The following is a 60,948-nucleotide window of genomic DNA, read 5'->3' as shown; positions in this document are numbered from 1 at the left end:
AACTACAGACTCATGAGTCTCTCTTTGAAACATTTCTATGTTCTCCAGCTGAGAGAGAAAGGGTTTGAGTGTCACTCCAAACCAGCATAGGTGTGAGACAGTTGGAGATATCCCTCCTCATTCCTTGGCTTTTTGAAATATATCTTGAGGAACCGTGGGCTAATTGAATTTTCAATTACCTAGTATTTTATGGAGTGGGTCGTTAAGTATTTTTTTAAAAATTAATTTTGTCAAAACCAATTTTCACCAGGGTAACAGAATAGAGTGGCACAAAATTAATGGGTGCATTGGGTTTTTAATTATCACTTACATGGGGGTATAAGTAGCCGGCCTGACCTAGAGATGACGGTAGTTGTTTGAAAAATATCACACTATTAGAAGGTACACAATCTATAAATCATATTTTTCAAATTTGAAGATGCCATATTGTGTAGTATTGGTTTGGCAGCCATCAATAGTGAACGTTTTCAGTGAATTTTTGAAAATGGAGACAATTGGCCATCGTTATGTGATACACAATACTTTTATTTGAAAGGCCCTCAGCCCAACCAATATAAAAGCAGAACTGGATTCTACTATGGGTGAGTTTGCTCCTTCGTTTACAGCAGTAAAATATTGGGTAGCAGAATTTAAACGAGGCCGTACGAGCTGTCAAGACGAGCATCGCGTTGGTCGACCAAATGAAGTGACGACTCCAGAAATGGCGAAGAAAATCCATAAAGTGATACTGGATGATCGTCGACTGAAAGTGCACGAGCTAGCAGACATAGTTGGAATTTCAAAAAGTGCGGTACATCGCATATTAACTGAAAATTTGGACATGAGAAAGCTGTGTGCAAGATGGGTGCCGCGTTTGCTCACACTCGGGCAAAACTAGTGTCGTGAAGATGTTTCAATTGAGTGTTTAGCAAAGCTTCACAGCAGCAAAGCAGAATTTTTGCTCAATTTTACAACCATGGATGAAACATGGGCCCATTACTTCACACCCGAGACAAAAGAAAAATCAAAATAATTTTGAATCAAAAGGGAGAACCGACTCCAAAGAAGGTCAATGCAACAATTTCAGAGTGTAAAAATCATTCGCCTTGACTGGGATTCGAACCCAGATCCCTCACGCACGCACGACTACGAATGCCTATGACATTGTATGTACGGTATTTCGTCACAACATCTTGTTCCTTTAAAAGCCCCAAAATTTCAGAGTTTAAGAGGACGCCTCGGTAGCTTAAGTGGCTAAAGCACTCGACCGGATATTGAGGGATCTGGGTTCGAATCCCAGTCAAGGCGAATGATTTTTACACTCTGAAATTGTTGCATTGAAATGCACATTAGCGGATGACTCCGTTAAAAGTTACTGTTGCGGCATCTCCCGCAGTTTCTTTGGAATTTCCAAAGAAGGTGATGACCGTTTCATTTGCAGGAAAGGTCATGGCATTGGTTTTTTGGGATGTGCGAGGGATAACTATCTATGGTGAGTATTATGCAAACTTATTGCAACGTTTGAGCGACGAAATCAAACAAAAGCGGCCGCATTTGGCTAAGGTGTGGTTTCATTAAGACAATGCATCAGCTCACAAATCCATTATTGCAATGGCCAAAATTCATGAATTTAAGTTTGAATTGTTACCTCATGCCTCACACTATTCGTCAGATTTAGTCGCCTCGGATTATTTTCTGTTCGAAAACTTGAAAAAATGGCTTGGTGGTCAAAGATTTTCCAACCGTGAAGAAGTGATGTCAGCAGCCAATGGCTATTTTGAGGAGCAAGACAGTTCTTATTATAAAAAGGGGATTGAACTTATTGAACATCGCTGGGAAGTTTGTGTAAAGCTGAAATGAGATTGTTGAAAATTAAATAAATTTTTTTCCAAAATTTTTGTTTTCTTTGTTGGGTCGGGTACTTCTGGGATTACCCTTGTGTTACATTATATTAAGTAAGTTAGACATACCCAGCAACACATGAGGTGGAAAGGAAGATTATTTTGTGGGACAGGAATTCCAATAAAACATTTTCTCTGCAGAATACATACTGTAAGTAAAAAAAACAGAGGATGTAATACTATAGCTAGTATACTATATACATTCATGTGATCAGCCCCCAAGGGATCTATGGTTGAAGCACATCAATAGTTTACCATTGACTCTCAATATTACAACTATATTCAGGCAAAATTCTACTTTTAGTACCTAATCTAATTCAGAATCAACGTTATTTAATACTGAAAACTATATTGATGCCCAAAGCAAACCAGGAAAAATTTCAAAGTTTTCTTCTAAACAGAAGTATGCATCTTTTTTTAGGCATGGGAATGAACGTTTTAAGAATTAAAATAACTGTATTAGTTTCAAGAAATAATCAGGTTAGTTATTGCATTTATTTATCAATAAAAAATTTGTACATCTGTCAATAAAATGTGGAAGTGAATCATACAAAAGGTTTTCATTCTTCAATATAAGCATTTTATTTCTGGTGCATATTTTCTGCAAAAAAATGTTTGCTAATACATGGCTTACATGTAAGTAATATAAATATAAAGTAAATAATTTATTTAAATTAGCTAATGCCTAATTAAAATAGCACAATTTAAAATGATTACAAAAAAAATAAAATGTAGACAAAATTCACATGATACCTCTACAGAAATTGTACTTATTTTGCAATGTTAAAATAAAACAAAATACAAAAATAATTTTTCATAATGCTTAAGCCTGTTTAATTCTTAACAGTTACGATTTCTTGGGATGCCCTAAAATGCACTCAAAATAGCATTACACTGCTGCAGTGAAGGTAATGTTAAATAATTCAAAGACTTTCCAATCTAATTCATTTTAGAGCTCAACGAACTCAATTGGTTCACTTACACACCATATCCAATTGTTATTGAAGTACTAACCCTGTCCTCATAAAATCCACAAATTTTATAGCCTCATATGAACACTTTTCATGTATCAATTATCATCATACAGTACTGCGCTACTTTTATTACTTATCAAATAAATCAATTATCAACTACAATTTAACTATGGATACTGTGTTACCATATTATTATAATAATAAAACCAACTGAAGTGCCAAAGTTTTTAAAACTGGCAATAATACTGAAGGGGAATAAATTTACCAAGAAACAAAAATGATTCAGTGATTTTACTGGCCAGTAACAGGCTACATATTGCACTTTGCCCAATTAGTTCCTTGAGACTTATTGAAAGTACATTTTAATGCCTATTTCAAATAAAATTAAATATCACTTTTAAACTGTGCATTATCATCCAATGAGATTGGCTTTTGTTTACATTTGCCAAAGAGAAGGTTTATCAAACACCATCAGCATAACTCCTATGGCTGAAAAAATTTTATTCATCCCTTGCCGTTGAAAATTTAAATAAGTGGCATTTAAGTATGGAGATGCAAGCAATTATCATTTTCCATTTTATTAAAATAGACGTAGCTATTTAGAATCCTGCATCATTAATTCTTTCTTTAATTTGTATTGAAACAAGGTGTACATTTTGGAAAAGTTTTCTGCCATATTTCACTTTGAATTCAAACATTTTGATTTTTTTAAAAATAACAAAGTTTCATTGTGACAGAAGGGGGGGGACAACACCATCATATTGTATTGATTGTACCAAGGGGGGAACAACACCATCATAAATTCATTTGCCATTTCAATCGATTAATTTGTTCTTCTTCATTAAATATCTACTGTTTTTGATGTTTGTATAGTTAGCTCCCAATATCAGTTTACGACACGTCAAGGAAATTTAATGATTCCACATTGATTTCACTGAATTGTTTTAACATGCTTTTTATAAGATAACAAAAACTCTAATTAAAGCCAAGTGTCTATAGATAGTGGCAATCCAATTTTCCCGAGAAAGAAATCTTTGAAAACAGATAGATATCAATTTCCAATCTGAACTTCATTTTTGAAGAAGAAAACGATCACGATTAGGAGGGATGTGGAGATGACATCAGGGACAAGACATCATTTTTTTCCTATCATTTTATGATCACCCAGTGCAATTTGAACTGATGTATTATACATTTGAAAGGAGTGAAATGTTACCATCACTAGATATCATATATCAATATATGTAGTTTGAAGATTTAATTTAGCAAGTTTCAAAAGACACGAACAATAAAATTTCTCCTGAAATGCCAAAATTTGAATTACTTTCCTGAAAACTGATGGAGAGAAAATGACTCATAAGGATTAGAAAGCCTAAGGTTTATCTGATATGTTTTCAGCCTCTTACAAGGCCTTAGAATGCTTCATTAATTAAAAGAGCATTTCCTTTTGTTCAAGTCATGGCTATCCTTTGATAAGTAATAACCTTTATAATAAGACAAATGATTGAGGATATCACCCTCCATATCATGACATTTTTTCCCTTCTAATGCAACTGCACAAAGAAGCTATTTACACAGCAAATCAACTTGGAGAGTAAGTTTTGCTGGCTGAAGTTAAAATGCATGAAGGTCCCAAAAACATTTACTGATCGTTGGCTGAGATCATAATTGTCCTAGCTTAGCAAGACTCTTACCATATTATAATCCACTCAGTTCCTGTAGTAATGGTAACTACTAGGTTGGTTTAAGGCTGAAACAGGCTATCCAATATTAAAAACAATCAAATTACAATGGAATAAATTAATGCATCAAGTAATAAAAATTATGCTCCTGAAAAAATTGCTGCTTCCTGATGAACAAATGGATATTGATGAATAATCAAATTCAATCTTTTGGTGCATAATGGCTGATGAATTGGGCAGATGGATCAGTGACATTGGTCCATTTTGGCATCCAGAAATAAGGCATCCATTGAGATTGTCCAGGATATTTTTCTTCGAACTTCATTCTGAAATATTAATTGAAATAGCAATAACTTAAGATTTTGCATTAACAGTTTGTTTCAAATGATTTGCACCAATGCGATCATGCAAGAAAATTTAATGCCCACTCTAATGGAAATAAAGTTTCAACTAATTTTTCTATGATAAATTGAACACTGAAATGAGTTTTGGAAATTTTTTTTTTTTTTTTTTTTAAACAGCCGATTGTTGATTACTGATGCATTACCAATGGGTTCTGAGTCAAAATTATAGCTCAAATTAAAACCAAATTTAAAGAAGCATAAATCAAAAGCAATAGGACACAAACTTACCATCAATAACACCAAAAGCAGTCTGTGCAATACATATGGCACATGTAACAATGAGGGATAATTCACTATTTTGGGAATTTCTATTCTGATGGAATAGGCCTATGGGAGAAGCATTAAGAAAAAGACTGCACATTTGTCAGGAAAACTGAGAAATGTTTCGAATAGGAATCTAGAAAAGGAGTGACCAACATTGTCAAGTGCTTGGAATTGCCCATGCATGATTGCTGATCTGTTTCTGCATGATTACAAAAACCCAGGCCCTAGGTGGAGGAAAACCCACCCAGGCAGGAATCGAACCCACAACCCTTGGATTGGCAAACGAGGATGCTACCCTGTCACCACTAAGGCTGGCAAATCAACGGATTAATACCCTTATTGATGCACACTGTTGACCTCGTTTTAAAATACTTATGACTGCTTACTGTACCTTGTTCACAGACTCTTATCTGCCTACTTGATATAAAATGCAATTTGTCTTAATGTGAAAAACCATATGTTTGTATACACGAGATTAGTCACTGAAATAATTTGCCAAGGAATTTTGAGAGTGCTCATGCTGCAGCAATGGTACCGAATACCATGGGTTTATTCGCTCTTTCATTCAATCCATGTATTTCTGGAGAGTGATCATTTTTTAAAATGCGTGAGCCCGTTTTTTTGACGTAAATGCATCTTTTACCTGTGTAAATTTATTTAATAATAATAATAATGAGCAAAGAACAAATTAAAAAAATACTCTTTTTTAAATAGAACTATAGTTGATTGGAACCAGCTGCCTGGAGGTTTCTTTGAGCCCTTTCCATCCAAATTTAGAAATTTTAAGTATAAATGTAAAGCAGCCACTGGGTAATAAAACTGGTAAACTTCATTGTAGTTACTAAAATATTGTTTGTATGTGATGTGGACGGCATTTTGTATGTGATGTCAAGTGGTTTGAGCAATCATGCATTTGAGCAATTAAGAATTTAGAACTAAGATGAACAAAGAAGTTAAATAATAAGGAAAAATAAAAATCAGAATTCAGGAAATGTATCACATATTAATCATGCAATTTCACACATAATAAGAAAGGTCGCCCTTATAACGATAAGGAAAAGGAGAAATGGCTGAATTGAGCAAACCACGATACATGATAAAACTGTCAGAAACATACTGGTAGGAAATGCCTCAAATTTAAGCAAAATCCAGTTGAAAATTATGTCGGCCAATTAAGCAGAGATATTAGATAGACAAACCAACAGGGGAATAAGAAAGAGAGCTTGAGAAAGCGAGTAGTAAGCGACTGCAGTCAACCAAAATAAAGAGTTGAAATACTGACAATTATTTCACCTCCAAGTGAAGACTAAAAATCACACATTATAAGTTGGTTTACCAGACTAAATTACTTTATGAACTTTATCTCCATTTAAATACCATAACAAAATAAAAAACGTACCTATAATAATAAGCTTCCTTTGTCTTTGGAGTGCAATGTGGATATTTTTTGCCAGCCATTTCCAGGTCTTTGTCAGATACCCTGTTTTCCACTATCTCCTGAATAACTTTGAAGATAGGCTTTTTCTTGGATGCTACTCCGTCACTGTTGAATATAAGGGTCGAAAAAACAATTTAAAATACAAGAGAGATATACCAATTCCCAGAAATTCCTTTTCAAACACTTCTAACTGCACAGGGTTAGGATTAATGAAGGCTAATAGGTCTCTTTTAGTACTTGGCCTCGTGCCATTTAACAAACAAAACTTTTCATGCATATACATAAGACATTTAATGATGTTTTAAAGTTGTACCTGTAATGGATTCAGGTATTAAGCACTGCAGAAATCACTCTCCTAAGCCCAAATTAATTTGGTACTAAATACCCTGATTCCACACATTAAAATAACCCTTTTATGACTCCACAGGATTTGTTCCCCTCTCCAGTATCCTTCCACTCAACATACATAAACTATCACCCCTATAACTCTCTTACTGAATGTTCTCCCCTCTTCCACAGTCTCAAACTTTCAATTGTCACACATTATACACAGCACTCACTTCCCCTGCCTTCTCCAATTGTTTCCCCTTCTGTCCATTTCATTTTAATCATTCTTCCCCACACCCATATCTCAAAACCAATCTATGGCTATCCCCTTGCTTCAGTGACCAAGTTTCACAAACATACAAAACTTGGGGCTACATCAAAGTTGTCAGGAAATTTTCCTTACATCTTATTGCTATCATCACAAACTCTCTTCTCTTTGTAAAGGCTTCTTTACGTAAACAAATTTTCATTTAATCTCTCTTCAGCTTTGCCCATTTTTTTCTACAAAGATTTCCTGAACACATGAAGTGTTTTACCTGCTTTAATAAATTCCCTTTAACTCTCTCACTATTACTCAGTCTTTCTATTTATTGAGAAACTCGTGAACTTAATTAGATCATGATTTGCTTAAGTCATTTGACATAAACAAAACTTTTCATGCATATACATCAGACATTTTACTATTTTTAAAGGTGTGCCCATGATGGATTTAGGTATTAAGCACCGATTCAATAGGGGTTAGCGACACTTAAAATCCTTTGGCAGACTGGCTAAGCAAAGCTTAATACCCTGGTAATTCAACTGACTTTTGAGTTACCCATCCACATACTTCCATTTCTACCTACAGCCTTAAACCATCTGCACCTTACCACCTCTATGATCATTTCCCCCTCTATAGTTGAAAGTTTTGCATAATAATCGGCCACCTCTTTTACACTTTATCTACGTAGCCTCAAAATCCACTAAATGAGTAAATACATCCGAGTCACCTCCTACCCTTCCAATCATCAACATCATTACTGCTACGGCATCACTCATACCCTTCTCCTTTTTAGACCTAATTTGATTTTTCCCACAAAGCCTAGTCATTTTGTCATCTTCTGTTGATGATCCTAATTGCTACCTTTGCTGCATGTGAACTAAAACACTGAAATCAATTTGTTCTATATTTTTTTAACGTTTCTGCTTTTTCCTCCAAGGCACAAGAATCAATACGAAGCACACACAGGTTTTCTGTCACAGGTTTGTCAAATTCTTTCCTCTTGAAAGCTAACAATAAGCCATTAAAAATCTTCCTACCTTCTCCTATTCCTGGGGGTTGCTCTACAGAGATATTAACTAGCTCCATGACTTTGTTCCAATTTAATTTCCTTCAATGCCTTTTCTATCTCACCATCAATTATGCCTCAACCTAAGCTATCCTAATTGGCATCATTAACTTACTGGTCTAATATTTGTTCGCATAGTTCCATGAATTCTTTCCATCTCGTCTAAATCGCTCCTGCCGCAATAAATACTCCCCTATGCTCTTATGCTGGGCTCGGGCTTTCTTTCCTTACTTCCTGAGCTCTTTCATCTTCCTGCACAGCACTCCCATTTTACCCTGTTCCTATAACACCATTTCCTTGCCCTACTAATAACATTTCCTTAAGTCTATTGGTTTCTCATATTGGTTAATTATTTAACTTGTTATACTCTCCTCTACTTAATTCTAATTACATTCTTCCCTTTTCCATACTTTATTTATCTTCCAAACCACCACTTCTGCAATCCATGAAATTAGGATGAAATAAATCAAATACATATTTATCTTTCCAATAGTTTCCTTTGTGAATTTTGCAATCCCATTTTAATACAGTAATAATTTTGTCCATGGTTACCCTTGAACACTACTTTTGTTCATTTTATCCATTTTGTTTTCAATGTTGGACAGTGATTTTTAGAGCATTACAGATTTGTAGATAAAGAGGTCCAAGGTATCTCCAGGCTTGATTTTTGAAATTTTCAAGGCGACATAAATGGCAGGGAGCATTACCTAAGGAAGATCCTTGTCTTGAGGAATGTTTGGATAATGGATGGGTGAGAAGCTGCAGCCTGTCATTATTTGCAATTAGAGTACCTGAATAGCCAATGTGCATGGTAATTATTCTTATAAGAATAAGTTTTAGGCTTTACTTTGTGGAATTCCATCTTGAACTTAACAGCAATTTCATAAAAATATTCATAGACTTATGACCATGGTTTTCATGCTGAATATCATCATCAGGCACCTATTAACTAAATCAATAAAAACCATTCTGTGGAATTGTTGTTTCTATTACCAAATTTACTCTGATAAGGGCGAGTTCTGGGCATATTTCAAGGCAGATCAACCTATTAAACAAAATAGTCATTTTATATTTATGGTGATGGGGATGGTAACAGCCGAAAATGTCTCTTGGGCTGGGATAAATGCGATATTTTCAGCAATTGACACGGAATTAAGTTTCTGCATAAAATTACAGAATTAAATTCTTAGGACTCAAAAATGAGACTAGTGGCAATTTTCAACTACTTGGAAGTGAAAAAACACCGGTGTAATGATCAGGCTCTATTTGATTGGCTTACCTGAAAGCTTCCTTATGCCTCCATAAGATTGAATCTGGAATGAGATTTGTGCCTTCAAATGCTTTCCTCAGCAAGTACTTCTCAACTCCATCTTTTGGCTGCCTTAACTCTTCCGGGAGACTCAGATAATACTGCGTGAATTGATGATCAAGGAAAGGAACTCGAAGCTCCAAACTATAAAAAAACCAGAAATAATGAATGCTTCAATGTGTCTTTAGTGGTTTTGTGACCTAAACAGCCACTGATTAAGTAATTCAGCATCTTATTATCCTGATGGATTCAACAGAAATTTTATTGCTTAGATTTTAGATCTTGGCCATACAGCTTGCATTAAGATGATGGCAGTTGGACATAGGGTCAAACTACAACTAAGCTGAACTTACCAAACTAACTGTTACTAAAATCCTTATTTTCAATCTGAAGATGTGCAACTGCAATTATTACAGGTAAAACAAGTGACACAAAACCAAAAGTTAATTAATAGCCATTTATTATAATGTTCTCTTAAGAAAAAGCACAACCTGTACATATATATTGGGGACAATATATATTTGTAAATTTTATCAGTTTTCTGATGGTGTTTCATGTAACTGGGCATATGTCTCCATTTTCCTAACACTGATTGAACAGTCGTTATAAAACCAGTTGGTAATAGTATACGTAGAATAAATACTGAAGACATGAACAAACAGATTAGCTTCAAGGGCTCAGACAAATACGTAGCTGGATGTTAGAGGAGTCAATTGTTTTCTACATTATCAAATAAAAATAAAAATGCAGCATGAGAAAGTGAATTGTAACAAATTAATTAGAACACAGGTAAACAAATTATCTAAGGTGAGAAGAGGTATTCAGTAAAAAATATTACATTAATCGTTCTTAAATTAATTTCACATAAAAAAACAATATTTCTCTACATATCTTAGGGTGATGTTGGGTGAACTAAAAACTTATTAATCTAATCTTTCTTTTAACTTGACCAAATGGTATGCTGAAGTAATTAGTAAGCATAAATCAATACACTTGAAATATACATAGACACTCTTCATAATTTGGTTTTTTTTTTTTTTTTAAGTAATCTACCGGTTAAGGTAGGTTTTTGGACTGACATAACTACCAAACAAATATTTTATTACTCCTAACAAAACACAAAATCAATCATCCTACTCTATATCAGGTCCCTCTTCATCTCTGAGTACTTCCTTCCTCCCTTCATCCCGTCCAACAACCCTATCCTGTTCCTTCCCTTTCCTCTTTTGCCCAACATTCTACCCTCTATCACAGTCTTCAACATCCCACTGCCGGTCAACACCCCCTTAATCCACTTTTCCTGCCTCCATAGGATTGCTCCCAACAAACCCCTCTCTTCGCCCACCATACCAAGTACTTCCTCATTTGTTTTCTTCTCTGTCCATTTCACCTTCTCCATTCTTCTCCACACCCACATTTCAAAAGCCTCCAATCTACGTCTATCCTCCTGCTTCAATGACCACGTTTCCGCACCGTCCATAGCTACGCTCCATATCAAAGTTTTTACGAGTCTTTTCTTAACATCCTTACTCAAAGTCCCTGTCATCAACTCCCTCCTCCTTGTGAAAGCCTCTTTGCCTAGCGCAATTCTTCTCCTTACGTCCCTACTACTTTGACCGTGTTGGTCCAAAACACTACCGAGATACGTAAACTGTTCTACCTGCTCTAGCTTTTGCCCTCCTATTTTAATGTTAAGCTTGGCCTTTTTCTTTCTAGAAAATCGCATAACCTTTGTTTTATTAATATTGATTCTCATCCCATACCTGTCGCACTGAATTTCCAATTCACTAAGCAATGCTTGCAGCCCCTTGGCTGACTGACAAACTAAAGCTTGGTCATCAGCAAACCTAACTGATTTTACGAATTCCCCGCCCACTTTCATTCCTACCTCGAGTTCTTCCCATGCCTCTTTGATCATTTCTTCTGCGTACAGGTTGAACAGCAACGGTGATAATGGGCAACCCTGCCTTACACCCCTTCCTAAAACTGCCCATCCTGACTCCCCGTTTCCCACCCTCACCTGAGCAGTCTGAGACATGTACAGGTTGCGGATTAGCCTCCTTTCCCTCCAATCTATTCCTATTTTCTGCAATATACTCATTAGTTTTTCCCAATTTACTCTATCAAACGCTTTTTCGAAATCTACGAAACAGGCAAATACCTCCTGGTTGTGTTCTATATTCCTCTCGATTAATAATCTCATTACTGCAATGGCATCACGCGTACCTCTCCCCTTCCTAAACCCAAACTGATCATCCCCTAAGTAATCATTTGCCCTACTCTCTATCCTTTTGTTTATGATCCTGAGAACAACCTTAGCTGCGTGGGATATCAAACTAATTGTCCTATAGTCCTCACATGACGTGGCCTTTACCTTTTTCGGAATAGGAACTAAAACTGATCTCACAAAGTCTTCCGGCCAGATTCCCTCCTCATAAATACTACGGATCAGCCCATATAGCCTCTTCCTCCCACATTTTCCCAAGCATTTCAAAAGTTCCACGGGAATGTTATCTACCCCCACGGCCTTATTTAGTTTCATCTCCCTTAATGCCCTTTCTATCTCATTGTCTAGTATGCCTGGACCTAAGCTATCTTCCTCTACGTCATGTTCCTTTTCAATGTCTAACTTTGTTGGTCTAAGCTCTTTACTATACAGGTCTTCTACATATTCCTTCCATCTCTCTTGGATCTTTCCTGCGTCAACTATTACCTTACCCGCCTTATCTCTAACTGCTATCGTTGATCTCCCTTTCTTACTTCCCGATAAAGATTTAACTATGCTGTAAAGCGCACCGATTTCCCCCTTCCTCTGCAGACTTTCCATATTCTCGCACTGCGTCTTCCACCATGCTTCCTTTGCTTTATTTGTTGCCCGCCTCAATTTATTGTTCAATTCTTTGTACTTCATTTTGCCTAATTCTGTATTTATATTCTTCCATTTTCGCCGCTCATCCATTTTTGTAATCATCTCATCCGTGATCCATGGTTTACGAGTCCTTTTAGCGTTAACGGTTCCAATAGTGTCTTTTGCCGCTTTAGACAACCCTTTTTTGATACATTCCCATTTTTCTTCAATAGTACTTAGCTCTTTACCGTCCTCCATGATTTTCTCTACCGCCTGTTTGTATTCCTTTCTTTTCAACCCATTTAATGCTTCTACATTCCATTTTCTAACTCGCCGCCCCTGCCTTATCTTTTTAAAACGTACGCTACATTTCATAACAACTAAATTGTGGTCTGAGTCCGCATCCGCTCCCGGGAAGCTGTGGGAATTTATCACACTGTTCCTAAACCTGTGTCTAACCAGGATATAATCTAGCTGATATCTTCCTGAGTCACCTGGCATTTTCCATGTATACCTGCGTCTTTTGTGGTGTCTGAACCAAGTGTTGGTGATAACTAACCCCTGTCTCCTGCAGAACTCAACTGCTTTCTCCCCGCGGTCATTCCTCGTGCCTAAACCGTAGTCCCCCACCTCATCACCATCTCTTCCTTCGCCTACTGTCGCATTCTGATCCCCCATCACTATCAAATGTTTCCCTGCAGGAACACATGCAATCATGTCCTCTAACTGATCGTATATCCTATCGACCTCTTCTTCCTTATGGTTGCTCGGTGGCATGTATACCTGGATAATAACTAAGTTCGTCGGTTCTGCTTTTATCTCCACTAGTAGTATTCTATCCGTTACCTGCTCTATGTTGACTACGCTTCTTCCTACCTCTTCATTTAATACTATGGCGACCCCTCGTTGGCTCTCGTCCCCACCGCTGTATATTATTCTATACTTATCACTCCAGTAATCCCCGCTATCTTTCCATCTCACCTCGCATAGACCTAAAATATCTATATTTCCCCTTTCCATCTCTCGCTTAACATTCTCCAATTTCCCCGTCCTCATCATTGTCCTAACATTCCACGTTCCTATTCTAACTAATTTGGTCTTCTTCTCCTGCGTCTTCTGTCCTGCTGCTGCTGGTTTTCCCTTGCAAGGGTTTCGTGGGATGACGACCGCGGAAGCCTTGCCTCCCCCGCTGCCGGGCACGACACACGGCCGATTGGGCCGAGCCCTGTGGTTGCCAGGACTCAAAATATCTCTATTGTCCATCACATTGTTCTTGGGAATGATAATTGAGGTGGTTTCCCGTTGCCTTCCTCAATAGTGTTTTTAACGTGACACCATCACTTACTGGCCGCCCCACTGGGGTCAGACGCCATTGCAGCCGCCTCACTGAGGAACAGACGCTGCGTGGACTACCTTTCGTCTGGCTCCTAACCTTCGACCTATCTGGCATGGGTGACCCTACCAGGAGCAATTTTTATTACTCCCGCCAGTACAGCTCTAGGGGTCATCGGAACGCACAAGCCCTTCCACCACGTCAAGGTTGTAGTCCGGGGAGGGGCATAATTTGGTTATAACCAATAATTTAAATACCACATTCCTATTTCCGCACTATGAGTTTTGTTAAATTTATACCTTACCCCTTTAATCTAGGACTTTTAAGACTTCAATAAGCAGAAAAATAGGGTTTCTGCATTTTTGGTTCAGTTGTTCTACTTGAAGTCCTGAACAACATATCAAATGCCCCTGACATTCCCATGTCATCGACCTGAAGTCACATTGTTCCAAAAATGCATATACATACACACATTGATGAACATGAATTGCCCGCAATATTAGTCCTATTTGACCTAAAATGGTTTCAATGGAACACATTTGTTTCCTAAAGTAGACAAAATGATTCAAAGTAAGACTCTCTTCTGATGGTTCAGCATTATGTGGTGACATCTAAACACCAAATTGAAATGCATATTTTTTTGTAGCGCTGGCATAAAATGTCTGATAGCTCAGAGAGTAATGGAGAAATATTAAAATATCTTCAAATAAATTTCAGGTCTTTTTTTAAAATGTGAAATAGCAATATTGCAAGATGGAAATGGAGATGACATTATCTAGGAGGAATGTAACAACCCCTGAGACAATAACTGCAGAAATGATTTAGCAGCAGTGATGATGACTTTCTGGGATTATATGATAAATTAACGTTGTCGATATGGCTGCAATTTTTTTACGCAACTATTCCATTTTCTTTGTATTAAGTTTAACATTACAATAATTTGATCCTTTTCTCTCAGATCCAAGCATTTTTTGTAAATTCTAACCTGAAAAATCAAAGTGCCTTATGTACAGGAAATTCAGTTCATGATTATTCCATTTTCTTGCCCCCATGTACCATGATCCATTTAAAACCACTACGCGAGTCCACTATCCAACAGAAGTGAACCTCCCTGACTGGATATCCTCTGAATGGTCAAAATAAGAAGTCTTAACGATTGGGTAAGTATTCATTCCACCAGAGACGTTTAAAGGTTTTCTAAACTGTAAGTGCCATACTCAAGTGAGTATACTCAATATGGAAATAAAGGGCATAAAGTAACAGTAGTAATCAATTCAAAAGTAATCAATATTGGTGTTTCCAAAAACATAATTATAGATTTTATTTGTTCAGGTCACATTAGAAGTCCCTTTAATCAGAAAAATCACCATTTAGATATAAACTGGAAGTGTCCAGAAGCATCACTTGCACTATCCAGTCGATAGCAGTTAACCCTCCAGACTGACATGACCAGTCAGTGGAACGAAAATATTGAAGTCATTTATGTACGTAACTTTATGGCTCAATACGACCTCAGCTTACATTTATGTACAATCACATAATCAGGCTATGAAAAGATCCAAAACTTGAATGCAATTTTATCCCAATGTTTGGGGGGGTTCATTACTTATTAAATTAATTAGGTCAGCTTTGAACTTCATGTACAACTATCACTGGTTGGTCTTAAGGATATGAATGATGTTGGACCAGTCAAAACTTACCTATGAGCAGCAGTGGTGCGGTCAGCTCTTAAAACATCATACATGTAGAGATCTTCCAATAATCGATAGCTCTCTTTGTTCCCAGCCTCGGAGGAGGGCGCATTACGGAAATATATGTACCCTTGAGCTAATTCATCAGCTCCCTCTCCACTTAGAATCACTGTTGAGTCAGTTTTCTCTTGAATATATTTAGATAACAAGAACATTCCTGCAAATGAAATGTATTCATTGTCATTCCACCTTTCCCGCTCCGAAAACATGGGTTTCATGTATTAAAGGCACTTCCAATCACCAAAAAATCACCTTTCAAAGAAATTCTCTGCCCAGATACCCATAAAAGATATAGGACGAGAATCTTTTCCTCTCAAACTTCAGACCTTGCTTTCCTAAATATCATGTCAATACATGAGTTTGATATTCATGGATTCATTTTTTAATACCCATGATTTACACTATTCATATCAACTCATAGAGCAAAAACTTCCAAATCCATCCTTATACTGAAATATTCTCATTACCATACAGATTTTTCTTATTCTTCCCATGTTTTCATCATTGTCTCATTAATCATCTTTCTACCATACCTATCAAAATAATTCTATAATGCATAAAATGCTGACTAATCTCGTGGTAGACGGACACTGGGAGCTTGGCCTGAATTGAATCAGCTCCCTAATTACTTTTATTCTACAGCTCTTGAGACATAACTTCTCGTACATACAACATCTCATAGCATTTTAAAATGCATACTTTCCTTTAAAGTTCACACCACTTATTTGAATGCTAATGAACTCCAATGTAATGAAACCATGGAAATTGCCTGAACAGGTTTTGGCCCTTAAAAAAGTGAAGAGTAAAAATGGCATGAGATTAGGTTTTCTATTTCCTTGGAAGACAGCAGTACAACGAACTGCCCAACACCACAACTAAAGCAATTGACCAGGTTGTCTTCTGCATGGTGAAGATAGAGCTCAGCTAGTTTAAATCTCTGTCGCATGTATAATTCATAGTACACAAAGAATTCTCTCTGTTCCTCATACACTTTCCCATGATATACATACAGGCAGAAACCAAAAAGTTGCATAGCTTGACATTAGCAAGATTTGTCTAAATGAATCGCTTGGATTTGAACCATATGCATTAGTAGCTACCATGCCACATATATGTATGCACTGGCAAACACAAAATTCAACCCACTCACCAACTGATGCCCTCACTGTGGTGATATCTGCAGTTTCCAGGTGGTAGAGCACATCATCCAGGACATCTTCGACATCCTTCTCCGTGAAGTTCACTTCATGATGTTCACTTCCAACATATTTTGATACTTCTCTTGCAGCTAATATGTCCGGGCCTTCTCCCATTCCGATTGAAAATGACTAAAAGTACAATGTGAAAAAAGTATTAATCAACTTACTTAATTATTTTATATCCTTGTTTAGCAAGAAATAACTACAGTTATATCAATAAAAGAAGGCAATTAAACTTGAGTTTAGCATAAAACAAAATCTACACACATGATTAAGGGCTAGTATGTTCTGATAACCCTGGGGACTCAGCTAGGGCGAGTTATGATGACCGTTGCTAACCCCTATAGAATTGGTGCTTAATACCTAAATCCATCATGGGGACACCTTTAAAAATAGTAAAATGTCTAATGTATAGGCATGAAAAGTTTTGTTTATGTCAAATGACTTAAGCAAATCATGATTTAATTAAGTTCACGAGTTTCTCAATAAATAGAAAGACTGAGTAATAGTGAGAGAGTTTAAGGGCATTTATTAAAGCAGGTAACAGACTTCATGTGTTCAGGAAAGGTTTACTGTATAATCAAGAGTTTACTGTGTAATCATAATTGGAATATCAGTCGCTGATATTTTTCTTTGAATGCACACACAAACATCTTTTTTTGAGAAAAATATTTTTAAAAAATGTGGGCTATATGAGAGTAAATACTTCACCTGTATCTTATAACTTAGCCCCTCTTCTTTAGCAAGCTTCAGCAGCAATGCAGATATCAAGGAGCTATCCAATCCACCAGACAGAAGGCAACCAATTCTACGGTTGGACATTAGGCGCTTCTTAACTGCAGCAGTCAGTAGAGTGCGGATGTTGGCATATATGTCAGTGGAACTAAGCTCTGTAAAAAATTTACACATATACTATGTGAGACAATAACGAAGCTTGGTACAAGGAGACTTCTTGGAAACTTTAAAAGTTATTCAACTGCCAGGTACACAAAAGATGGCTGACTGTGAGACATTTCTGAGATATTTGGGAAAAGTGATTTCAAAAGGCTGAGTTAAAAGTAAATAGATGTATGAAGCTGAAAGAAGAGTTTTTATCCTCATCATCCCAGCTTTCCTTTCCTGCCTGCACGTGATTCAATATGTTTAACAGAAGAGACTGAGATAAGTGATGCACAAATGAACTTTTAATAACTAAAACTATCTTCTAACTTTGATTTTCAATGTAACACTTACTGGTTTTGGCACTTTTGAAATATCACATTACACCATTGGCTCCTTTAAAGTAACACTATTGTGATGTCCATTTGCAAATGAATTCCCCAATTCTTAGACTACCTAAGTCCTAAGTGAACAAGTAACATTGGTGGGCATCTCAATGCCTAGCCAAATGAAAAAACAATGAACATATCTCATAGTATGTAAATCCTGCAGATGTACATAAAAATTGAATGTATAGATTGCAAATGGGCATTTTGGGCAGGCAGAGTATTAAATCTCATACAATTTGTTATTACTGTCATTATTCAAATAATTACAGATCAATCAGAGAGTTTTTTGAGATTTCCTTTCCTACTGACGAAATATTGGATTCAAAGTGAAACAAATAATTTACAGTAAAAAATTATTGGCTAACAGCTGACAATTTAGGTATCACAGAATTTTTTGTCAATTGATTAAAGCTCAGAATAATAAACATACCATATTTCCTGGCTCATAAGATGAACCCTGATTTTACAGGTGAGAACTGAGAAAACAATATTAGGATCGGACAGAAAAGATCAAATCATTTTGATGTTAGCACTTAATACAAAGAAAATTGAATTGTTACCTTAAAAAATTAGCAGGTACACTTATATCGACATTAATTCATCATAGAATCCCAAGAAATTCGACATCGCTGGGCCAATACACCGTAAAGCTTCTTTGTTTCCGTATTCTGAAGTGCAATGGACGAAGTTAAGTTTAAATGCAATACTGTATGAAAATCTTCGATCTTAAAATCCCACGAGGTTATCATTTTAACTTTTTAAGCAATGCTTAGCTTCTCTTATTATTTTGATATAATTTGAACCGTATTAAAAGCAACCATTTTCTATGCCTTTATGACACATACACACTCTTTGAGGTTGAATGCCTTTTAGACTCCGCGGCTATAAGGAGAGATAGAATGCATATATGTATTACTAGAGGGGCGACATCCCCATTAATCCAATGCGCATTAAGATGGTGTATAATTTTTCCAACAGTGTTTTATTGTAATGTTTCAAAATCATGGCAATGGACCAAGGGGGATTGAACATTAAAAAGCTATGAATAAAAGAACAGACATATCTACAAAATTACCTTGAAACGTAAAAGATAACTAATACAAACTTTAATGAAAAATGTCAGCAAACCTTGAAGACACTATATGCAATTTGCTGATAGTAATCATGTAAATTTTCAATTATTTGAAAAGGTCTCATTATGCACAACAAAGTCACTTTAGCAGTTGACAGATACCAGTTTCAGTACACACAAAAGCAAAGTGAATGAATGGCTAATAATTTCGAAAGTGTAATACTAACCATCATATGGAACCAGAGTTTTGTACAAGGGTACATCCCCTATATGATAGTACTTGTTGCCTTCTGGGTTCCCAAAAAGCTTCATGGTTCCATCATCTTTGATGTTGTATTCCTCATAACAACCTGGTTTGACTGGATCAATGGTCCATTTATCATCTCCTAAGACATCAGCAACACCTATGAGCCCTGAAGTAAATGCACAATTTTTCGATGAAATATATGAAATATCAAGCAATAAACATGACATAATAGGTTGATTTGATCATATAATTTACATTAATTAGAGCAATGAATATGATTGCAGTTAGGTGAGACCACATTTCAGGACATACAGATTGCTAAAATAATGTTATGTTTATAACCAATTTTAATTACCGATGTACTAATTTTTAATGAGAATAACTACCAAGATTTGCATTTTGAGCTAGTTAGGAATCAGGGTAGAGAGAAATCATTTATTGGCATTGCAGTGACACACGAGCATTCATTGCTCATCTCATTCATTGGTTCATACCCAAAATGGGCGTCTCTAAAAAAAAAGAGTTCTACGTAATGGATACTGGAGAAAAATTTAAGTGTATAATTGCAGACTTCATTACTATATAAAACCAAGGCTAAAAATTCAACTCCCTAGCGCAATCACATTTTCTAAATCACAATACATTTAAGTCTGCAAGTGTTATAAAGACTTCAATTTTAGGATATAAATACTCAAAATACAAGCCATCAGGTGCAAACCTATATTTAGACTTGGTTCAATACATTTTCTTTTCAAAACTCCAACGTTAACTTGTTCACCAAATAAAATGATCATTTCAGAAGAAATTTAAAGTCAAAATTCTAACCTTCTTTTAAAGTTTTTGAAAATAATTGAATTGCAACCATCTATCAATTGTGACATTATGAAAATATCAATCTAATTATCCAGAGGAACAGAAACAATATACACATATGTAATAAAAAAATCCAATTTTATCATTTAAATACATTTTCATCATGAAACAAAAATAATATATGCTCACATAAGACATTCTCTGAAGTTATCAACACTCTAATTACTTGTAGAATACTTTTGATAGCATTATTTGCACATAGCTTCAATCAAAATATGTAATTGAGCTCTTAAAAATTAAACTGTTCAGCCTAAGTAAACTTGGAATTTTTTTTACCATCTTTGCTTGTTTCACGTCATAATACAAAATAGCTAGAGTTTGCTGATGGGAGAATAAAGATTGAAAAGCAGTAATATGACAAAAAAGATGGATTAGATCAATTACATACAGCATTTTTCTAATCCTCTCAGAGCTTTTCGCATCCTATTGTGGCACATTCTATATGATGGCATCAACCTTAGTTTTCACTGGTTTTAAACGGAATTTGTTGAATTGTAAATTATCTTATTTTACATTAATTTTAAGTCATTTTTATGAGAAATACCTATAACTACAGTCATTAACCTGAAGGTCAGTTTGACAGATGAGGATCTAAGGACTAAGTCCGACAGCTTGTGCCAGGATAAAAAGGGTGGCCAGTCCCTTTCCCTGTGCCAGCTGCAGTTTCCCAGGATGTTCTGGTACCCAGAAAATCACACAACTTGGGAGTGAAGCTGAGTTGCCCAGAGAGTCATACCTGGGAAATGCCTATACTTTTAATATAACACATTTCCCATTATTAGCGTTCCTTGAGATCCATTCGGTAAGAAATTCTGGAGTTAACTATTGTAATGATGTTAGTGTGAGAAATAAAAGCAAGCATAAGGCAGAGCATATGTCAGAAATATAGGTGATAAATCCTACCAACAAATAAAAATTTCAACAAGATCTAATAATGCAGTAAAATGCAAATATTGGAATATTAGAATATATAACCAAAAACAATGACTTTAACAGCACATGACACGTTATAAATTATTATAAAAAAGTTCTTAGGGACAAAATTAATTATTTGATAAACAATTTTTTCAACCTAACATCTGACTGAGTCAAAGTTCTAACTTTTATTTACAGTTGTAAAACTAATTACAACACTAATCTAGTGGAATTGAGGAATTTTAAAGTAAATGCAGAGCAAAATCTCTTATGGAGATTATTATTGCTCTTCATGCATTCAGTTTAATTATATTTGGTTAAATGATTATCAACTGGAATACATTTATTCTTTGTAAAATCATTTGAAGAAAACATTACCTCCTTCAACAAACACAGCTTCATGCAAATCTTCATGTCTTTTTTTGCTTGTAAACACTAATACTGCACTCAATACATGCCCAACTGTGGTTCTTACTGCATCTGCTCTGTTAGCATAAGGCAAGTAAAGGGACTAATTAGAAATCAAGGAAATAAGGGTCCAAATGTTGGTTCTAATCAATTGTTTGTACTAGTAATTATTTTTTAAAAGTTTTTTGTACGTGGTTCTATGAAATATAAAATGATAAATAAAAGTTTCTGGGGTGACTTGGTGGAAAATATTCATATTGAAATTGAAAGATAAACAACTTGGCTTTTCCACGTAGAATTGTGGAATCCTATGGGGAGAAGCCAAGTTATTTATTTTTCAATTTCAATAAAATAATTAAGTATCCTACTTCATTATAAGGCCAACAAATATGGTTTTCTCTCATTATAAAAGTCTCTTCATTTAAAGAAAATTGAGGATGTTGAAGACTGTAATTGAGGGGAGAATGTTAGGCAAATGAGGAAAGGGAAGGAACAGGATAGGGATGTTGGACGGGATGAAGTGAGGAAGAAAGTACTCGGAGATGAAGAGGGACCTGATATAGAATAGGATGCTGGATTTTGTGTTTTGTTAGGAGTCACAAAATATTTATTTAGGAGCTGTGTCCATCCAAAAACCTACCTTAACCGGTAGATTACCTAATAATAATAAATAATTATATTCAAGGCACAGAAAATCTAATATTTTATGGGACCAAAATAGGCCCAACATTGTTTCAATTACAATTTTGACAACCCTGGTCTACAAAATGAATACATTTATCTAGTATCTCTGAAAAATAAGCCCAAAAGAAAAAGAACAATATCTTTCGCAACTCTAAAGTTGATTGATAAGCGAAGGTAGAGATGGCTATCAAATAAGTCCTATGCTTTAACACATCAGTGTAGGGCGCCAATTATTTTCCCTGAGCTGCCTAACATACTTGAACATCCACTGTTTTCCAAGAAGATTTGGCACTAAAAATATACACAGCTTGAAGATGAAGGTGTCCAGAGTCAGCTGGATTTGAACCCAGGCTCTTTAGTCAGCAGACAAATACCCTATCCACTAGGCTACCATTCTCCCAAAATGCAAAATGAGAACAAAAAATAATTAGCACATTTCACAAACATTGAAAGGCAACACCAACCGCATTCACTTTGTTTGCTTCAAGTGTGATTGACTGATAATAACCTTCACCTATCCATTTCTACCCAATTTAAGAAATGTCACACTTCTTCTCTTTATGAAGTCTCGAGAAGTCCCAAGAACACAAAAGGATGAAATTAAGACAGTTAAAAAATGCATTGCTTGGCTCAGAAACAATAAAAAACTCCTGGAGTTACATGGTACATGGTAATTAAAGGTTTGAGTCCATACATTCCCTAAAAATACTCACTTGATGGCTCACAGAGTATGATGTACATGAACTCTTGAATTTATACAGGGGAAAGGTACCGTTCCATTCCCTCCACTGACTTAGAAACCAAATTTCCACTGCAAAAATACATTGCAGTAGCGCAAACACAATACTAATCACTAGTTTTTCACTAGCACAACACTACACACACACATCTACAGTTTACACTAGTTCAGCAGCTACATACATTAAAATCTACACTAAATCTGATGCAATTATGGTACTAACATACACATTGAAATTACTTTTTAAGATTTATGCATTCAAACATACCCTACTTAAAAATTTGAGAATATATTTCATGATATACAACACAAACCAGGCCACACCAAAATTAATAGATGCAATACACGAAAGTTTAGGTCTGAAAACAAAGACAAAATTAATGAATGAGCTAAAAATTTTTGATGGCTTTAAACTATTTTGATTTACAAATGTGATAAAAATATCCAGTTTTATAAGAATGAAATGTGAATGACATATAAACCTTTGTAGTAAAATTCTCAATGTCATGAGATCAAATGGAAAAGGAAGGGGAAATGATGAAAAGTGAGAGTATGTAAATGATGGAATGGGAGTAAAGCTCACACAATTAAGGGAAGTCATTTCAAGTTTACCTTTAGCCTCAGAGCAAACTCCCAGCACTGAGCAATCTTTTCCAGCACGAAGGCGAAAGAGTGGTCGCACTCCAAAAGCATCACGACCCAAATAAACCTTCTTCCTCTTCATGTCAATAAGGCAGAAAGCAAAGACACCATCAAGACGACCAATGCATTCCTTGAAACTGACGACTGACTCTTCATCTTTTTTCAGTTTTTTTAACGATGGTTCACAGTCTCCATTTTCTAATTTCTCCTCAAAGAAGTGGGCATATAAATGCATTAATGCCTCAACATCACAGCTGGTTTCATACTTAAAACCAAATTCTTTTTGCACCTAAAAAGTAATTTATCGAACATAATATGTGTTTGCAAATACCACCATTTCAAGTGGTCAAAATATTATAGTAATTTATCCTGTACAACATAAGTTTTTACTACTACCATAAAATAAGAGCATTGAAGAAAATAATAAGCAATGAGCAAACATTGCATCATTAAATATTAAAGAAACTCAATTCTGTACAACTTTTGTTTCATATTTTAAAAGCACCTCGGTCATTTCCACTTATGTTGTATGAGAACCACATTAATATCCAATTATAAAATTTGAAAGACCAAGTTTTAAATTATAAAATAAAATTTGAATGAGAGATATGGATTTAATTTTTTGCGTAAATTTGCTTCATTCTAAAGTCAAAATTGATAATTAAATAATTTTCTTCATTTAAGTTGCCATTTTCATGAATTTCACTTCTTGCATAGTCAACTGCTTTAGCAATCAATGATCCACCAGTTGACAGTAGGCCTTGCAGTGGCCAGCCAAGTTGAAATAATTCATTGACCAAATAACAAAAAGGCTACCACAGGATTCTGACAGCCAGAAAATGAAACGACAATAAAATACCACTCTTCATTTGAAAATAGGATAAAAACTAATAAAAATGCCTGGACTGCATTCTCATGATGTGCATTTATTTTAATGTTGAGATTCAAATTTCAATTCATATGAAACTAAATTGTGGCTATGATTGCAATCAATCCCATAAGGACTCCCCATCACACAAGACTGCTCTTTGGAAAATTACTTCAAAGTTTATATTTGTGCTAGAACTTTTTGTTTCACTTCTCCAGCATAAGCATATCAAATTCTTTAATTGTCTTCTTTGTTGATCAACCATGCTTTTGCATTAGTTTCCACAATCATTTTAAATTTCTATTGTTCTCTCACATTCATTTCTCTTTCTTTTTCCCCTCTCTTTTTTCTTCAAAATGCTGTTGATTACATTTATATGCAATACGTGCTAAACAAATGAGCTTCTTCATAATAGGTACAAGATGAGGATGGATACTGTAACCTATTGCAGCTCTTGTATTTGAAATAGCATTTAATAACCTCTCAGACATGGATGCATATTTTCTACTCAAGTTTACTTGGAAATTTAAAACCCTAGCACAACATGTATCTCCATTATCATGATGTGATAATGCTTCCTTGATTTCTTTCACAATATGCATATATTATGACAATCCACTGACACTGCATTTTAAATAATAACAACTGCAGTAAGTGTCAAAATGAATGATTCCAGTTGATCATACACATTCTGGGTAAGATGGAATTTTTTCGAAATATGTTCGTTCTTCAATAATTATACAATAAATGCCCCTAACTCATTAATTGAAAAGTAACAATTTTGGCACATAGCAATTAGAGGAGTAACTCAAACTGGTTGGGCATGGGAACTCTAGCAGAAGTCAAGAACTGAGTCAGGTTGCATCACATTCTTTGCAATCTGGAAGTTATCTCATTGAATTCTCACAATCTGTGTCATTTGGAGCCAATGGTAAGTTTTACTAATCCTGTTCACGATAGATATACTTTTATGGTTTATTCATGTTAGTAACTTGGAATTTACATATTTGCAAATAGAAAACTAAGAGGTACACAATGAATTTAATAGCCTACCTTATATTATGAATATAAAGACCTCACAGAGAAACCTAGCAATATTCCTTTAATGGACACAATGCCATTCTTTGACCTATTTTTAACCTATTATTTACAGTTATTTCTTTCAGCTAGTATACTTCACAGGTCATTTTTTAAGCTAATATCATTTTTCCCAAGACAAAAATCAAGGCAGGGTTATTGTGTGTGTACTGACTTGGTAACACCAGAATGAAATGAAGCCAGAGTTTTGTTATATACCATGCATATCTATAAATAAAAAAGTAAAACTATTGATTCATTCCTTTACAATTATGTTTCAGTACAAGTGGCTAGTTCATGCTGATTATTTCTAAGCAGCCAATTGAATGCAATGCACAATAACAAGCTAAATAAAAGCTAAACTGGACAACAACCAAAATACTTCATAGTTTAAAAAAATTACAAACTCATTCCCCAATACCTTTATCAGCTTTAGTACACTAGTGTCATTAACATAAAAGTAACATTATTGTACCTCAGAAAAATTTGTCATTGCCTTATGTATTTTCTGTATGATACATATGTAGTTCCACTTACCTTAGAAAGTCAGAAAGGGAATAATATTTAGGCTAACTTGAAAAAAATAAAGAGTCAATAACTGAGATAATAAATTTCCTTTCCTTTTTGTGCAAGCAAAATAACCACAAAAAATGTGAGTCAATCAGAAGGTTTTCAGTTTTATTTCAACAAGCTTAAATCCATAATAACTTTGAAATTCTTATGACATGCATGTTTTCCTAATATGACGACATAAGGCCGCTGAGGTAATTTGCAAAGTCAAGGACTGGTGGGTTATTAAGGAGAGATAAAATTAGTCAGAAGAGGGTAAGAGAGAAATTCAGTGAAGATCAGCCATTCTCAACATTACATATTCCCTCACACTATTTTTAACATGAAGTCATGAAGACTTGAGAGAAATCAATTTTGGGAATCAGAGTTGTTGCATACGTGTCGGTTTGACATTTGCTGTTGAGGAGGAGGATTTGGCAGTTTCTTCACTTAAGTGTGTATGGCTATTGGATAGTTTAAGTGGACAATATTATACCCAGAAGGTTTCAAAGCTCTAACCACCCTTATGTAGGTCAATCTTGTGTGCTCTCTCCTCTATGCTGCTAGCGGATTCAGGGAGGGCTTTAAGCACTCAAACAGAGCAGTTGTCAAATGATTGGCCATGGGAGGCAGCATGAGTAGGGATGGGATAATTAAGGAAGGTGGGAGATTTAGTAGAAAAGCAATGGTTGTTCATACAGAGGGAAAGGATGGTAGTGCATTCTCCCACGTAGAAAGCAAAACAGAAGTTACAGGAGAGGCAGTATATAACTTTACTTGACGTGAAGGATGCAAAGTAATGATTTTTTGGTTGGGATTCTGGAGTCAGAGAGGTGGCAGGTGGAAAAATATGGCAGCATTTGCAGCAGGAGTGATTACATGGTGTGGAGAGGAAATGGAGGACATGGTAGATTTGAAATTGTCACACAAGTTCAACAGGCTTTTATAAGAGACTGAAGGACAATGTGGAAATAAAATAAATGTGGACTCATGGTTTTCTATGGTGGGTCAGAGTTTCATATTATATGATGAGGATATACAAAGTGAACGGTAACTACGGCCGTATAAATATAATGGGAAGAGTTCACCCGTACTCTTATTACATGCGGGTATTCTGGGCGGTATATTTTGGATGAGGAGTGATATGGGCATAAGGCTTGCGAGTTTTGTTGTTGAGTATATTTTGTGGGCACACACTATGTCATTTAGAATTTCAGTGCATTACACACCAGGAAGACTGGCAGAAATATCAATAAACACAACCAAGAGCAACTCAGATGTTTTAAAAATTCAACTGCCGCTTTGTATTTTGCCAAGCACTTACACGAACATAACCACAAAAGTAACTTTGTCCCCAAAGGCTAACATGTGATTCATTTTGAGTTTAAAGATGGATGAAATTGAAAAAAATGGAGATCATTAGGCCATCAGTTGATACAAATGCAGATCCGTGCAATAAATAACTTCCCCACCTCTCCCCATTACGATTAGCCCAGCTGACCATGAAAAAGAACATGCACAGCTATCCACTGAATTCTTCTATCAACTAAACCATTTACTGCTGTCTATTTCTTCTCTCTGACATCTTATTAAGTTATTTTTATTCTGACATGTTTTTTTTGCCACATATCTCATCCAGGCATACTATCAAATACATAATTTAATTTTGCCTAAGTGCACTGGGAAGTTAGGTAAGGATGCAAGTACTTAGTTTGGCATGTGATCACAAATTTAAGAATGATACCATACAGGTATGGCCTGTATTCCATTTATGAAATGCAAGCTGATTTTGAGTTAACGTGATTGGTGGATATAAAGGCTATGGGGTTGAATTCATAGTTGAAAGAATGGAAACATGGCACCTATCTATGAAAATAGTACTGCTGACTCCAACAATTGTCAGAAACTCATGGCCGTGCGGAAACTACTTTAAATAAGATTTAAAAGTACAAAAAATCATTAAAATTGAGCTAAATGACATCAAGTAATATCTCACTCTTTTGCAGTTATAGATTTCTCCATTGCAAAGTAGAGTTAAATGTGGGTACTTATGAATTTTCATGGGCTGCATTCCATAGGTGGTATCCACAATTATTAAACGATGGAATCCAAGACAGCTTTTCTGTAAAGAAAGAAACAAAACTGATATATATTATTTTTTAAACATCAAATTTACATGCATAGAAAATATAAACTTGCATGTGTTTCTAATGGCTTCATAGTTCATGGCAAACAAACTTATTATGACTACTTTCACCATGTATTGTTCCTTTTTGCCATATGACAAAAAGGTATCCTTCACATTAAATCATTATTCACTATTTCTGCTTTCATTGGTTACTAATTAAATATATTATTTATTCACTAAAATCACAGTTTAAATGTATGATAGACACAGACAACTCTCACAGCCTTTTTTAATTATTAATCCATATAGAAAAAGATCTTGACTGGATAAATAGAAGAACATTTTATTTTTTAATCATCCCAAAGTCACCTAAATTCTGTACAAGAAGTGACTTCGAACACCCCTATAACATCCACATAGGGTAAAAACATCCCTATTTACCCTCCCCATGGACTGCAAGATTGGCATAATGGAAGGACTTGTGCATTCTGATGACCCCCTAGACCTGAGCTAGCAATATCAATGATATCTACTCCTGGTAGGGTCACCCATGACAGATGATCAAATAGGAGTCAGATGAAAGATAGTCCTCGCAGTGTCTATTCCTCAGTGAGGTGGCTGCAAAGGCATCTGACCCCAGGGGGGTGGACGATGAGTGATGGTGTCAAATCAAAATCACTATTGAGGAGGGCACTAGGAAAGCACCTCAGTTAATATTCTCACAAAACAATGATGGACTTAGGTCTTAGTAAAAGTTCTGGCAACTACAGAACTCGACCCAATCAGCCATTGATCATGCCCAGCAGCAAAATAGACAATTCAAGTTAGTTAGCATAAAGACTTGAGTGAGACATGAGTTTAGCAGGAGGAAGTACAGAGTTAAATAATTAATTGACATGGACATTTTAATTAATCATAAAATAATTAGGTTGGTGGATGAACAAGCGTAAGTTTGTCAGTCAGTCAAGGGTGTGCAAACAGAGCTGAGCACATCAGAAAGTCAGTATGATAGGTATGGGATGAGAATAAATGTAAATAAAACAAAGAATATGAGTTTTTCCAGAAAGAGAAAGGCTAAATTAAATATCAAAATAGAAGTTTTTTATAAACTGGAGCAGGTGTCAAAGTTTACCCATCTAGGAAGTGTTTTGGACAAAAAATTAGTACAGATGACAAAAGACAAAGAATTTTATTGGGCAAAGAAGCTTTCACAAGGAGTCGTGAATTGATGAAAGGGATGCTGTTTGAGGATGTTGAGAAAAGGATCTTTAAAACCTTGAAAGGAAACATGGATTTGTACGAGGGAGAAAACATGGTAATTGAAGCAAGATGATAGGTTTATAATGAAGGCTTTTGAAATATGGGGGTGGAAAAGGATGGAAAAGGTGAAATGGAGAGAAAGGAAAACAAACAAAGAAGAGCAAAGCAAGGTGGAAGAGTGGAGGGGATTTTTGGGAGAAACCCAAAGTAGGCAGGGAAGATGTATGCAGAGCATTTTGATTAGCGATGAGATATTGAAGACCGTGATAGAAAGGAGAGCAGTAGGCAAATGAGGAAGGGTTAGGAATAGAATAGGCATGTTGGATGAAATGAAGGAAAGAAGGAAGTATACTGAATTGATGAGGAGTTTAATGTAATATTGGCTATGAAATTGTGGTTTGTGGGAGAAGCAAGGGAATTATCGTTGTACCACTGTGTAGCCTGTGTCCATCCATAATCTACCTTAACCAGTAGATTACTAATATTAATAATCCCTATTTCCCACCATTCCAGGTTTCATTGTACAAACACACATCTAACATGTGGACAAGTTATCACACTACAAATAACATAGACAATTTGCAAAAATATACAGGGTGCGGCACTTAAATCCGGACAAACATGCGTTTCCTCAAAGAGTCAGCGAAACCTTCCCCAGACTTCTCCGAAGCATTATACTTAGCCACAATATCGGAACAATTGATCTGCGGTACCCGAAGAATTGAACTATTTCACTGGGCGGACGCCCAGTGCGAACACTTTCGATAATAGCGGTTCTTCGATTGTGCACCGCACTTGTCTGTAACATCTTGGCCATTTTGAGGTTATGACTGTTAACTAGATGCCTAGAGCTTTCATGTATGCCAATCGCAACGTCCAGTGAAACTACGATATGGCGGGAAATTCGAACTGAAATTTGCACCCTGCATAACAAGTGACTAGTGGTCTGTTATAGTTCTGTCGTTCCCTAAAGTAAACTGAGATTTTATAATCCCCTAATAATACATACACATTTGATTAATCAATGACATCATACATAGAATATTTAAGAATGACTTTGAGGACTCTAACTGATAAATAAATTTATCTAACATCCAAAAGAGCAATTTAGCAAAGTGTGGACTCTGTCCCTTTAATGATTCATGAAGAACACTATCTACTAATACAAAAGGAACCACCTCAGTTATTATCTCCATGATAATAAACAGGTGATAAGATAAGGATAACCATGCCAATTCTGGGACCCACCCACTGGGATGAATAACATGCCAGGCAGGCAATATGGGAAAGTCTCCACACCCTTTCACTAAAAATCCTTGCACAGCTTATGCAACAGCAACAAAATGGAGATCAATAAAAAAAGGGGTAGTAGTTCCTTGGAGAAGTGACCAAAAGATGAGATTATTTGCATCATTAGGGATAGAGGTGGGAAATTTAGAAGAGGTAGGGCTTTCAGGGAATGGGGGAAGGGTGGAGAGAAACCTGGCATTAGCCTATCCTTAACGAAATGGTCTGTGGAATCCACATATTAGTGTCATCCAACAAACAGGGCACTCAGCATGACGTGTTCTCCACATAGCACCCCATGTAGTTATCTCAAAACCAATGTAATTTGTTGCCACTGCCAGGATTCAAGCCCAGATCATCAGAGTGGGAAGCCAAAACACCAGCCATCATCCAAATGATCCCCTCAAGGAACACATTGGACAAAATAATTTTCTTCATTTCAGAAGGTCACATAGACTACGGAGCGTCAAATAAATACAACAAAAAACACAAACACACAACATTTACACTATAGATCTCGCATGCAGGGGGTATATCCTCAGTTGTCTATGGAGTACTCTTGCGTAGAAATACCTTTCAGTTTTGGAGGCAGATGATTACAAATCCACGCACTTGCAAAGCGTGGGTGATTTATGTTCAGGCTGGAATAAAACCTTATGCTGTGCACATCATGCTTATCTAGTGTGTGAAGGGAGTAGCAAGAACTGTTGGGAGGGTAGATAAGTTGGATTTCCCTTAACAAAGGTAGAGCATTACAGAATATAAATTCAGCGTTGAGTTGAAATTGTTAAGGATCTGAAGAAATGTTTGCCATGTCCTCCAATGGAAACTCCAGCAATTGCCTTAAGAGCCTGTTTTTGCAAAGAGAAAACTCTCTCACAGTGGGAAGAGTTGCCCCAGGATTGCTCAAGTTAAGAAGGGGCAAATTTGGAGAAATTAGAGAACCTTTGGGATCGGGATGTTGCTGTGGCTAACATACTGGCTCCAACTCGAAGAATAAATCCCAAATACGAGTTTGTAAGTTTTCCATAGAAACTATAATTGTTTATTTTGGAAACCCCAGGATAAAAAATGTACACCACTATATTTATACAAATACACTGTTTCTCATTTATTATTTTGACATGAATATTTCTTGTGAGAATATTATATGGAGCAGTTGAAAAGAGCAATCAACAGCTGCATGCAGTAAACCATAGAGAATCGGCAACAAACAGCATAAAATAAAGACGCTACACCAATATCAATACGGTATCTCACAAGGGAGAGTCTAAAAACGGAGTCTTTTTTTGAGTATGTAACTTTGTTTTTTCTTGTGTTTGCTACCGTAGTCCTATATTTTGAACCCTACCACAAATGAAGTAATGCCCTTGTTTCTCCAGGCCCTGAAATACGCGGTACTAATTTTATTCTTCGATTTTTGTTCCGTCAAGTCAATCCCTCCTTGTCCCTTCAGAAAGGTGAAATTCGAAGGTTGGAAAGATATCGAAAGATATGGATCGGAGGTGCAAATCGCCGGTTCATTTTATCCCGAATAATATGTCGTATGAAGGTCATATCGTGGGCATATATTTGCACTAAAATATTATGGTAATCACGGTGATGGAAAAGAACTAATAAAAGTTACTCCAGTTAGAGTTAAATGTTTATTCGTTAAAGACCTTGGGATGGCAGGAGAGAAAATTGTTACTTACATGAAACATATGTTCAGATTCCATTCTCCATGCATCAGGTCCTCTGTGTTTAATTTTTCCAAAAGCACCGCGCCGTGGAACATCAGCATCATATCCAAAAAGAGCCCAAATCCCACACATGTTCGCTTTTACAGCCGACAGCAGTCGTTACAGAAATATATAAAATTCTATATGAGACGTGTGAATTCGGCGGCAAATTTATAAAAGGCTAGGTTTGTACTGACGAAAGCCCACCTATAATTTCCGGATTCCACCAATATGCTAATAATTTCTGAATATACTTTCACCCAGGTTCGGCAATTATGAAAAGCGGTGCGTGCTCAAAAAGAGACAGGAGAGGAATGAAGAACGAAATGCGTAATAATCTCGTTCATTTTATAATCGCTCACGTCGTCGTTAGCGGCAACTAAAAAGGAATTTCGTGGTTACACATATCATGAAATGTCTGTTTGTTTTATCGAGAATCGTATATCAGTGCACATTTATATCTGTGGTTTTCGGCTGATGCAACATAAAGATTATTCTGGCATGACGTAACCTTGAAAATAATTTCACAATTATGAGGAAAGGGTAACCGAACCTTAATTGCTGAATTATCGTTAACTTACTGTATACAATACCATATAGCAAATGAAACTATATAAACTACTATAAAGGGTATTATATTACTATATATGGAACCCTTTGACAATGAAGGGTGCAGTTAAAATAAACTATGGCATTACTGCCCATCTATCGTTCGAGCTTAAACTTATTCGAATTATATTAATTCATAAAAAAAATTATTTGCAATTTTACTTATCGAGAGAACAAGACTTATAGAACTACTTTAGTAAAGGCTCTCAATTGCCATGATTTTCATGTTAAGGGTTACAACATTGTGCCCTCGAATTTCCTGAAGTATCTTTTGAAAATCGACTTATTTAACGTAATGAAATGCCACTAAATGGATGCGAGGGCGCTCTACCTACAAAGTACATGTGACCGATGATTGAGTTTTATATTCTAAAGAGAATTGCTTATTGCAAAGGAATTTTCAAGCAGAATAATCTCAGATAAAAAGTATCAAATGCTGAATACCAATTTATCAAATAGGTGAAAAGTGTTTCCAGTATGGGTAATAAACGTTAATTGTAATAGATAATCTACCAGTTAAGGTACATATTGGATGTACGCAAGCTACCAAGCCAAGCAATAATTCTGTTTTCTTTCATAAGAAAAAACACAACCTGTCAGCTAACGCCACAATAAGCACCAACTCAGTTCAGCATGCTTCCTTCTTACCGTCATACTGTCCAAAATCCCTTTCCTATTCCTGCCCCTTCGTTGCTTGCCTAACATTCACCCCTCTATCACAGTCTTTAATATCCCAATGCCACTCAAAATACTCTGCATCTATTTTCCTACCTCTTTGGATTTCTCCCAACAATCCCCTCTCCTCCCCTACCATACCTAGCACACACTCATTTGTTTTCCTTCCTATTCACTTCACCTTTTCCATACCCACATTTCAAAAGCTTCCAATCCATCTACACCTATCATCCTGCTTCATTGACCATGTTTCCATGCCATACATAACTACACTTCATATCAAAGTTTTAACGAACATTTTCTTAACATCCTTACTCTATGTTCCTGCCATCAATTCTCTCCTTATGAAAGCTTCTTTGCCTCATTACTGTGATGGCATGCCTCCCCCCTTCCTGAACTGAAACATATCATCCCCTAAGTACTCATTTGCCTGCTCTCCATCCTCTTGTTGATAATACTGGTAACCAAAATAGCTACGTGAAAAAATCAAAATTATTGTACTAAAGCCCTTGTGTTTTGTGTCCTTTCCTTTTCTGGAATAAACGCTAATAATGATCTGGCTGAATCTATTGGCTAAATTTCTCCCCCATAATTGCTACGAAATTTTTATGGAAGCTCTTCCTCCCGCATTTTTCTAAATCTTAAGTAGTTCCACAGGAATGTCGTCTGCCCGCTCAGCCTTATTTGATTTGAATTCCCTTAATGCCCTTTCTATCTCACTGTCAAGTAAGCCTGGACCTAAGCTATTTTCATTTACAGCATATTCTCTTTATTTGGCTAACCTTGCTGGCCTAAGTTCTTTACCATACTGTTCTCCTATATATTCCTTCCATCTCTATTGGATCTTCTCTTATTCAATTAATAATTCTCCTGATTTATCTTTGATTGCTTCCATGGTTTCACCCTTCTTACTTCCTGACAGTTCCTTACTAATTTTTTTAAATTTTCATTTAATACAAAAAAAAGTCATTTCTCCACAGAAGACTGCCTGGGATAAATTTTCCCTTCCTAGCAGTAGTAGTATTTAGGGGAGGCGACTGACAGCTGAGGTCATTTGCGCCATAGGCGATGGACAGGAAAGGATGAAGGGAGAAACCCGGCGTCCGCATTAGCCTACTCTTAACAAAAGGCACCAATGGGTCCACAGCTCAACGTCCCATCCGACGGACGGCGTACTCACTCAAAGTGTCCCCCACAATGCACCTCAAGTAGGGATCAAGATACCTCAGAAAAATATTCAACACCACCGGGATTTGAACCCGGGCCCTCTGGGTGGGGAGCCAGTACGTTAGCACCATCTTCATCCCCTTTCCCTCCCTTGCTGAGTGCTTTCACCTTCCTGTTTAGGGCACCAATTTCACCCTTCCTCTCCAAACTTTCCATATCCTTGCACTGCATCTTCGACTACACTTCTTTTGCTTTATTTGTTGCCCATTTCAATTTATTATTTAACTCTGTACTTCCTTCTGCTAAACTCTGTGTTTAGCAGAACTCTGTGTCTTCCATTTGCTTCTCCCATCTATCTTTCTAATCATCCAATCCTTAATCCTTGGTTTCCTCATCCTTTTCATATTAACTCTTCCTATAGTGTCTTTTGTGGCTTTCTATATCCCTTTTTTGAAACCTTTCCATTTTTCCTCTATTTTGCCCAGCTCTCTTTACTCACTCAAGATTTTCTCTACAGCCTGCTGATTCTCCTTTCTTTTCAATGCAGTTAATTTATGTACATTCCATTTGCTAAATCACCTCCCGTGCTTTATCTTTTTGAGTCGAATGCTGAACTTCATAATTACTAAATTGTGGTCACAGTCAAAATATGCTCCTGGGAGACTGTGCAAATTGACTGTGCTGTTCCCAAATCTGTGCCCAACCATAATATAATCTAACTGATACCTTTCTTAGTGACCTGGTATTTTCCATGTATAAACCTACACTTTTTGTGGTGTATAAGCCAAGTGTTGGTAATGATGAACCCCCCTTTCTCCTGAAGAATTCAATTGCTTTCTCTCCATGGTCATACCTTGTACCTAAACCATAAACTCTCACCACATCATCATATCTTCCTTTGCAAACTGTCGCATACCAATTGTAACTATCAAATGTTTCTCCCCAGAACATCCACCATTATGTCATCTTGACTGATCATATACCCTTTCAATTTCTCCCTCCTAATGATTGCTTGGTGGCATGTATACTTCAACAATTACCCAATTATTTGATTCTGCTTTTATCCCTATTAGTAATATTCTGTGTGTTGTTTATCTGTATTGACTATGCTTCTTCGTACCTTTTTATTTAATATTATTGCAACCCCTCACTAGCTCTAATCCTCTCTGCTGTACATTAAGCTATAATTACCACTTCAGTAGTCCCCACTATCCTTCCATCTCACCTCACATAGACCTAAAACATTTATATTTTCTCTTTCCATCTCTCGCTTAACATTCTCTTATTTTCCTTCCCTCAAAATTCTGAATGTAAGTTCTAGAAAGATGCCCCCACTACAGTACTCACATTTCTTCAAAATGCCATTCAAATAGGGTAATTCTTTGACCTGTTATAATTTATTCTCATCTACTTAATTTTTTAACTTAGCCACTATGTTATTGATAATTTAATTGCTCTAATGTTTTCATAATTTTATTTTTGTAACAATGGGTACCACCCAAAGAGCTTTAGCTGTTGAGGCATTATGATGTAAATTTGCTTCATAGCAAGAGGAAACAATGGGAGTAGAGAATGTCATTTGTCAAATTTACATGCTTTACCTCATCGATGATGATCTCCATTGACTCAAGGCCGTTGTACCTATTTCTTCCTAGTTGAGGGAATGGGTGGGAAATCACTCCAATGCCCAGAGTCAATTAAATGCTTTGGGAAGTGAGATTTAGAAAATGCTTTGCTCTCACTTTGAAGTCAAAGAAGAAAAAAATGCACATCTCAAAAGGCTACATATAATGGAAATAATTGAAAAATGTGGACATTACTATTAATTGTCTGTCACCACTTGCCTTCTTCAGTTATCTTGGACTTCCCAGCTCACATTCCCTTGCTTCCACCCTGCATTTTCAGCATCGACAAATAATACACTTTTAATTATCAATGCCTGAAATTTAACATTTTCTATTCGATTTTGTTTGACAACAATTAGATATATTCATTTTAGTGTGATTTGCATAATCTTCTAAAATATTTCATGTGAGAATGACAAACTCTTCATAAATTCTTTAAATATGTTTAATCAGTCAATGTGAACTTTTGTAAAATGGAGAAGTATCTGGGGAAAATACTTTTCAACATTGCTCATTCTAGAGCCTATGCATTGACCATGGGGTTGAAAGACAGCTTGCTTTAGTACATTGAACAAGGTGACCGAATATTTTTGTCATTGAAGTGTTTCATGAGTTGCAGTTATTCACTCTCTTGGTTCATAAAGTATTATGATTAATCAGTTAATGATTGTATTTGATAATTTATTTGACATTTAAAATGCATTTGGGTAGAATATAATTGGTGACCATAAACTCTATGTAAATGTTTTAGTTATAAAAAGTTCTGATTCAGAGAGTAATCATTAGTTACTTGCAAAATATATGGCACTCAATTCTTACTTTCGTTGCCGCATGCATTCTCTCTATGTGGTGTTATGGAAAGAATCAACCCCAGCCGTACTCTTACAAATGGGTAAAGTATATATTGAGGGAAATTAGAGGGGAAAAAATAGATAAATGATTAAAATAAAATAAAATGATATGGGGGGGTTAGGACAGAAAAAACAATTAAACCAAATTATGATAGCATAAAACGCTCTGGTTAAGGTGTACTAGATAACATTGACCCTCGCCCTTATCAAGCACTCACCCAGACAGAGCTTGCAAGAGAATTCTCTCTGCACCGGCGGCCCACCAATCACATGTAATATAATAAATGCAAATAAATTAGGCACTCTCCAGTACTAAATAGCATTAATTCTTGCTAGTCTCAAGCGCTCAAACTTCAACAAAAACACTGGCTAAGGTGTACCAGAAAGCAATGACCCTCGCCCTTATCAATCACTCACCCAGGCTGGGCTTACGAGAGATATCTCCCTGCGCCAGTGGTTCACCAATCACTCTCTAATTTCCCTCACCATATCCTTTGCCCATTTTTAAGAGTACAGCTGGGCTTGATTCTACCCATAATATTCATACGGCCGTAGTTACTGTTCGTTTTATTCTTCATTCATCTCTATGTGGTGTTGGAATAAAAACAATGATAGCCTATTTTCATCAAGAAGAGTATGTCACTGCAACATATGTTGTCAATAGATTAGAAACATAAAGAAAACAATAACAAAACCCAGAACCAAAGTTGGAATCAACACTCTTTAAGCCCAGTTAAAATAATCTTGAATCAACCAGAAAAGTTTTGAAACTAAGCATTTCTTTATTTCATTTTTGATCTCAGTGCATCGATATTGTTCTGCTGCATGTAAAAGCTTACTTCCAAATTTGAGATCAAGTTTTTTGACTATTTGAATGCTTTTTATATGTACATTTTTTTGTTTGTTTTAGTAAGCAACATTGAGTTATATCCTTATGAACCTGGTTCTTGGGACTATATTTTTCCTCTTGATTGGAATTTATTGAAATTATTTTTAACATATGTTAACCTTTGGTAAGAAGTTAAAGGGATTCCTAGATGCTAGTGAGAAAGATAGGTAGTGAGAATGACTATACTGGGTTGGGAAAATTAAAACAAAAGGTTAAATCTATGTATTACTTGGGAGGTAAAGTGAAGGAAGGTAAAGTTAGGGAAATGGGGGAAGAATTTTGAAAGTCAAGGTTCATCATTTGGAATAGGGGTGATAAATAGAATTAACATTGGAAAAATAGGTGGCCATTCAATGGTAGCCTATTTTTAAGCTGAGAAATTTCAAATTTCTCCTGTATGTCCAATCTTAAGCCTTGTTCTTTTTGAGAAGAACAGCCATGTCGAATCTACAATTAAGTGTGTTCCCATTAGGTGTCTTGCTATTTTTGATCATTCACTTCCATTTTTATAGCACTCATTGTCATCCTTGATTCTAATTTTGGACTTTCCCCCAATTTTTCTTACTTACAAGTGCTTGCAAGTAGCAGTAGGTGCTTGTTGAAATTATATTCACTTTAAAAACCCTGAATTTAATGGGTTTAATGCTTTAATCCTGTTAAACAGAGTTTTGTTGAACATCACATTAAATTTAAATAAAAAGACTTTAATCACAGTTAACCCTATAAAATTAAGGAAGAATATCATTTTCAAATGGACATTTGTGAAAAAGCAAATTACTTTTTCCTTAGTGGGACGTTTTATCAACAGAGCAGAATTTGATATGAGCCCACAGCTCTACCAGTTGTGTTGGAATATTTATGGGCAATCAGTAATGCATTTCATTCAGACGCAAAAATTCATATACTAGCACTAGCACTATTGCATTTGTTAGCATTATTGCATTTGTTATGCACTCAAGGGGAAAAAATCAGACTGGGGCCATGTTCTCATGTTCTTAAGGGAATGAAAATTTTAGTACTGGTTAGCACCTATAGATTACATGGAACACAATATAATGGAGAGTCATTATTTAGGGGGACTCGTGTTATGCAATCATAAATGATTCCTTAGAGCTCCGAAAATCGTTGGGTTTTAACATTTCACCTGCAGTATATAATTATCAACGTTACATGTTTGACGAATTTCAATATTAAACATGTAATAAGTTAACCATCTTCAGATTTAAAGTGGAGAAACAGAGTAAATATGTCACTACCAAAATGGAGCCATTCTTTTGATAAACGTTATGTTACTACCGTTATGTTACTCCTGCGCTATACTATTTCTGAATTGAGCCAAGAGATTATTTATAAAGAATTTATAGTCTGGGAATATAATTTGTTACGATAAGTCTCTTGTGTGAATATCTATCATTTTAGTCCTTCCGTTATGAGCCTTATTTCTGTTAAATTTCATCCTTCAAATATGGCGGTGGGACCCGGGGTGTACGTATGTAGTTTAATTTGTTACCGTTTGATGTCGCACGTATGCATATCGGTAACGCCGTGCTTCTTGTATGCTATAGTCTGCTTTACGATCTTCGGAAGTGGTTGGTGGCATCGCTATTCACACCATTTTTTGCGGAGTTGAAACTACAGTTCTTCGGCACTTTCAGGCGAAAGAATGATAAAATGACTGTTGACCAAGGTGTGCTGAAATCTTATCTTTATGACGTGTGTGAATCGCCAACAAGAGGGCACGATACTTTTCAATCGCGATAATTGATGTCTGCATACACCCAGTTAGCACATACCTAATCTGTGATTACGGCGGCATTCAGGTTTTCCTATGGCCATATGTCATCTCATTCGACTATTTGTATATTTGACAATTTATGGAGTGTTTTAAACGATTATTGCTTAAAAAAATTACGCTTACTTTCGATGATTCCCATATAAAACTTTTCCGGCTAAACATTTAAAATATCTTTATTTTTAAAATTTACCTTATTCCCACTTTACACAAAGTTTTTTATTCTCTTTTTTTTTCGAGAGCATAGTGCCTAATGAATAATACAGCTATTGTCATAAAAAATAATATGCCACTGCATTTCGGGTACGGGAGAATAAAATATCATAGATCTTTCCCCAAAGAATCCAAAAATATCCAAAATGATGCTGGATTATTAGACGGTTCGTCCTCTTTTTTGAATCAGCTGGATCCCGAATCCTTACGTCCTAATCCAATATGAAAAACTGGCCGCATTTTTCTGAGGTAAAAGTTTATTCACGATTGTGCCGTTGGATGGTAAGGGATACGCGTTCACAAAAGGAGTTTAAAACTAGATTTAGAAAGCTAGCCATGGTAATTTTGTGTTGATGGAAATAAAAAAAAAGAGGGAGGAGGTAGTGCAGAGTTGAAGCGTTGGACTACTGATCAGAGGGCCCAGATTTAATTTCTGAGCTTCCTTAGCTTCTTCCGAGCTGTGTGATTTTTTCAGGTACCAGAACTTCCTGGCAAACTATAGGTGGCACAGGGAGAGGAACTGGCCCTCTTTAATACCCTGATTTGGGAATTTCACATGCCGTTCGGTTAGTGTTATCCTCGCCTACCAAACCGACCTTCGGGTTGATAACTGCGTTTATGGTTTTTTATGGAAATAATGATATCTTTTGCGAGCAGGACAAAATATACTCAGCCGGATAATTTTCAGCCACTATGGAATAATTTAAAATATACCTTTTATCCATTTTTTTTACTTTACACTTGGATTAGTTTAATAAATAAAGTTTACATGCATTTACCATAAAATATACCCATCGCCTATGGGAGAGATATCAAGAGTATTCGGTTGTTCAATTAGATTATCACAAAGTATGGATGTCTATGGGTAGTCCATATTATCTTTTGTGTTTTAATTTTATTGAAACTCAGTTTGAGTAATTACTTATTATTTAATTGGTTTGGCAGTTTTGATACGTTATTTATCGTCATGGCAATGCTTCTCGCCCCAGATTCTGGTGGAATTAATTCTTTGACTTCTTCAATCCTAAGATAATTCACCGCAGTCGTCCTTCATTCTTCTCTATTCGATTCTAAGTTCTCTTTCGCCATGATGTCCGTTTCTTACATTATATCCTTTGGTTTTCTTCGTGGGACCTTCCTTCAGATTTCCTTTCCATTACGTTTCTTACAAAATCCATGGTTTTTCCAGGGTGTTTACAGGCTTAGTAATAATAGGTGTTTTTGAACAATCACGGCATTGAATTCAAATATTAATAAGAATAAAGGCTGTCGTGCGGTGTTTATTAACTATTTCAAGGTTGGTATTCCCATAACAATAATACTGTGTAAAATAGATAATATCTCAACTTTTACCGAATTGCATTCCACCAGCTTCGTATTAACATTTGGAATGGATTCACAATTTGAAGAAATTTCTCCAGCGGCAAGATGGTTTCTTTTACAGCTATTCAAACTGGATTATGATCTTTTACGGTTATTAGTGACGGCATTTTTAAATACTTGGATGAATGGTTCTCGGGGAGTTTTTTAAAGTTTCAATTGTGTTCCCAGCATAGTTATCCAAGACATCTTACCCAAAGTTATATCTTATATAGAATCTTATATTATCATTTCCTGCGTTATCTTTTTCCATCGCCAAGTTAATAAAATCGTATAAAATTAACATTTTTGACCAGAATCTGCTTTATAATTCTAGATCATCAAAAAAATTCAAATTCGAATACATTCTGGGAGATTTTTTTCATTTTACATCTTTGGTATTCACCTTCTCCCTCAAATGGATTCATTTTGAACGAGTTTTAAAAAAATGACTTTTGCAAGAATATTAAGTGTAATTTTATGTTGCATCGAATATGATTTTTTGAAATTTGCTGATAATGGAATTCTTCTAATTCAAAAAACTTATCTTAGGTCAGTATTAATATAAACTTTTTCCTCCTGGTGGCATTGATTGAACAGAAGTATGCAAGGTAAAATATAAAATAAAATTTGCTATATACCGTATGAAAAATATTCTTCGAAAGTGAAAACGTCAGTCTGACGTTACTGTTAATTTATGACGTAGGAAGTAATTTATTATGGTTTGTGCTTACTTTGCATCTAACGATACAACTACCCCAGGCTGTCATATAATTCAATTTATTGTATCGTCAGAGTTATGCTATTACATACGAATTATTACTAGATGACTCTAGCTTTAATGGTAGGTGCACGTATAAAGTTACCTTGGGTGGGTGATATTGAAAGGAAAATACTTAGTAGGCTAGTTCCTTTCTCTGCGCCGGTTATGGTTTCCCAGGAAGATCAGGTACCCGAAAAATCACATAGCTTGGGTGGAGCTGCAGGTGCCCAGAGAGGCTTGCCCGGGAATCGAATCCGGGCGTTGGGTAATAGCTGTTATGTAATTGCATGCGTGATTTTGAATTGGTATGTTCCCTTTTGACACCATTCCATTTCATCTAGATGCGACCAGCTCTCTTGGGGCAATGTATTGGTGCTGTAGTATCGTAATCTTCCACATTTATCCAAAGTTCGTTTTAAGATGGCAAATTACCTCCGTCTCCCGCCATCATATGGTCGTGGACGGCCCGATGTATGCAAGCCGTGGGCAAGAAAATAGACGTCGTGTCGCGTCGTTACAAGTGTTTGCGGGCTTGATATTGCTAAAATAGTTGACTCGAGAATGGTGGAAATTGCCAACGGCCATACCACGCTGAATACACCGGTTCTCGTCCGATCACCGAAGTAAAGCAGCATCGGGCCCGGATAGTACTTGGATGGGTGACCGCCTGGGAACACCGGGTGCCGTTGGCTTTCAATATATTAAGTAATATACCGTTTAAGGTAGGTTTGGTTTTGTTTAATCAATAAATATTAGGTTTTTTTAAAGCTACCAGTACGGTCAAAGATATAATTAATATCAACAACTCGGTGTTATTATTTTAATATTTACTTTGTTAACCTAACAGTAAATGAAATAGGATTTCATAAAATAGAGCAGGGACAGTTTATCTATTTAGGAAGTGTTTCGGGCATATTTGGGCCAAAGGTAGTAAGAGCATAAAGAGAAGAATTCCACTAGGCAAAGAAGCTTTTATGAGGAGGTGGGACTTAATGACAGGGACGTTGAGGAAGGATGTTAAGGAAAGGCTCGTTAAAAGTTTGAAATGGGGCGTGGTTTTGTACGGCGCGGAAACATGGTCGTTGAAGCAAGATGATGGGTGTAGATTGGAGGCTTTTGAAATATGGGTGCGGAGAAGGATGAAAATTTGCATTGGACAGAAAGTTAAACAAGCGAAGAAGTGGTGGGGGAGGAGAGGGAATTGCTGGGAGAAATCCAAAGGTGGCAGGAAAGATGGATTCAAAACATTTGGTTTGGCAATGTGATGTTGAAGACTGTGGTAGAGGAGAGAATGTTAGGCAACTGAGGGAAGGGCAGGATGTTGGACGGAATGAAGGGCGGAAGGAATTGTGCTGAATTGGAGAGGGGCTTATTGTTGTGTTGGTTCATGTTGTGTTTTGTTGGGAAAGATAAGGGAATTATGGCTGTACCGTTGTGTAGTCTGTTTCAATTGGCTAACTTAACCGATAGACTACCATCACATTACAGCCTTATATTTGAGACTTTTTTATATTTCTCAAATTCTTTAATGCATATCGTTAAACATTTTAAATAGTATATAATACATTTATGTATTGTTATTATATACTTATAAATTCTTAATTTTTTAAGTAGCCGTAGCTATTCCTAAAAACATTGTGCAGTAATTCACCAAGGTAGTTAGTTTTCTCCTACAAATTTAAACATAATTTTTTACATAATTTCGTGTACACTTTATTAACGGTAATGGAGCGACGAATTTGTGAGTTCAACTATTAGGGAGCCGTATTCAAATCATTTATTTCCCTTCAGGGTTTCTTTCAGGGAAGTTTGGAGGAGGCATCGGGGTAAGTAGTTTATCCCATGCCTCGAAGCTGTAAATTTTACATGCTGTAAAGTTTAATGCGAGCACTTCAATTCAATTCAATTTATTTCTTCACCATAGGCATAGAATTATGCATGGCTTTTTCAATACATGTTTTACACTTCATAACAATATGAACAAAACAATATGAACACAAAACACAAATGCAAACACAAAACAATATGAACACAAAACAATATGAACAATACAAATATACAATTTACAATTTTCTTGGGATTAACACATTCCAATTATACATTTAAAATGGTATGCATTAGAAAATCATCTACACTATAGAATAATTTACATGAAAGTAGTTTTTTCACGGCACACTTGAATTTAAAGGAACTCTTGATATTTTTAATATAAGCAGGCAATTTATTGTACATAAGTATTCCCTGATGATCTATCCCTTTAATGGTTTTATTTACTCTGTGCTGACGTACATGGAATGCATTTTGGCTTCTCGTATTATGACTATGAAGGTCACAATTTTTAATAAACATGTCTTGATTTTTGTTAATAAGAGACACTGTTTCAAGAATGTACATACAAGGAAGAGGTAAGATTTCTAGTTTTTCAAAAATAGGTTTACTGGGAGCTCTATTATTAGAATTAGTTATTATGCGAATAATCTTTTTTTGCATTTTAAATAATTTTGGAAGGAAGATAGAGGAGCCCCAAAAGGGAATACCATAATTGAGAAGTGACTGCACATAGCCAAAATATATAGTTCTCAATGCCTTAATGCAAATGATTTCCTTGAGTACACGGAATGCATAACAGATTTGTGCCAGTTTTTGAGTTAATTTATTAATATGTTCCTCCCATGAAAGATTAGAGTCAATCCAAATACCTAAAAACTTTGTTACCTTTAGTTCTTTTATGGGGCAACCGTTAATTATTGGATTATAATTTATTAACTTCTTCTTGAGGTTGAAATTTAAATAATGTGTTTTACTAACATTTAAAGATAGCTTATTGTCAGTGAGCCAGTTCATCAAATTGTGTGTAGTTCCTGTTACCTCGTTCATTAACTGAATGGGATTATGGTTATTAAAAATTAAGTTAGTATCATCAGCAAATAGTATTGTATTGGAGAGTGGTAAATTTGCAGGTAAATCATTTATGAAGACTAAAAATAGTAGTGGTCCAAGAATGGAGCCCTGCGGAACTCCACAAATAACAGAAGTTGTACTTGATACAGATGAATTCATTTCAATATATTGTGACCTATCAGTTAAATATGATTTAAACCAGTCCTTTGCATTGCCTCTTATACCATATGTTTCTAATTTTTTCAAAAGAATTCCATGGTTAACTGTATCGAAAGCTTTTTTTAAATCAATAAAAAGCCCTGCAACATGACTATTACTATCTAAGGCATTCCATATATTCCTTGTAAATGAGAAAAGGGCATCATTAATGGACTTATTCCTTCTGAAGCCAAATTGATGATTGTCAATGACAGAGGATTTATCGAAAAAGGAAATCAATCTCAGATACATGACCTTCTCCAAAATTTTGGAGAAACCTGAAAGTAAGGAAATTGGTCTATAATTCTCAATGTTTTCCTTCTCTCCTTTTTTAAACAGAGCTTTAATTTTTGCAACTTTAAATTTGGAGGGAAATTGACCAGCACTTAGGGAAAGATTACAAATTTCAGTCAGTGGTTCAGCAATAAAGGTGGCACAACTTTTTATAACAGCATCAGGTATACTATTCCGATCTTTCAAACCAACCTTCGGTTTGATGATTATGGTAGCTTCAACTGAGATTTAGGGCCTGAGACAAGATTTATGCTTATACTTTTAGAACATATTTTTTGGAAAGCCTTTTCTATTACTTTTGCGTGATAGTAGTTTTAAAGAAGGACGATGTTGGCTGGATATTGGTTGATATTAGTATCAACAGAACAGAGGTACGTTTAATACAAGAAATGGGTAAAGTGCATATTGACTGATATACTATACGTACTAGTATTTCGGCAACCGGGTGCTCACAAATATTAAGTGAGGAAATTGTTAGGCAGTACTCGTATATGAACTGGCGTCATCTCGAATTTAACTTTATGGATTTTTTATTATATATCTATTTTTTTATTTTGAGCGGTGATTTTTGCTAAAAGTTAAAAAAAAAAAATTAAATTGCGCGACTTTTGTATGCTTTTTCCCGTGAATACGTATACATAAAACACGTTATATATTAACAAATGAATTACCTCATTTGTGGATTCTCTTGTATCCGTTATTTATCCAAATAAATTAAGTGAATTATTTTTTATTTACCTAATTTTTTGCGAGCTAATGTAACCGCGACTGCGTCAACAAGAACCATCATAATGTTTGCGCAAAAAAGTGATTACTGACGGAAATGAAAGTGTGAATATTGAATATTTCGTAATGACTGCGGAGAAAAAAGTTAACCCCACGCTGTATGTCATGCAATCTTCTCGACAAATTTGCCACAGCGATGAGTTTTCGTGTATGGTACGCTATTATTAGACAGGGTTGTGTTTCCCGGGGAACGGTCCCTTTTCCGACAAATGAATACGTTGGAAATCCAGCGTTGAGTCGCAACCACAATATGGACGTGGAAGTTCGACCTCCAAGAAGTTTGAGTGGGAACCGGAGGAGGAGGGCCTCTAACATGTAAGAGGAGGAGGACAATTCGAAGGCTTGGGGATGGGGACAGAGTGGGATAGGACAGATTGGGGAGGGTCGGCAGAAGCCTTTCGGAGTCTGTCTGTCTGCTTCAGTTCGGGAAATTTACTGTTTTCCGGTTCCCGGAGATTGCGGCGCTCGGCGGAGAGAGAGGACCCGGACCCGCAGGAGTCGTAAGAGGGGAAGACACATTTCCGTTTTTCCATCGCGCAGAAAAATGCTCATTTCGCGGTAGAATGGGTCGGTTAAAGGGGTCAATTATGTCGGTGGCGGATTTTGTGGACGGGGGGGGGGGGCTACGCCATGTCGGGCGTTGCTATGCCGTGACACAGTTGTGACTTTACTTCCGTAATTGAAAACGGAGAGCAGTATGTTCCAATGCCGACGCAAGCATTCTCGCGGAGATATCCGAGGTACATACCATATTTGAACGTGTAGGGTGATAAAGGAGCGTCCCAAAAAGAGTGGTCGTTTTCACGAGGGACGTTTTTTGTTTCTGCTAAAAGAATATAGACTGAAAATGTGTTTTTCTATATGTCCACAGTGGAAAGACATATTTTTTAGTTTTGAAAAAATAAGAAAAACATATTTTATAGGCAAAATATTGAGTGTAAGGATTTTGTTAGCATTCAAGGTTAAGAAATGAAAATTTTGGTGATAACGGAAGTTGATCTATGTTTTTTAAGATATAGTAGTTTACTCAATGCCAGTAATGCTAGATTGTAATTATGCCTAATTTATCAAGACACCGATACGATCTGGCATGACAGTAAAATGCGCTTAAAATAATAATCTTAGGGGTCAACTGTGGATCATATCCCATATCACAGTGATTTATCGGCTTTATGCCATTTTACTTCCCGAAATTTCTCCGAGTACTTTGTCGCTACGCAATGGATAAAAATGTAACGATATGTCTTGATTAAAAGAACGCATCAGGCAGTAGGTGCTTCTCCTGTAATCAACCATGACCCACCATAGAATTTTTAATTTGGATTATTATTGGATAGTGTGGCCTGAATCCTCAGTCTTTCATCTCGTATCTCAATATTTAGATTGGATAAAATTGAGTAACTATTCTATCCAATTTGTGCCAGTGTAAATAAAACTAAAGGCTAACAGATTGTGATGAATATGAGAGACAAACAATATTAATTTATTTTTAGCAATTAATTGAAGTGATATCTGGCACACAATCAAACATTGAACGAAGTATGAACCCTCTCCCGCAATAATTTGCAAATGACTCCGTATAAATCTACACATATTTTTTATCCGTAGTATACAGCCCTCGTGAGAAAATATATTTGTACTTTTATGACTTGATTTTAGGACATTTTCGATAGAGATAGGTGCGCCCAAGGGCTCCTAAATTCTAGAGAGGTTCTCCAAATCTGTGACCGTTGATTAAGGGAATAAAGTTAACGTTCTTCCATGTCAGGCATGACTATTATTGATCTGAACGTTCCAGTGCCATGTTTAATGATGGTATTTCTCTTGGAAAGGGATTAAATTTGCTGCTCTATTGATGGAAGATAAACTTTTTATTTTAACGATTTTTTCATTTACACCTGATGAGGTTATGTGAACGATCATAACTTGATTATGGCGGCTTGATGGATACTGATGGTTGGACTTCGACGGTTCTACAATTACATATTGCCTCTAAGTCTTCCCGTTGGCGTATTGTGTTGCTAGTTATGGGTCAGCCATTAAGAGGAAATTTGGAGACTTTATCATCGAATGAAGACAAATAGTGGTACAGTTAACGAGTTGTTTAAATAGTTGCGTTTCATGATTACTGCTCTTTATGGTCGCAGTTATGATTGGAAAAACAAATTCAATGCACCGTTTGCTTCGTCAGTCTAGTTTTCTCAGGGTCCCTATATGATCAAGGCGTTCTCTCTGGGGTACCTATCCTGTGAGATCTTTATGTGCATTATTATTAAAAACTTACAAGTGCAGATAGACATTGCCAGATGGCACACTAGTATCAAGTATTATAGTCAAACTTGCCTTCGAAAAAATAACATCACATCACATGAATCAATATCACGAAAGATATAAATAAAATCATTCAGTAAAAAAAATACACTTAAAGGAAACTTCCAAACACAAATCTCTAACAGAAAAAACGAAATTCCCCATCTCATAAACATTAGTTTCCCGATCGACAAGGAAAAAAATCAAAAATTAAAATGTTGCATACAAATTTAAACAGTACATCAATCATATTATCACATAAATTGTTTAAATCTTTTCTTAAAAGTATTGAACCTGTTAGGAAAGGGCTCGAATAGTTTTGCAGGTAAGGTCTTCCAATCAACAATTGTTTTATTTAGAATAGAATTTTTTTATTCGTTCTTTGTGCCCGGCATTTTACCTTGAATTTGTGATCATTCCTTACAATAAAATTTGGATTTACCGCCTCTTTCCTTAGTTCTGCCCAAGCTTTCTCTCCCTTCAGAATGCGGAACATTCCACAAAGTCTGCTTATCTTTCTTTTATTTTTTAAAGGTTCCCAATCCAGCGTTTTTAACATTTCAGTCACACTCGCCATCCTCCTATGCTTCCCATATTATTACATAGTGCATAGTATTATTCTTCCCCAGTACACAATATTATTCTTGGTAATCTACCGGTTAAGGTAGGTTTTGGATGGGGACAGACTCTACAACGGTAGAAGGATACTTTGATTTGCCTATCCTAACAAAACAAAACCTGGCATCCCACATTAAAATAAACCTCTCGTAAATTCCACATACTTCCTTCCTTCCTTCATTCCATCCAACATCCCTATCCTATTCCTGCCGCTTTCTCGCTTGCCTAACGTTCTCCCCTCTATCACGGTCTTCAACATCCCCATAAAAACGCTCTGAATCCAACTTTCATGCCTCCTTTGGATTTCTATCAGCAGTCCTCTCTCCTCCCCCACCATCCCTAGCACTTCCTCGTTTGTTTTTCACTTATTCATTTATCATTTAACCTTTTCCTTTCTTTTCCAGTGCTATCACTGACGTTCTTATTTTTACTTACTTGATTTTAAAAACCCGTTCCCTGTCGGCTTTCCTTCTTGTTAGGTTAAGATATTATATTTTATTCCTAGTTTTAAGTTTCATCTTCTCGCAAACCACACTTTCAGTTCAGCCATGTTTCTTTCTTTCAACACCATGCGTTTCTTATGTACAAAGACCGGTAAATGTGAGACTTCACTCACCAGGACGGTTCATACTTTCCCATTTGGGCGGCCAATGAAAATGTCGAAAAAAAACCCACTTTTCAAAAATATCCAATCTGCGCTCAGCAGCGTGTTTCAACGACCATGTAAACTATCTTTATGTCATCAATGTAATTTGGGATTCGTTTCATTCCAAAGGTGTCGATTTAACTGGCTAAAGTAATATTTTAAGTTCATTCTTCCATGCAATCTTAAAGAGACAAAAGGTTTCTTTTGAGATTCTAATAAAGATTTTTTGTTTATCGATAGCAATTTTCAACGCACCAGTAATTAGTGCCCAAGGGGTATTCAAGTTGAGACTTGGCTAAAGGGGGATTATACCCCTCTGTTATATTTTCATCCGATTTTTTCCCACCATTAACGTAACCCAATTTTAGAAAAATCAGTTCTAGAGCAAAAATCAGTTTCGAATGTAAATTTCCAATCTAGACCCGAAGTTTGAGTGATGAATAAGTATCCGTAATCCCATAGTGAATCCACAATGCTTGAATTAATCTAAAGCTACGTTAAGCTACCAGCAACGGATTCTTTGACGCTTTTAGGCAAGAGGAGGGAGCTTTATGCGATCAACATTTTCGATGTCATATACCGCGTTCCTTGAAGGAGGGGAAACATTTTGGCTGGGAGTGGTTCTATTAAATTCAGATCCCAGTCACTTTCTCCCCGTGGAAGTATTGCCCAGTAACTCACTAGTTGCGAAATTCAGCACTGATTGATGGTGTTTCAACATCTGCTTCAGGTCTTAAACTTCTCGGTTTTTATAGATACACCACACACATGTTCACCGCTGTTTTAGGAACCGTTTTAAATTTAAAAAAATGGGAAATTCACTCAATAAGTTTCAACTCCAAAGTACCAAAACGTGAAATTTATAACAGATGTAAACTTTGGAGGAAAATGGGGAACTGAGAACTGTGGAATCACCAAACCGAGCTTTAAATATGATAGGATATTACTAGGGTGAACTAATTATGTCTAACCTTATTATAAGTGTTTTAATTTCCATTTCACGAAACGGTAATCTTTTTTCTGGGTGGTCAAGTTTTTTCGTTGAATTAGTCTACTTCATTGCCTTAGATTTTGGACCTATTTATAAAATAGTATTACTAATAATTTTATTACTGTTGGGTAGCCTACCGTTTTGTGTTAGGTATGTTTTGGTTGGACACAGATTGAACAACGATACACATCTTCGCCGCTAATAACAAAAGACAACCTGACACCCGGACCTGCAATGAACTCTTCAACTCTGCATGCTTCCTTCCTCCCTTGATTCCATCCAGCATTCATATCCTCTTACTACCCCTTCCTCTCCTACCCAACGTTCTTCCCTTGTCACAATATTCAATATTCCTTTGCTAATCAAAATACTTTGAATGCACCTTTCCTCTCTCATTTGAATTTTTCTTTGAATCAATCTTTGTTCTCCCCCTCCGTACCTCGCACTTAACTAGTTTGTTTTTCCTTTCTATGTACGTATTTCAGCTTTTCCATCCTTCTCCATACCCACAATTCAAAAGCCTACAATCTACACCTATCATCTTGCTTCAACGACCATGTTTCCGCGTTGCACTAAGCCACGCGTAAATCAAAGTTTTTCGAGTCTTTTCTTAATATCCTTACTCGACGTCTCTGTCATCAATTCTCCTTTTCCCATTAAGAGATTCTTTGCCTTACGTAGTTTTTCTTCTTATTCCCATACTACTTTGGCCATCTTGGTCAAAAATGCTTCTCAAATAGGTGAATTGCTTTTTACATTCCATTTTATATCTTCCAAATTAATTTTGTTTTAATTTAGCCTTCCCCTTTCTCGACTACCTGATAGCTTATCTTTGGTTTTCATCGTTTCTCATCCCATTCACATGTATACCTATTACACTGATTTTCTGATGTGCTCAGCAGTGATTGTAACCACTTAGCTGACAGAATTACTAAATCTTGATCATCTGCAAACATTACTGATTTTATGAATTCTCCATCGATTTTCATACCAATCTCCAGTTCTTTTCATGGCATTCTTTTCATCCCTTTTTGCCGCTTTTACTATTTACTGCACTAATTAAAAAAAAAATAAAATTTGGCAACTCAGCATATTCAGAAATTTAAAAGGATATCGGTGTATTCCATGAAATTTCTGATGAATGTAAACGTTTGCTCTTATACTTCAGTCTCTTGCATCTCATCATAATTTCTACCCAATTTTATTCCGTACGTTATGCCTGTGGTCTTCCTTCATGGGGCTCGTATGGTTGGAATTTTTCCCAATAGCATCCAACAATACCAATCTACCTCTCCGTATACCGTGCCCTCCTTCACAACACTTCATTTAACCTCTACTAATTTCCCGAACCAAATTCCTCTCCAACCTCTCCTAATTAAACGGTGATTTTCTTACCTTGCTCCATGTCTACTTTATGCTATGTCTCCATCTCAATTCAGATAGGTATTGTTTGATAAGTTATCCTCATGATTCAAAAATTTGAGGAACGAAGGTCTGAGGTGTAGTGGTGAAAGTATCTACGTACATATAAATTAATTGTCGCATAACTTGAAGACTTATTGAAAGAATCTGCAAGCGCCAATATTCTTGAAGGACTCCTTAACCAGTCACCAGGCGATTTGCATACATATTCATGTAGGAAGAGCATTGTGACGCAGATTGGCGACTGTTTTTGGTGCCTTATTATCATGCGAATGAACGCAAGGTCATCACTGACCATTGCATTGACCGTCACGGTCCGTTTCGCTTCCGCTGCAAGTGCGCAGTCTGGAATGGAGTCGTCGCTGCCCCAAGGCCATGGATAACGGACTCCGTGTTGGTTCGAAAAGCTTAAGTTTCGGAAAGGGAATGAAAAGGAAAGTTAGGATGTTTGATTTGAAGGGACCGTGTTGAAATGGGACCGAAAACGTTCACATTCACGTATCCCGATTCCATATTAGGGGTAGTTATAGAATGAGATTTGCTGGGCAATAGTTCTGGCCTGGGTCGAGAAAAACAAAAGCTAACAGAAAAGATTTAGCCAAACGTTTTAATGTTTTATTTTAAGTTGGAGTGGATGGTTGGGCTTTGAATGTGTGATGTACTTCCAAGCTAAAATTATGTTTGCATGCAGTATCACATACATATAAAATTAGAGAGCGCGATTAATCGATTATCACTCCCTTCCCGATAATAATATGCGAGATAAATGATTTTAAAATGTCAACTCTTAATTAAAAACCTTGAATCCTCTTCCCGTTCACCATCGTTTTGAAATTGTTCTCGCAAGCTCAATCGTACATCGGATGCACATGGGGCGTCACATTTATAATGTGGACCTAATTTTATACATGTGATAACCGTAAATTCAATTGACCGAAACGAAATTATTTGGCTTGAACTGTTCCTAAGAATGATTTCGCTAAGAGCTGCCCACGATAAACTGAGACATTGACTCTTAATCAGTATGATATGAAATAAATGCATAAAATTCCTAACCTTAGTAATTCAGTTGATCCAAATTGAAGTACCCGTTTGATTCTGAAACATAAAAAAATTACTTAACTACCTCTTAAAACGATGTTTCATATCTAATATCGAGTCCTACTACTCTTTGCAGGAAGAAATTGCATAGACATGTGTTAATGCTCGTTTTTGACTTATTATTTGAATCTTTAAATAAATCTTTCTTGATTTCTGTGTTATTAGTAGTATTATGATTTCACATAATAACCACCCACATTGTTTTTTGTCAAGCATATATCTTATATATATATATATATATATATATATATATATGCGTGTGTATATAAAAATGGATATAAGGAAAAGGGATATGAACACATATAAAGGACGAGCACAGGTGTTTGTTCGCCGTTTGGCGGGATTTCGTGTTTGAATGTTATATATATATATAATATATAAAAATATATATATATATACATATATATATATATATGTAATATATAAAAATATATATACATACATATATATATGTATATATTTACATATATATATATATATATATATATATATATATATATATATATATATATAATGTATAACACTTAGCACTAGTGGACACAGACAAAAACACAGAAACACACAAAAAAGAGTCACTATTTTTCGAATTTTCGGTGGTCGTTGCCACCTTTATCAAGGAAGAGAGGGACAGAACTGAAGGGAATACGAGGGCTGGAGCGATGGATGGAAGGGGAAGGTGGGGAGAGAATTCCGAAGGGACGGGTTTGGAGGGGCAGCGTTAGAAGGGTGGGGAAAATGTAGCCCTCGTATTCCCCTCAGTTCTGTCCCTCTCTTCCTTGATAAAGGTGGCAACGACCACCGAAAATTCGAAAAATAGTGAGTCTCTTTTTTGTGTGTTTCTGTGTTTTTGTCTGTGTCCACTAGTGCTAAGTGTTATACATTATTATTCACGTCTGTGAGACTTTCAAAAAGTGTTATATATATATATATATATATATATATATATATATATATATATATGTATATATATATATATATATCCTCCCCTTTCAATGCTGTGCATGTCTTACAGTTGCTCAGATGATCTCCTAAAAATACTTTGGGGCAGGCAATTGAGTATTTTTTTAATTCTTGAGTTAGGTGCAGATAAAAGCATTTTGGGATGTTATGCCGTGGAGTATTTCGTCCTCCCTGGGACCGGGAAGCATTGCGAATATTTTTGGAGGTAGCATGCGGTCTCTGTAGCAGTGATGAACCCGGATGTAACTCGAGTTTCTCCATCCGGTTCGGATTTCCTTTTTCGTGTACCTCCGCTTTCAGTTCCAAGCGATTAAAAATTTACCGGAGGGGAATTTGATTCCTTGACCAATGTATGTGGCAAGGGCTCTCTTTTTTTTAGGCATCAGCGGTCCTCCCTCTACCCAGAAAATTCGCCGTCGATATTTTACAAACCCCACCATTTCATTGAGTTCCGCCGTCATCGAAAAATGGAAGAAGAGCGGCGGTTGCGTAATGGCCGGCTGACGCACTTATCCCCACGTCGAAGATCCGAATTTAGTTTTTGGATTTAGCTGAATTTCTCTCATAGCATCTCATATTGAACTCACGTGTCTCTATGGAGTTAAGTGAATATCTAAAGGTACATGATACGTATCTCGTAAGCCATCACAGTGGGGCGTGATAGGGTGGTACTTAGTGGTAGGTCCCTGCTATATTACGATGTATCGACTTTATGTCGAGACAATTCTTATTATGTCACATTGGAAACTAGGTCGACTCTCATTGGAAGGAGAGTCGCGCCTGCAGTAAAGATCTTCATGAATTACGAGACCCAGGCGCATATCTACATTTACATCTACACATTACCCTGTAAGCCGTCGCAAGTACGTGGGACGATCTTCGGGCACCAGCCATGCATGCACTCTTACTCAATAACACAAACACCAGTAATATACACATGCGTACCTGTATATATATACAAATAAATAAATATATATAAATAAATATAAAAAATAAATGAATATGTATAAATAAATAAATATACACACACACACACACACACACACACACACATATATATATATATATATATATATATATATATATATATATATATTTTTTTTAAGTAATCTACCGGTTAAGGTAGGTTTTTGGACGGACACAACTACCAAACAAATATTTTATTACTCCTAACAAAACACAAAATCAATCATCCTACTCTATATCAGGTCCCTCTTCATCTCTGAGTACTTCCTTCCTCCCTTCATCCCGTCCAACAACCCTATCCTGTTCCTTCCCTTTCCTCTTTTGCCCAACATTCTACCCTCTATCACAGTCTTCAACATCCCACTGCCGGTCAACACCCCCTTAATCCACTTTTCCTGCCTCCATAGGATTGCTCCCAACAAACCCCTCTCTTCGCCCACCATACCAAGTACTTCCTCATTTGTTTTCTTCTCTGTCCATTTCACCTTCTCCATTCTTCTCCACACCCACATTTCAAAAGCCTCCAATCTACGTCTATCCTCCTGCTTCAATGACCACGTTTCCGCACCGTCCATAGCTACGCTCCATATCAAAGTTTTTACGAGTCTTTTCTTAACATCCTTACTCAAAGTCCCTGTCATCAACTCCCTCCTCCTCGTGAAAGCCTCTTTGCCTAGCGTAATTCTTCTCCTTACGTCCCTACTACTTTGACCGTGTTGGTCCAAAACACTACCGAGATACGTAAACTGTTCTACCTGCTCTAGCTTTTGCCCTCCTATTTTAATGTTAAGCTTGGCCTTTTTCTTTCTAGAAAATCGCATAACCTTTGTTTTATTAATATTGATTCTCATCCCATACCTGTCGCACTGAATTTCCAATTCACTAAGCAATGCTTGCAGCCCCTTGGCTGATTGACAAACTAAAGCTTGGTCATCAGCAAACCTAACTGATTTTACGAATTCCCCGCCCACTTTCATTCCTACCTCGAGTTCCTCCCATGCCTCTTTAATCATTTCCTCTGCGTACAGGTTGAACAGCAACGGTGATAATGGGCAACCCTGCCTCACACCCCTTCCTAACACTGCCCATCCTGACTCCCCGTTTCCCACCCGCACCTGAGCAGTCTGAGACATGTACAGGTTGCGGATTAGCCTCCTTTCCCTCCAATCTATTCCTATTTTCTGCAATATACTCATTAATTTTTCCCAATTTACTCTATCAAACGCTTTTTCGAAATCTACGAAACAGGCAAGTACCTCCTGGTTGTGTTCTATATTCCTCTCGATTAATAATCTCATTACTGCAATTGCATCACGCGTACCTCTCCCCTTCCTAAACCCAAACTGATCATCCCCTAAGTAATCATTTGCCCTACTCTCTATCCTTTTGTTTATGATCCTGAGAACAACCTTAGCTGCGTGGGATATCAAACTAATTGTCCTGTAGTCCTCACATGACGTGGCCTTTACCTTTTTCGGAATAGGAACTAAAACTGATCTCACAAAGTCTTCCGGCCAGATTCCCTCCTCATAAATACTACGGATCAGCCCATATAGCCTCTTCCTCCCACATTTTCCCAAGCATTTCAAAAGTTCCACGGGAATGTTATCTACCCCTACGGCCTTATTTAGTTTCATCTCCCTTAATGCCCTTTCTATCTCATTGTCTAGTATGCCTGGACCTAAGCTATCTTCCTCTACGTCATGTTCCTTTCCAATGTCTAACTTTGTTGGTCTAAGCTCTTTACTATACAGTTCTTCTACATATTCCTTCCATCTCTCTTGGATCTTTCCTGCGTCAACTATTACCTTACCGGCCTTATCTCTAACTGCTATCGTTGATCTCCCTTTCTTACTTCCCGATAAAGATTTAACTATGCTGTAAAGCGCACCGATTTCCCCCTTCCTCTGCAGACTTTCCATATCCTCGCACTGCGTCTTCCACCATGCTTCCTTTGCTTTATTTGTTGCCCGCCTCAATTTATTGTTCAATTCTTTGTACTTCATTTTGCCTAATTCTGTATTTATATTCTTCCATTTTCGCCGCTCATCCATCTTTGTAATCATCTCATCCGTGATCCATATATATATATATATATATATGTATAATACATACATGTTATTATTAAGTAATCTACTGGTTAAGGTAAGTTAAAACAGTAATAAACACAGTAATCAACCCGAAGGTCGGTTTGGTAGGTGATAGTAGAGTTCACCCAGTACCAAGCCCGACGGCGTGTGAAATCCAGGGTAAAATATCAGGAAAGACGCATCAGGGTAGGGGGGGGGAGCAGTTCCTTTCCCTGTGCCGGCTATGGTTTCCCAGGGAGATCTGGTACCCGAAAAATCACTGATGGTGTCTACCTCTCATTTTATCATATCACTGCTCTCAAAATACTGTAGTTATGTCGGCACGTCTTGAACTAGGCTTAGTTCTAATTCATGCTTCGCTCCTCTATTGACACTCTTTCCAAATTCGTTTAGTGTTCTGTGGTGCCCAGTGCTTCTGGGAATAGAAGTGATGTTCCTTATGCTTACTCTCCTCAGATATAAATCGTGGTGATTACTTGAGTTTCGATACTGGTTCTATTTTCTTTGTTGCTAAGTCAGTCTTTCCACTATTCTGAAGCTTACCTCTTTCCAAACGATAATGGGAATGACTTAAATTCGATTTACTGCCCGTGACAGGTATCATGGCTAGGTAAATTTAATGTGAAGAAAAACCTTCGAGTGTCAATATGCCATCTTAGAGTTTTGTGGAAATTTAAAAATATTTTCTTATGTCATGTTCATGAATTGTCCCTTCCCTCGCTCAAAAATCTACTAATTGGTGTACTTTTTTAAACAAGTTACTTTTTAAATTTCTGGTTAAATTAAACAGTTAACAATACCTCATTTATTCACGAATGAAAGTTTAAATTCTTTTCCCAACGATCACCGAGTTCTTATTTTAAAATAGAACAATGCATATACGTGATTATAGTGCTGTGCTGATTTCTTTACTCTGTTCGTATACTTCGGATCAGAAAAATGTCTTCCAAGTTTTCGCGTCATTTCGAGCGAGTTAACTCATAGGGGTGGAGACTACTCTGTTGCCCAATTGTATGAAGAAGTCGATCGTAATCGATAAACATCCATTAATATGAGTGAGTGAGATTCTCTTGTAATTAATTAACTTTCACACGACTTCATATCTCTTTGTCATAGATGTTTAGGGGGCATACGATGCCATTCGTTTAATTTCGGTGTCCAGACATCGAGCATTTTCGATTTTTACTTTAAATCGAACCATGGCATTCAAAATCGAGAATCTTTAGAGTTCTTAGGGAATAAATAGTGTGGCAAAGTATTGTCATGCAACCGAAGAATTTAGTTGATCTTGAAATTATTATTTGAGTTGTGATGGAAAAAATAACCAGTAAATATAAACCAAAATGGATCATACATTCGAGAGGAAAAACAGATAGGTTTACGAAATAAACATATATTTTTATTTGATTTCCAAAAAAATGGAAACTATTGTTGAAAGTTGTCATTTATCAAACCTTTTTCGGTGTTTTTGCGACTTGAATGAATACACGCTCTGCTATTGAGTAGATTGTGGCCGTTGGTACATCTATTTGTTTTTCGATATTGTATTTCTCGTGTATTACGACGGTTTCCCTGTAAACAAAGTATCAGCTAAATATGGGGTATTGTATTGGCTTGATTACCCAAATAGGTGCCAGATTTAATCTCGAATGATTCCATGGATTTCGAATGTACAATCTCCACGCCCTCTCCATCCATTCTAATAACCTTATGAGGTAATACTTCAGTAATCGAAATTCAGACTTTTAGCTTGTGGGCCGTCTGATTGGAAGTTAAAATTTGACGACGATCTCAAAGAAATAGTATGACGGAAGCGTATCGTGTTATAAGATTTAGTTGTCTGGATGATACATTAGTCGTGATCAGTAATACCCACTCATATGACAAGTACTTTCCTGGATCCGTGAACGGGGTGGGCACTGCGTTTGCCTCTATAAAAGCGTTTGCGACTATTAAACTCCAGCGATTCCACTTAAGCTTATGCTTCGCACTCCACATTACCTCTCGCACCATTAGTTTCTGTTTCCATTCGGAAACATCTCGCTTTGTAAATTTGAGGTTATACGCATACTCGTATAAGGGCCGCACTCACAGAAGAAAGATTTTTAAAGACCTGTTTCTCCCACAATTCCATGCTCATCGAATCACCTATTATGCTGGATGCGATGCAGTCCCAAATTGAAAATTTGGCTATCACCAGGCATTCAAAATGGACCATTTTGGAATTGACAGCTCTAATGAATAGAGTCGCTTGGAATACAGTTTCCCTTTTTTCCGATCTTCACATCAAACAATTTCCTTAGCAGGAGACCTTTGAGAAAGCTATGGGAGGTCTCTACATTATTTTGGGCGCTGGCAAAGTTCATCCGTTCCCATTAAAAAACTATCTATAAGCCGTACTCGACGCTTGCTACGAAGGAAGAAAAAATATTCATCGTTTCCATCACGCATGTATTCATGTGCGAGTAGTGGCGGACGCACTTTGGGAGTTAACATATTGGAGTTAAGTTCGTGCTTCATGCTTAAATTTAGCGATGGAATTATATTGAAAATCTCATTTAAACATTACTGACCTCTGGCTAAAGTATAATATAACTGTTTCGTGAAACCCAGAGAAACATCTAAATCTGTATTTGGCAACATGCACCGCGTTGCGTTTGTGGAATATTCAACGAAAATGTTGTATTTTTGCCACGGAAAATTAATTCAAAATGCTCATTGGCATTACTTGGCATTCATTTTGTTTCGAGTTTTTTTAAATAAATTTTTGATTGAAGTAATGTGTCGATTTTCTATTAACGCTAGTGTGTTCGGTATAATGCACATAATTCTCAATGAAACGCATTAAATTGGGCCCTAAGAGTTGTCTCAATGCACTTAGTTTTAGTGCACATCTGGGAACAGTTTAGCTATATATTAGTTATATATTATTATAATCATCGATCGATAATTTTTATAGTCACTTGAGTCACTCATTTATGAAATGGAATACTTTATGACTTGAACTTCTATCCAAAACGCTTTTTGGACTTGGACGTGAAAAGAGTCCCCTTTTCGTATTTGTACCGACATTTGTTTATCGTGAACCGTAAAACTTCGAGATCAAAGTCGTTGAGGAATCGCATTCACATGGTCACAGTGCGAGCAGGTAGACTGACGGAAGATAAAAAGAAAATGTTGTAACCGCTACAACGCTCAATAAAAAACTTATTATTTTTTTTACGCAGAACCGTTCGCGTTTAACTCC

The 60,948-nt window shown here is 36.3% G+C and overlaps 1 protein-coding gene and 1 non-coding gene across 2 annotated transcripts; one reads left to right on the top strand and one right to left on the bottom strand.

The window, feature by feature from the left end:
- Positions 1 to 2,353: 2,353 nt before the first annotated feature.
- AsnS (asparagine synthetase) lies at positions 2,354 to 32,768 on the bottom strand. The gene is made up of 10 exons (XM_071595564.1): positions 32,449 to 32,768; positions 28,076 to 28,201; positions 23,556 to 23,874; positions 19,305 to 19,490; positions 17,449 to 17,627; positions 16,689 to 16,866; positions 15,488 to 15,695; positions 9,577 to 9,750; positions 6,604 to 6,747; positions 2,354 to 4,862 (listed from the first exon to the last, which is right to left on the bottom strand). The coding sequence occupies exons 1-10, from the start codon at positions 32,566 to 32,568 to the stop codon at positions 4,739 to 4,741; spliced, it is 1,758 nt and encodes a 585-aa protein (XP_071451665.1). The 5' UTR covers positions 32,569 to 32,768; the 3' UTR covers positions 2,354 to 4,738.
- Positions 32,769 to 42,991: 10,223 nt separating this feature from the next.
- LOC139696986 (5S ribosomal RNA) lies at positions 42,992 to 43,110 on the top strand. Its single transcript, XR_011702690.1, has one exon. It is a non-coding gene; the product is annotated as a 5S ribosomal RNA (ribosomal RNA).
- Positions 43,111 to 60,948: the final 17,838 nt, after the last annotated feature.

The sequence above is a fragment of the Hetaerina americana genome, unplaced genomic scaffold (genome assembly GCF_022747635.1).
Source record: "Hetaerina americana unplaced genomic scaffold, ioHetAmer1.1.p SCAF_7, whole genome shotgun sequence".
NCBI classification, from domain to species: domain Eukaryota; kingdom Metazoa; phylum Arthropoda; class Insecta; order Odonata; family Calopterygidae; genus Hetaerina; species Hetaerina americana.
Note: the sequence above shows the minus strand (reverse complement) of the source record. Positions and strands in the feature narration are given on the sequence as shown.

Coding starts and splice junctions, on each gene's coding strand:
- AsnS (XM_071595564.1), bottom strand. CDS start 32,568: ATGTGTGGGATTTGGGCTCTTTTTGGATATGATGCTGATGTTCCACGG. Junction 28,202..32,448: donor AATCTGAACATATGTTTCAT/GTAAGTAACAAT, acceptor CTTTCTTTACAG/AAAAGCTGTCTTGGATTCCA. Junction 15,696..16,688: donor CACAGTGAGGGCATCAGTTG/GTGAGTGGGTTG, acceptor TTTCATTTGCAG/GAATGTTCTTGTTATCTAAA.